Source organism: Bufo bufo, chromosome 2 (genome assembly GCF_905171765.1).
Source record: "Bufo bufo chromosome 2, aBufBuf1.1, whole genome shotgun sequence".
NCBI classification, from domain to species: Eukaryota; Metazoa; Chordata; class Amphibia; order Anura; family Bufonidae; genus Bufo; species Bufo bufo.
This window is the reverse complement of record NC_053390.1, coordinates 683,032,997-683,105,085: the sequence shown is the minus strand read 5'-3', so window position 1 is coordinate 683,105,085 and position 72,089 is coordinate 683,032,997.

Sequence of the window (72,089 nt, the reverse complement as noted above, 5' to 3'; positions counted from 1 at the left end):
TTGTGGGAATTGGTGATCCTCTACCCATCTTGGCTTCTGAGAGACACTGCCACTCTGAGAAGCTCTTTTTATACCCAATCATGTTGCCAATTGACCTAATTAGTGTTAATTGGTCTTCCAGCTTTTCGTTATGCTCAAATTTACTTTTTCCAGCCTCTTATTGGTACTTGTCCCAACTTTTTGGGGATTTGTTGACACTGTGAAATTTTTAATCAACGTATTTTTCCTTTAAAATGATACATTTACTCGGATTAAACGTTTGATCTGTCATCTACGTTCTATTACAAATAAATTATAGACATTTGCCATCTCCACATCATTGCATTCAGATTTTATTCACATTTTGTTTAGTGTCCCAACTTTTTTGGAATCCGGTTTGTATATTTATTTTTCCCTTTTCTGTTTCCTTTTTGTCTTGACGAAACTGGGCAGTCACTGTTGCCTTATTAAGGGACAGCAAGGGGAAGTTTAGTGAGGGAGTACCACTAGTGACAGTTTCCAGGGACACGTAGGGGCAGCGTCCCATTACCCCTGTCTCTCCACTTTATCCTCCCTCCTGTCCTTTGCCTATTGGATTGTGCACCGTTCTGGAGGCATTTAGAGGTTGCATTGATTGAATTTTTCGGTGTGTCCTTGTTTTATTTTATAATAATTTTTGGCCTTTTTAATATTATATATCAATAAATGTTATGTTTTAATTGCGGTGAATCATTCAAGTGATAGGAGTTGGTAATATTGTTATTCCTTACAAATTTGGCCTTGACTACTGGAACTTGGTCGTGTGTGATTTGTATATAACACCCCGCTTTAATCAGTTGTTTTGGGGGGCGACTGGTATATCACACCAGTTATAATTATTTTTTCCAATACCGTTTGTCACTCTGTGTAGCTGCAGTATCGCTGCAGAAAAGCTCACCAGTCACCACCAATGCTGCACAATACAAATCCACAATAATATGCTTTCTATGTTAGAAAGTATATTATAAGTGTATTACACCCCTCTGTACTGCACACCTATCAATAGTACACCTATACCAGTCCTTAAAAGGACTTTTGTGGACCTATTTGATAGCATTTTTATCCCTAACAGTCTGTCCGCTCCACACAGCAACCTTTCCCTACACTGACAAAAGACTGAGTGTAAAATTGACTGCCGGGCGAACTGCAAGGCCATCTCTATTTATGTATTAACCCCTTGTCTACTGTTTTGGCTTAAACTCCTAGCTTTGACTCTGGCTTGTTCTGCTCTCCTGTTTCTCCTTGGCATCCTGTATCCCTAGCAGTCAAATTCAACAGAATGAATAGTGCAGCAAGAGGTGCATGAGCTTAAAACATATTGAGCATATTGAGGGGGTTAATTTATCATAAGGATAATATTTGAATTCAGTTTTGTGTGAGTGTACCTGGGACTTCTATATTCCACATTTATCAAATGTCTCATGTTGCTTGATAAATTTGTCATATCCTTAAACCTAACACTTGTCTAGAAAAGCAACTCCAGTTTTCCTACTCCATCTTCCTACTGAAGTGAGATTGTGAACTTTTTTGCGACTTTTTAAAAAAGTCCCAATGATAAATTTGGAGTGAAACTCATTAATATAGCTAACCATGCCCACTTTCCTACTCATATTTCAAAACTGAAGTGAATTGTGTAAAGCTGCAAGAAGTCGCAACATTTTTGCGCAAGTGAGGGCAAAAAGTCGCAAAATTTTTGCGCAAGTGAGGGGAAAAATGTCTCAAAAAACCTTGTTTTGCGACTTTTTAAAGCAAAAATTCTTGAGTGAAAGTATGATAAATCTGTGAGTGAAGGTATGATAATCCCCACTCCCTGAGCTAAGGCATATCAATTAGCCTTTCAGTACCCTGTTCTGTACTGATGAGGAGCAAGAACCCTGAAACTGTGTTACAGATGGATTTATGGTATACTGATGTGAGCTCATTTGCATAGCTATAAAATAGAATACAGAAGACAATACAATTAAAATGTGTGATTTTATTTGCCTTGTTTCAAAAATGCAGCCTGCATGCTTGATTAATACTCAGTAATGAACATTTTCATGCCTGACAGTAAAAAAAAAAAATCCGAACTTATATTCGGAAGCAATATTTGTCATTTGCCTGAATCACATTAACATTTACTTTTTATCAAATCTTATTTTCTATCAATCTACGACAGTAAAGTTTGCATGAGTAAATTTACAATCCTTGCATCCAGATTTCTTATCTGTGATCTATTTAATTTTTCCTCACTGTCATTATCTGACAAGTCAACAAAGATTAAAATATCATGAACTCTTTCAGGAGAACATAGATAATCCTTTGTTTTTTAAGAAAAATATAGTAGAAAATGGTAAAATATGTGAATTTCAACACAGACAGAAGTCTCAAATTCTAATTATTGATGTGATGAAATAGTTATCATATTAAAACCTGTTTCTATAGTACAGTCTCAGGTGGTGTTATAAGCTTAAGTATCTTATCTTGTGGTAACTTCTTTGCCTGGTTATTCTTCTCCTTTCTCCAGCTTAAAGGATAATTCTATTTTAAATAATATCAGAAATAAAGCTTATATTACTAAAGAAGCATGTCTATTACATCCCCTGCACCCTATGTGAATTCTGGTATTTTTAGGCTGTAGTTGATATATATATATATTCAATGTAGAGATGAGCGAACCGGTTCATTACGATCTTTGTACAATTTTGTCCGGCATCCAAACCTGAAGCTTTCATCAAAAGTATCTACCTGCAAGGAGATATATATTTTTTCAATTTTAGAAAAATTACATTTTTTTTAATGTTTTTTTTGTGGGGTGCGGTGGGGGGTTTAAGCTCAAAACTGTACAACACATGTTTTACCATCCAGAGAATAGATGTAGTATTTGAAATCTCATTGAAAACATCTGAAATACGAGTTAGAACTCCGTGGGGTTTTTTTTAAGCTTAGGAAATTAGCATACGTTTGTCTTACAATACACAGAGTAGCAGGCAATAATATTTGTCAGCTATAATGTGACACAGTAGGCAAAAATCCATGTTGGTGCTTCTCCACACAGTTCTAATTTAATTTTTTGGGGTTGAAGTTTAGGGAACAGCATATATGTGTCTTACAATATGCAGAGTAGCAAATGCCAATATCTGTGAGTGATAATGTGAAATATTAGGCAGAAATCCATGTTGGTGCATCTTCAGGCAGTTCAAATCAATTTTTTTTTTACTTTGGAAAAATGACATGTGTTTCTTACAATGTGCAGGATAGCAGACAGTTAATATCAAATCATTGTTTGTGCATCTACTACAGACATTTAAAGTGTTTGTGTGGTGATAGTGAGGGGAAATACCTGCATAGTAGTTTGACAACTTGTGTTTTACACTAGCGAAAGCTTTATTCTGAATCTGCATATTATAACACACTAAAAACATTAGGCCCAACTCTGTTAGTGACGCCGCAACTGCTGTATTTCCAAATTCAACTGTCACTAGCAGTGTCTTTAGTGTGTTTGTGGAAAGGGAAGGATAGCATATTTCACCTCCCTGTCTTTAACTTCCAAAACAAGATTTGCAAACTGTTCCATACTTTGTGTACGTTTAGGCTCAAAACTGTCAGGGATAGGGAAGAGTTCCAAACAAAAGACCCAGAGCTAGAATGTGGGTAGTAGCAGCAGTAGTAGTAGACCACAGTTGTCCTTGCTGGCTTTAGGAAATGTGGAACATTATCACTGAGGCGAAAGAGGATGAGATTGTGGACTGGATGGCTCTCTCCTCCTCTCTCTTGCAGCAGGATAGTTTGGAGGTGTCTTCAGAGTCAGATACTGTGTTATAGAGCCAGAAATCACAGCGCTCCTCCTGTTCCTTCTTCTTGCACTTCTGGGGAAGGCTTTCAGTAGAGTTCTTTCTATCTTCACTGCCCTTTCCTAGTGGGGCACCTTCCTTTTTGCTATTAAGTGGCAAGAAAACCCCTCCATGCTTTATGGCAGAGTCTTCTTGTTGACGGCTTGTGTGAGAGCAGTCACTGTTTGGGCTGCCCTGAGGACAAGGTTCAAGAGTAGGCTGCAGACCCTATGCATAGCTGTGTTGATGGTGGTGGTAATAGTGGCACCCGTAGCCATTGCACTGGCATTGGGTGCAGAACCAGTGGCAGTCAGGGAAAATGCAGAGCAGGGGAGGGGGGCCAAGGAGCCCACCGTTATTTCTCACTGTCTGCAACTCCTGTACAAGCAACACCTGTATGGCAACCCACATCACCAAGCAAGATAGTGTCCTTGTCATCATCATCATCATCATCACCTTCTGCTTCTTCCACAGACACTCTCCTATCTCCAACAGCAGCATAAGACCATGAGAACTAACAACTGGAAAGCCAGCACCCCAGCAACATGGTCAGGTGCTTTTGACTCACCAATTCCCCTCACCCCCAATTTCATCAGGACAGCTCCAACAGCAGGCACTTATCTTCCTCCTCCATGGACACTGTCCCATCTCAACAGCAGCATAAGACCAGGAGAGCTAACAACTGGAAAGCCAGCACCCCAGCAACATGGTCAGGTGCTTTTGACTCACCAATTCCCCTCACCCACAATTTCATCAGGATGGCTCCCACAGTAGGCACTTATTTGCCTCCTCTAAATACACTCTGCCATCTCCAACAGCAGCATGGGACCAGGAGCGTTAACACCCAACGAGGCAGCACCCCAGCAACATGGTCACGTATTTTTGACCACCAAATCCCCCTGACCCACAATTTTATCGGGACAGCTCCCACAGCAGGCACTTATGTGCCTCCTCCATGAATATTTTCCCATCTCCAAAAGAAGCATGGGACCAGGAGCACTAACACCTAGTGAGACAGCAACTGTTATGGACTATTGATACAAAATGAATACTTACTTGTTGAGGACTATACTGTAGTTAAAATGGCGGTCAGGTACCCAGCCAATGCCTATAATAAGAAGCTTGCTTTCTGCTTTATTATGTGCCTTAAGACTGTTTCCGTTCAGCTCAAGCAAGCAGCTTCAAAAAAACAGATAGTAACAGCTTCACCCACCTGAAGGGGGAGAGGGGCAAACCTCCTCTTGCACACAGATGTGACAGAAAACACATAGCACATAGTAAAGACATACGCCACACTGCTGGGTACCTGCATTTTCCTGTTCTACATTTCCTGTTAACATATAGACTGTCTGCTGTTCTGCAATAAACCAGAGATATGCTTTGACTCCCACCTATGTGGTCAGTGTAATTTCTCTCCAGGCCTGTAAACCTAATTCTATAATTTGGACCAGCACATCAACTTTACTGACCATTGATCAGAACCAAAACAATTGGAGCCCAATGTGGTGCACGAGGATAGTATCCCCTGATCCAGCACCCCCAGAGATCAGATGAGGAGGACCTCACTAACGGACACCGGGGCTGGAGGCCTGTGATAAGTGGTGAGAAAATTGTATTTTCTTACCTCCATGTGTCCTTTGGTGTAGTCCATTCGTGCATGTCTGAGGGAAGGGTGCCGTGTCAGCTTGGGACGTCCTCGAGGGCATGAAAGTAAGAACCCCATGTGTTTGATAATAACTTGATGTGTTGTAAATCTCGTTATTTCGTTATGTGGAAATCGAGAGAACTTTGAGTATCTGTGTTAAACGTTAGCTATCCAAAGTCTACCTCAATTGCCTGTATCGCGGGACAGCCAGAGGCATCTGCCCGGATCACAGAAGCCAGTAAGTCGAAGGTCTGACTAGAGAGATATCTGAACACTTGATACAAGTGTAGGTTACGAAGGCCTCCACAGATAGAGGCAAGATGGGAAATGATGAAAGAGTCCCGAAGGGTTACTGTTCCCCTGAGCAGTATGTGGCGGACAAACAAGGAAAACGATTTGTGAAATATTTACCTAAGTTGCAAAAAGGTTATGATATTTGTAAAGGTGGTACATTGTGTAGTGACACATGGAGAATATTGTTGAAGGATAAGAAAGGAAAGTTAACAGATGACAAAGTAGTAGACGCAGTCGAAGTGTGGTTGGACTGTAGTAAGGAATTTGAAAAGACGGGGGGAGAACTAAATTATGATGAAAGCAGCCGGAGATACTACTGTAAACCCGGTATATTAACTGGGCGAGAGCAGCCACCACCCTATGATGGCGCCGTCAGACAGTAAAAAGGCTGGACTTGTAAATTGTGCGGTCAACAGAATTCCGCCTCCAGTAATACGTGCCTAGCCTGTGGTGCTTTACGCCCCCATAACCACACGTCTGTAGTTCCTCGGCATGTTGTCACGGCCACGGTTTTGGCCGTGACTCCTTGGGATCCGCATACAGTTGCCCGCGGTTTGGGTTGTTGTTTCAACCGCAGCTTGAGGCTTGATGTTGTATGCCTCAAGTGCGGTTGCCGCGGACAACAGGTATGTGTGCGGTCCCTTCGGAGTTTGTGTGCGTGTATGTATGCACTGTCGTTTGTCTGTGTGTAGTGTGTGGTGTGCACGGACACCTTTCCTGCACTGTGGTTGCCCGTGGCAACGTTTGTCATTGTGTACATGTGGTGGCAGTGTCCCGGCCTTGGGGCTGACTCCCAGGACACGGTTGCCACCCATGTCGTTGCCTGCGGCAACAACCATAGTGTGTTTGTTGTGTTGGACACTTTCCCTTTAAGTTGGTGTTTTCCCTTTCCTGTGGTGCTGGAAGGGTTAACTCCCTTCCCAGTGTGTGTGATGTCACTGGGTGTGTCTGACCGTTGGGTGTGGCCTCTTAGGCCTATAAAGCCTCTCACTTTAGCATGGCTCAGTAGGTTGCTTCAGTCATGCTTTGCTGTTGCAGCCTCCTGTGATTTCCATCTTCTTGTAAGGGCCACCCTTCCGGTCATATGTTCTAATACCGTGATGTGTTGTTGATGTCTTGTGTCTTTTGGTTTTTGTGCAGCTATGGATGTCCTGGTCCCTGTGTGTCTTCATGTGTGTGCTGTTTACCTTTGTCTGTGTGGACAGCCTTTCTTTAGCACGGGTTCCAGTCAGCAAGGCTGAGACAGGTTTGTGTGGAACTGTTTGGTTCACCTGTCTTATCCATAGTCCTGTTTATGTACCCCCTTCTTCATGCTGCTTGGCCAGTGAGACTCCTGCTCCTCCGTGCCTAGGAGGAGTGGGTTGTCTTACCCTGCTCCTTAGCCCAGGGACCGGTCGGAGGGTAAGTCAGGGATCCGAGGTTCCTGCGCATGGGTCCTCCTACCATCAAGGTCGGCCCATGCAGGTAGGAGACAGGGTCAGCGTTAGGGACGCAACAGGAGGTGACCTGCTCCCTAATTCTGTGTTCCCGGCGAGTAGCGACTGGACATCTTCCATCACCGCACGGCTGAGGATTTCCCCCATCCTCAGCCGTGACACATGTCTCATCAGTCCCTGCTACGGCGCCATCTTTTCCACAGCCAACGCCCATGGCTGGACCTTTTAATCTCCTTTGGCCCGGATCGCCCCGTCACCCCTAGTGTCCCGGTGGTCTCTACGCTGTACCCGATGATAAACCCAGATGGCACTTTTATAACTCCCCATCAGATCACGACCCCCACACCCATAATGGTGGGAGGTCAGACAGAAGAGCTCGATCAAGCGCAGTCTGAAGAGGATGTAGAATCTGTGTCGGGCACAAGGACTCCCACCCCTCCCCAATTGGCACCACGGAATTAGGGTAGTCCTGCTGCACAGAACCCAAACACCGCCCTCTAGTCTCAGATTACTGCATTGCAAAGAAACATGCAAGATCTAGAGAGTGGCAATTACGAAACCCTTAGGGAAGCCCTGGCACTAATACATCTCCAGGGCCCGCCCAAATATGTGTCTTTTACTCCACAACAGTTGTTCACTATAGTGAACTTACTGCCTGATCCTGATAGATACTCACTAATGCCATTTTACAGGAAATTGTCTCAAGTGCACCAAGCATATGGATGTACGTAGTCTGATTTGCAAAGTATAGTGGAGAATAAGACCGGTGAATACTCCTCACTGATAATGGACCACATTCCCATCCCTGAGCTGAGGGGTCAGAACTTTGACCCCTGGGATCATGAGTCTGGGGAATACTTTATAGAGCAACTACAGATATGGGCAAAAGCTAAATTAGTAGATCATTCCACCACATTGCAGGACAGCTGCGTAGAGTTGTTGACCCACACCTTTTCTTTTCTCAGAAATGCTAGTTTCTGCTGGGTTAGTTTAACATTCTCTTTCTGATAAGACACTGTCTCGCTTCTTTGTGGTTTTCGCTCAAGTTATGTGACGCTCACGACTGCCTAATGTCTGACAATAAAATTCTGCACTGATTCATATGAGCAAGGGGATTCGCTGCAAACCATTTTGCACCTCATCCCCGATACTCTCTGGGCCAAAGGACCCCAGGATATCGGATGCCTCAATTTCCCACCAGTCACTGTGACCCTGAAGGACCCCAAAGTCTTACCATACAAAGAGACTGGACCCAGTAGCCAGGGCAGCCCCTTCCTGTGTCAGATCTGTACATGCAGCCAGTGCCCTGCTGGACACCACTTCTGATATGGTACTTGGCCACCCCCTCACTATCCTAGCACCACATGACATTTCTGCCATTCTCCAACAAACACAACCTAGGCATCTGACTAATCAACGTCACCTACGGTTGCAAGGTAGCCTGCTCCTACCTGATAATGTCACTATTCAAAGATGTCACATCCTCAATCCTGCTGCTCTTCTCCCTCTTCCAAGGGGGGAGTATACTGGAGAATCTGAAGATTTAATTGATCTACAGGCTGAAGAGGATCATCAAGAATAAGAACTATGGGGTTCCTCTGACTCAATTTATGCTGAACCGGAACATGACTGCCTCACAATGATGGAGGCTGAAGTAGGAACGCCACCATCAATTCAGGACACTCCATTACTGAATCCACACTGGACTCTTTGTAGATGGCTCAAGGTACGCCGATGACAAGGGGATGTTCCATACAGGCATGACAGTCACTAGTGAGCATGAGGTGCTGTGTGCAAGACAATTGCACCCAGCCCAGTCAGCACATGAGGCTGAACTCATTGCTCTCAAGCCTGCCTCATGGCAAAAAACTCAACTGCCAACATTTACACTGACTCTGGATATGCCTTTGGAGTAGTTCATGACTTTGGAGTAATATGGAAGGCCCGGGATTACATCACGGCTGCAGGAACCCCAATCAAGAATACTTCAGCAGTAGCGGCTCTAATGGCATTACTCCTGCCCAACCAAGTGGCAGTGATTAAGGTAGAGGCTCAAACTCAAGCTGACACCCTTGAAGCTAGAGGAAATGCCCTAGCTGATTAAGCAGCAAAGCAAGTAGCAATGAAAGAGGAAGAAGAACAGCTCTCACAAGTCTTGATGTAAACAGAGTCCACAACAGACCTAACACAGGAACCAAAAGAGGTCTCCTGGGACCCGCTAGTCCAGTTACAGAAGCAGGCCACATCACAAGAAAAATTGGATTGGCTGAAAGAGTCAGCCCAAGAAGAGAGAGAATCTGGACTGTGGACCCAAGGAAAGAGAGTATGTCTGCCCAAATCTCTCTATCCTCTGATAGCTTCAATTACTCATGGGCCCACCCACCAATCTAAGACCATTATAAAAGAACTAATTGACAAAACATGGGTGGCCCCAGGGATAACCCCTGTCCTGGTGAGGCATACTCAGTCTTGCCTCATCTGTGTGCAGTGCAACCCAGGAAGAACTGAGCCTACACCAACCAAATGTCTCCCCAAAGCCCAGTACCCATTCCAACGGATTCAAATTGACCACATCCTGATGCCAATGTGCCAAGGGTTTCAATATGTTCTAGTAGTGGTAGACTTGTTCTCTGGGTGGCCAGAAGCCTACCCCATCCGAAATCAGACAGCCACAACAACTGCTAAGAAACTAATACAGGAAACTGTTTGTAGGTTCGGAGTACCTGAGGTCATTGAAAGTGATCAGGGCCAAGCATTCACTGCTAGCTTAACCCGAGAAGTCTGGAAGATGGTAGAATCACACTTAGCCTATCACACGCCCTACAGACCCCAAAGAAGTGATAAAGTCAAACGACTGAACGGGGTACTGAAGTCCAAGATGCTGAAAATGACTAGGGAGACAGGGCTCAGTTGGGTACAATGCCTGCCAATAGCACTATTTTCAGTTAGACACACCCCTAGGCTTCCACACAAACTGACTCCATATGAAATTTTGTTTAGGATGGGGCAGTACTTCCCACAGCAATTGCAAATGCATAAGGAATCTGTTGCAAAATATGTTATTGCCCTGAGTAAACAATTGGCTAACATACGTGCACAAATTTTCTCTTTCATTCCAGATCCTGACTCCCTAGAGGGAAGCCACACTCTCAAACCTGGAGAGTGGTTGGTGGTCAAGAAACACGTAAGAAACACCCTCGAACCACGATACGAGGGGCCGTACCAGGTGTTGCTGACTACCCCGACCTCTGTGAAACTCGAAGGGAGACCTACCTTGATCCACGCCTCACATTGTAAAAGAGAAAAGGCTGTCCTGACGACCCTGAAACAATAAGCCATGAGGGTCCACCTACTTATCATAACTTTGACTGTAGGCATATCAGCAGACTTATGAATACCTCGAACATTGTGCAAAACCAGTTGATCATTGCCACCAACCAACACACATTAGTTCTAGACTATGTTACAGCCAAAGATGGATTTATGTGCCAGGTTGTGGGACCCGCTTGTTGCCATTACATAGACCCGCAGGGTAATTTGCAAGTTAAGGTGGGTCTAGAGAAAATGGTGGATCTAAGGGATAAATGGTTGGACGCACATAAAGCTGATAAAGATACATGGTGGTCTGATACCTTCTCCTTCCTTAACCCCGCCAACTGGTTTAAAGGTATTGGGGGTTGGCTCATCGGAATTGTAATATTACAGGTAGCCCTAATACTATTGGTGATATATATATATATATATATATATATATATATATATATATATAGTAATTAAGCTTGTTCTTACTTGGCATACTTTACAACCAGGCATAGTTGTGTCTGACAATGGCCGTAACCTGGTGGTGGCTTTGGAGCTCGGCAACCTGACACAAATGTCATGCCTAGCCCACGTCTTAAACTTAGTGGTTCAGCGGTTTATCAAAACCTACCCTAATTTGCCAGAGCTACTAGTGAAGGCGTGCCGCGTGTGTGCCCATTTCCACAAGTCGTCCAAAGCTTCAGCCGGTCTGTCAACGCTGCAGCAGCGCTTGCGGCTTCCAGCTCACCGACTGTTGTGCGACGTGAGCGCGTGCTGGAACTCTACATTTCACATGTTGGCCAGGCTATTGTGGAATACCAGCTGCAACATGATCGTTGCCTTTCGAGTCAACTGCCACTATTCACAAGCAAGGAGTGGGCATTGATGTCAGACGTCTGTGAGGTTTTAAAAAACTTTGATGAATCCACACAGATGGTTAGTGGCGATAACGCTATTATCAGTGTAACCATCCCACTGCTGTGTCTACTCAAACGATCGCTGCTCACAATTAAGGACAACGCTCTGAATGTGGCAGGCGAGGAAATGGGGGAGGACATTACACAGGGTGATAGCCAGCCCACCCTCAGTTTGTATTCTCAGCGCGAATTGGACCATGAAGAGGAGGAGGAGGAGCTGGAGACATTTGCCTCTGCTACAGAGGGTAGTACTCATGGAACTTCAATTCCATCTGTTCAGCGTGGATGGGCAGAAGAGGAGGATATGGAGAGTCAGCCTGATGTCGACATCGACATCTTGCCTGTTGGTACTCTGGCACACATGGCTGACTTCGTGTTAGGCTGCCTTTCCAGCGACCCTCGCATTATACGCATTTTAGATAACACAGCTTACTGGGTGTTCACCCTTCTCGACCCCCGCTACAAAGAGAACTTCTCATCTCTCATTCCTGTGGTGGAGAGGACGAGTAAAACGGTGCAATACCAGAAAATACTTGTTGAGAGATTGCTCCAAAATTTTCCATCTGACAACGCGGCCGGCAGAGTCCGTACATCCTGAGGCAACCGAGGAAGGGAGAAAAGGGGAACACACAGCAGTTCCAACAAAGGCAGGGCAACACTCTCCAAGGCATGGGACACTTTCATGACACCCCGCCAGCAACCTCACCCTGAAGCACGGCCAATGAGGGAAAAGTTTTGTAAGATGGTGAAGGAATACATAGCAGACCGTGTCAGCGTTCTAAATGATCCCTCAGTGCCTTACAACTACTGGGTGTCCAAGCTGGACACATGGCACGAACTTGCGCTCTACGCCTTGGAGGTGCTGGCCTGCTCTGCCGCCAGCGTTTTGTCTGAGCGTGTATTTAGTGCTGCTGGTGGCAATGCTGACAGGTTGACTCAGATAAAAATGAACAAGGCCTGGATTTCCCCTGACTTCTTAACTCCACCAGAGGAGAGCTGAGCTGATGATGAACATAAAGGCAATTTCAATCTATCATTTATAATGTGCTAAATCTACTGTAGTGTATTCCCATGAACCTTTTCCACCACAAAAAAAGAGTATATGGTTGAATCTTGTTATCTCCTTCTCCTCCTCCTCCTCCTCCTCCTCCTCCTCCTCATCGAGATTGTATATATTCCCTCCACTCCAATTTTTTTTTTAATAGGGTCAGCTCACCAGCAGCCCCTCGCCCCTAATGTTTTAGAGAGTCAGCTCAGCAGCAGGCCCTCGCCCATAATGTTTAAGAGGGTCAGCTCAGCAACAGGCCCTCGCATATAATGTTTTAGAGCGTTCGCCCACTAGCAGGCCCTCGCCCCTAATGTTTTATATGGTCAGTTGAGCAGCAGGCCCTCGCCCCTAATGTTTTAGACGGTCACCTCAGCAGCAGGCCCTCACCCCTAATGTTTTAGAGGGTCAGCTCAGCAGCAGGCTCTCGCCCCTAATGTTTTAGAGGGTCAGCTCAGCAGCAGGCTCTCGCCCCTAATGTTTTAGAGGGTCAGCTCAGCAGCAGGCCCTCGCCCCTAATGATTTAGAGGGTCAGCTCAGCAGCAGGCCCTCGCCCCTAATGTTTTAGAGGGTCAGCTCAGCAGCAGGCTGTCATGCCCTGCTCAGGCTATGTGTGGAGGTCTGCCAGGTTAGCAGCACGTGTGTAGTTTTTTTGTTTTTGTTTTGGAGTTGAGCTGTATCCGCCTCCCATTGGGTGCACTGGGTGGGGTCGTTTGTATGAGTTTAAATTACACCCCTTCGCAGTGTCCTGTGCGGGTTATAGCTTCTATCTTGCTCAGTGGAAGGAAGGAAGGAAGGAAGGAAAGAAGGAAGGATTTGCTGTATCTGCTCTGTGACAAGATAAGTTGGTTTTGTTTTATTGTGTGTGTGTTCTGTCTAGGCTGTTAGAGAGATGCTTGCCTCCTCCAGGTCTGAGGAAGCAAGCTGTCTCTTTCCCCCTGTCAACATCTTAGGAATTTTAGGGAATCATCAGCCTTAGGCATGGGGGCACATTTGTTCCCACCATGGGCACGTCTATTCCCACCGTGGGCACAGAAGTCTAGGGAGAGCTGGTAGGGGTTTGTAAGGAGGTAACCTTTATCCCCAGCTTCTGGCCTAGACACTTGTTTGAGGATTTCTGTTGTATCTTGAAACCTGTCCAGCGTGACATTATGTGATGAGAGTCAGAGAGTAGGGATAATCATTTCCCTGCTTAAAGGGGACGCGCAGTCCTGGGCCTTTTCTCTGCCGACCGGTTCTCTGGCCCTCCGGTCGGTGGATGAATTTTTTAAAGCCTTGGGATTAATTTGTGATGACCCAGATCGGGTCTCGATGGCAGAATCTAAGTTGCGTACTTAATTACAAGGAGAACATTTTGCAGAGGTGTATTGTGTTGAGTTTTGGAGATGGGCTACGGAGTCTGGGTGGAATGACCCCGCACTTCGTAGTCAGTTTTGTCAGGGGTTGTCTGAGAGATTAAAAGATGCCCTCGCTTTTCATGAGTATCCGGATACATTGGAGAATGCTATGTCTTTGGCAGTACGGTTAGATTAGAGAGAGGTGCAGGGCCGGACTGGCCTGCCGGGATACGGGGAAATTTCCCGCTAGGCCGGCAGGCCTGAGTGCCGCAAGGGCGTGGCTCTGGTGACAAATGGGGGCGGCCGGCGGCAGGGCACAGCAGCAGGAGATGAGCGCTTCCATTGTGGAAGCGCTCATCTCCATAGTCATCTGTATCGCCGTCCTCAGGACAGCGATACAGATGTCTATGCTGCGGCAGGGGAGGGAGAGGTGTGTCCCCTCCTGTTCCTCTGATAGGCTGCCGGTCTAGTGCTGGCAGCCTATCAGAGGCCGGTGCAGGCGGCGCGATGACGTCATCGCGCCGCCTGAGCCGTATAGCGAGAGACACAGGCCGGAAGAGGCCTGCATCGCATCGCTGGAGGTAAGTATAAGTGTTTGTTTCTTTTTTTAGATATAGGTACAATACTGGCACATGATAAGGGGGGACTACTGGGCTGGCACATGATAAGGGGGGACTACTGGGCTGGCACATGATAAGGGGGACTACTGGCACATGATGGGGGGCTACTGGCACATGATAAGGGGGGCTACTGGCACATAAGGGGGGCTATTGTCACATAAGGGGGGCTACTGGCACATAAGGGGGACTACTGGCACATGATAAGGGGGACTACTGGCACATGATAAGGGTGGCTACTGGCACATAATAAAGGGGGCTACTGGCACATGATATGGGGGCTACTGGCACATGATATGGAGGCTACTGGCACATGATAAGGGGGGACTACTGGGCTGGCACATGATAAGGGGGGACTACTGGGCTGGCACATGATAAGGGGGACTACTGGCACATGATGGGGGGGCTACTGGCACATGATAAGGGGGCTACTGGCACATAAGGGGGCTATTGTCACATAAGGGGGGCTACTGGCACATAAGGGGGACTACTGGCACATGATAAGGGGGACTATTGGCACATGATAAGGGGGACTACTGGCACATGATAAGGGTGGCTACTGGCACATAATAAAGGGGGCTACTGGCACATGATATGGGGGCTACTGGCACATGATATGGAGGCTACTGGCACATGATAAGGGGCGGCTACTGGCACATAAGGGGCGGCTTCTGGCACATAAGGGGGACTACTGGCACATAAGGGGGGCTACTGGCACATAAGGGGTGGCTACTGGCACATAAGGGGGACTACTGGCACATAAGGGGGGGGCTCCTGGCACATAAGGACGACTACTGGCACATGATAAGGGGGGCTACTGGCACATAAGGACGACTACTGGCACATGATGGGGGACTACTGGCACATGATGGGGGACTACTGGCACATGATGGGGGGACTACTGGCACATGATAAGGGGGGGGCTACTGGCACATAAGGGGGGCTACTGGCACATAAGGGGAGCTACTGGCACATAAGGGGCGGCTACAGGCACATGATAAGGGGCGGCTACTGGCACATGATAAGGGGCGGCTACTGGCACATAAGGGGGGGCTACTGGCACATAAGGGGGGGTACTGCCACATAATAAGGGGGGGCTACTGGCACATGATAGGGGGGGCACTGTGGCTACTGGCACATGATATGGGGGGGCTCTGGCTACTGGCACATGATGGTGGGGGGGGCTCTTATTACTGGCACATGATTGGGGGCATCTATGGGGCACTTATTACTGGTAGATTATTGGGTGGCACTATAGGGGCATCTACTGAGGCTAAAAAGAAGGGGTATTTTATATGGGGGGCTTTGTATAGGGGCATTTTATACTGGAAAACATTATGGTAGGTACTATGGGGAAGGGGGGGAGGAGCACTATGGGGGTCATCTACGGGGGCACTGAGAAGGGGTATTTTATATTGGCACATTATGGGAACATTAGCTCAACTGGGGGCATTACAAAGGGGTATGTTTTGCACATTATAAGGAGAATTATTACTACTGGGGGGGGCATTATGGTGGGCTTTATTACTCCCCCATGGTATGAGCCCCTAGTAGCAGCACCAGCCTCTCCCTGCTCTGCTATCCCTCTGCCCCTTCTCCAAATCCTTATTATGAAATCTTTCTCATTCGGATAAAGCACAACATCAGCTCCGCCGAGCCCCCGGCCAAGTGTTGAAGTGGTGTCTGAGATCCCCAAGGGCCAAGCCAAGTAACTGTAAGTTTTTATGTGAAATATGTTTATGTTTGTAGTTGATCTTTATTATCGATTTTACACTGAAGATTTATTTTTTTTGCATCATATGGGTGAGATTTTATAAATATTTTTATTATTTGGTCGAAAGGCTCATTGGGGGGATTGTAACAGGACTGCTGTAGAATATCTAAAATAGCTGGTCAAGTAAAATGTTGCATGCAACAATCATTAAATAGGTGGCCAACAAAAAAGGGGCGGGTGAAAGGGCGTAGTAAAACACTGTCTGAGCATGCTGAGAGTTGTAGTTTTGCAACAGTTGGAGGCATCCTGGTTGGGAAACACTGTGATAATATGAACAATGGGGTTCTACAAAAGAGCTATTGTGGGGCAAAGTTCATATTCGTGTTTACACACGTGTTTTAAAATGAATGCTTTCCCCTTTTATAAACAAGTTAATAATGACGCAATGCTGTGTGGCTGGTGTGCAAATTTTTCCAGGGCTGGTTTTTATCCCCAGTCCGGCCCTGGAGAGGTGTAAGGTCCCCTCCACGCGAGGGATCCCTTCTGTGAGTGGTTTCGTCTCACCAGTTCCCCAGAGTATTATGACATGTTATTCTGGGGTAGGGGAGGAACCCATGCAGCTGGGTCAGGTGTTTTTCCGTTTTGGTAATAGGAACTTTAGGAGGTTGCATAAGCTATGTTATTACTGTGGAGAAAGTGGTCATTTTGTTTATGCTTGTACTTTTGTTAAATTGCGTGTTGATGATAAAGAGCCACAAAGAGGTTTACATAAAGAGAAAAAAAAAACATCCTTGACTCTTGGTAGTGTGAATGGGCTGCCGGAGCAAGCAAGTATGCAATCTCCCTGTAATACTCGTTTTCTCCTTCCAGCTATGGTGGCGCTAGACTCAAGAAAATTTGAAGTATTCCTTGATTGTGGTGCTGGGGTAAACCTTATTGATTATCTTTTTCTTCAAAATCTGGGCCTAAGTACTTGCACCTTAGAAAGAGAGATTCCGGTGTTCGCGATCAATTCTTTCCCTCTTTCTCAAAGGAGTCTCACTCATATTGCTCATGGTATTCAGTTAAGGGTGGGTGATTCACATGTTGAAATCATCTCTTGTTTTGTCATGAAGGACTTGCCCGCTCCTATGGTCTTAGGGTTACAGTAGTTGATAAAACATAACCCTACTATAGATTGGCAGGCAAGGCAGATCATTGGTTGGAGTGAATTTTGTTCGGACAATTGTCTTAGTGCCTCTATCTCTGGGATGTCTACTACGGTTTTACCCCAGTATCTCTCAGATTTTGAGGATGTATTTTCGGAAGGTGGGGCTCAGGAATTGCCTCCTCATCATGAATATGATTGCCCGGTTAATCTCATCCCAGGGGCTAAGTTGCCAAAGTCTCGGCTATACAATCTTTCTCAACCCGAAAGAGAGGTCATGCGGAAGTATATTGCCGAGAGTTTGGCAAAGGGTCATATTAGGCCATCTAAATCTCCGGTCGCAGTTGGGTTATTCTTTGTTAAGAAAAAGGATGAATCGCTTAGACCCTGTTTGGATTTCCGGGAATTGAACCGCATTACGGTCCGTGATCCGTATCCCCTTCCCTTGATCTCTGACCTTTTTGATCAAATTGTTGGAGCCAAGGTGTTCTCCAAGTTAGATTTAAGAGGGGCCTACAATCTGATCAGAATCAAGAAGGGGGATGAGTGGAAAACGGCCTTCAACACACACGAGGGTCATTTCGAGAATCTGGTTATGCCTTTTGGGTTAACTAACGCGCCAGCAGTGTTTCAGCGATTTGTCAATGACTTTTTCCATCATTTTGTGGGAAGGTTCGTTGTAATTTACTTGGATGACATTCTAATTTACTCTCCTGATCTGAAGACTCATCAGGATCACGTGAGACAGGTTTTGTCGATCCTTCGGGAGAATAAATTGTATGCTAAATTGGAGAAATGTGTGTTTACTGTTCAGGAGCTCCCATTTCTGGGTTACCTGTTTTCTGACTCTGGTTTTCGTATGGACCCCGAAAAGGTACGGGCGGTTCTGGAATGGGATCGACTGGAGAATCAGAAAGCTTTGATGCAGTTTTTGGGGTTTACCAATTATTATAGAAGATTTATATTGAAATACTCTACCATTGTAAAACCCCTGACCGATATGACTAAGAAAGGCGTCGACTTCTCTGTCTGGTCGGATGAGGCATTGCAGGCCTTTTCGGCTATTAAGGAATGTTTTGCGTCTGCTCCCATTCTGATGCAGCCCGATGTGTCTCAGCCATTCGTGGTGGAGGTGGATGCATCAGAGGTGGGGGTTGGAGCAGTGTTGTCGCAGGGTTCATCTCCTGGCAAGTGGCTTCCGTGTGCTTTTTTTTCCAAGAAGCTCTCGGTCGCCGAGAGGAATTATGATATAGGAGATAGGGAATTGCTGGCCATCAATTTGGCCTTTGAGGAATGGCGTCACTGGTTGGAGGGGGCGTCTCATCCCGTTACGGTATATACTGATCATAAGAACTTGGCTTACCTGCAAACTGCCAAGCATCTGAATCCTAGACAGGCTAGATGGTCACTGTTCTTTACTAGGTTCAACTTTGTGGTTACTTTTCGCTCGGGGGTTAAAAACGTCAAGGCGGATGCATTGTCTCGTAGTTTTCTGGGGGAGGTGATTCAGAGGATCCTGCTCCGATTTTGGCTGATGGGGTGGTTGTTTCTGCTCTGTACCCCGAGTTGGAGATGGAGGTATTGGGAGCCCAGGAGGAGGCTCCGGATTCTTGTCCCCCAGGTAGGTTGTTTGTTCCTGCTGGATTGCAATACAAGGTATTCAAGGAACATCACGATACTGTCCTTGCGGGACATCCTGGTGGCAAGTCCACCTTTGATCTGATTTCCCGGAGGGTCTGGTGGCCCGGGTTATGTAAGAATGTTGAGGATTACGTAGCAGCTTGTGAGACCTGTGCACGGGCAAAGGTTGCTCACACTCGACCTTCTGGTTCACTTCTTCCTTTGTTTATTCCATCTCGTCCTTGGACGCACTTGTCTATGGACTTTATTACTGATGTGCCGAGTTCCTCTGGGAAAACTGTGATTTTGGTGGTTGTTGACCGTTTCAGTAAAATGGCTCACTTTGTATCGTTAGCTAGTCTGCCCAATGCTAAGACTTTTGCTCAGGTTTTTGTGGATAATATCGTGAAATTGCATGGCATTCCCTCGGATGTGGTTTCTGATAGGGGCACGCAGTTTGTTTCCAGATTTTGGAGGCCGTTCTGCTCTCGTCTTGGTATCCAACTTTCGTTCTCTTCGGCTTTTCATCCGCAGTCGAATGGACAGACAGAGCGTACTAATCAAAACCTGGAGACCTACTTGAGGTGCTTTGTGGCTGAAAACCAGGAGGACTGGTCCTCATTCTTATCACTAGCAGAGTTTGCTTTGAATAATCGTAAGCAGGAGTCCACGGGTAAGTCGCCATTTTATGGCGCATATGGTTTTCATCCTCAGTTTGGTACTTTTTCTGAAACTAGTTCCTCTGGGATGCCAGAGGAGGAGAGATTTTCTTCTGCCTTGTCCTCTATCTGGCGGAAGATTCAAGTGAATTTGGAGAGGATAGGTGAGAGATACAAGCGAATGGCTGACAAGAGACGTATGACTGGTCCGGACCTGTGTTTGGGTGATCTGGTGTGGTTATCTACTAAAAATATTAAACTGAAAGTACCATCTTGGAAACTGGATCCAAGATTTATTGGACCTTACAAAATATCTGCGGTGATCAATCCAGTAGCGTTTCGTCTGGATCTTCCGCAGATCTGGAGGATCCACGATGTGTTCCACAGGTCAATACTTAAGAAATATGTGAAACCGGTGGAACCATCGCCATTGTCTCCTCCCCCTGTTCTGGTTGATGGAAATTTAGAGTTCGAGATCTCTAGGGTTCTCAACTCACGTGTTCTTCGGGGTTCCCTTCAGTACCTGGTACACTGGAGGGGATACGGCCCTGAGGAGAGGATGTGGGTTCCAGCTGTGGATGTTAGTGCCATCCGACTGGTGAGGCCTTTTCACAAATACCACCCGGATAAAATTGGGCCGGGGTGTCCGGAGGTCACCCGTAGAAGGGGGTACTGTCATGCCCTGCTCCGGTTATGTGCGGAGGTCTGCCATGTTAGCAGCACGTGTGTAGTTTTTTGTTTTTGTTTTGGAGTTGAGCTGTATCCGCCTCCCTTCAGGTGCACTGGGTGGGGTCGTTTGTATGAGTTTCAATTACGCCCCTTCCCAGTGTCCTGTGCGGGATATAGCTTCTATCTTGCTCAGTGGAAGGAAGGAAGGATTTGCTATATCTGCTCTGTGACAAAATAAGTTGGTTTTGTTTTATTGTGTGTGTTCTGTCTAGGCTGTTAGAGAGACGCCTGCCTCCTCCAGGTCTGAGGAAGCAAGCTGTCTCTTTCCCCCTGTCACCATCTTAGGGATTTTAGGGAATCATCAGCCTTAGGCACGGGGGCACATTTATTCCCACCTCTAGGGTCGAACGTGGGCACAGAAGTCTAGGGAGAGCTGGTAGGGATTTGTAAGGAGGTGACCTTTATCCCCAGATTCTGGCCTAGACACTTGTTTGAGGATTTCTGTTGTATCTTGTATCCTGTCCAGCGTGACACAGGCCCTCACATATAATATTTTAGAGCATCAGCTCACTAGCAGGCACACGCATATAATGTTTTAGAGGGTCAGTTCAGCAGCAGGCCCTCACCCCTAATGTTTTAGAGGGTCAGCTCAGCAGAAGGCCCTCACATATAATGTTTTAGAGCATCAGCTCAACAGCATGCCCTCGCCCCTAATGTTTTAGAGGGTCAGTTCAGCAGCAGGCCCTCGCCCCTAATGTTTTAGAGGGTCATCTCAGCAGCAGGCCCTCGCCCGTAATATTTTAGAGGGTCAGCTCAGCAGCAGGCCCTCTCCCCTAATGTTTTAGAGGGTTAGCTCAGCAGCAGGCCCTCGCATATAATGTTTTACAGCGTCAGCTCACTAGCAGGCCTCGCCCCTAATGTTTTAGAGGGTCAGTTCAGCAGCATGCCCTCGCCCCTAATGATTTAGAGGGTCAGCTCAGCAGCAGACCTTCGCCCCTAATGTTTTAGAGGGTCAGCTCAGCAGCAGGCCCTCGCATATAATGTTTTAGAGCGTCAGCTCACCAGCAGGCACACGCATATAATGTTTTAGAGCTTGAGCTCACCAGCAGGCACTCACATATAATGTTTTAGAGGGTCAGTTCAGCAGCAGGCTCTCACATATAATGTTTTAGAGCATCAGCTCACCAGCATGCCCTCGCCCCTAATGTTTTAGAGGGTCAGTTCAGCAGCAGGCACTCGCCCCTAATGTTTTAGAGGGTCACCTCAGCAGCAGGCCCTCGCCCCTAATGTTTTAGAGGGTCAGCTCAGCAGCAGGCCCTCGCCCCTAATTTTTTAGAGGGTCACCTCAGCAGCAGGCCCTCGCATATAATGTTTTAGAGCGTCAGCTCACCAGCAGGCCCTCGCCCCTAATGTTTTAGAGGGTCAGCTCAGCAGCAGGCCCTCGCCCCTAATTTTTTAGAGGGTCACCTCAGCAGCAGGCCCTCGCATATAATGTTTTAGACCGTCAGCTCACCAGCAGGCCCTCGCCCCTAATGTTTTAGATGGTCAGCTCAGCAGCAGGCCCTCGCCCCTAATTTTTTAGAGGGTCACCTCAGCAGCAGGCCCTCGCATATAATGTTTTACAGCGTCAGCTCACCAGCAGGCCCTCGCCCCTAATGTTTTAGAGGGTCAGCTCAGCAGCAGGCCCTCGCCCCTAATGATTTAGAGGGTCAGCTCAGCAGCAGGCCTTCGCCCCTAATGTTTTAGAGGGTCAGATCAGCAGCAGGCCCTCGCATATAATGTTTTAGAGCGTTCGCTCACCAGCAGGCACTCGCATATAATGTTTTAGAGCATGAGCTCACCAGCAGGCACTCACATATAATGTTTTAGAGGGTCAGTTCAGCAGCAGGCCCTCACATATAATGTTTTAGAGGGTCAGCTCAGCAGCAGGCCTTCGCCCCTAATGTTTTAGAGGGTCATCTCAGCAGCAGGCCCTCGCATATAATGTTTTAGAGCGTCAGCTCACCAGCAGGCACTCACATAAAATGTTTTAGAGCGTGAGCTCACCAGCAGGCACTCGCATATAATGTTTTACAACGTCAGCTCAGCAGCAGGCCCTCGCCCATAATGTTTTAGAGGGTCAGTTCAGCTGCAGGCCCTCGCCCATAATTTTTTAGAGGGTCAGCTCAGCAGCCAGCCCTCGCATATAATGTTTTACAGGGTCAGCTCACCAGCAGGCCCGCACCTAAAATCTTTTACTTGGTCAGCTCACCTGCAGGCCCGCAACTCAAATCTTTTGCAGGGTCAGCTCACCTGCAGGCCCGCAACTCAAATCTTTTACAGGGTCAGCTCACCTGCAGGCCCGAAGCTTAATGTGAATGAGGCCCTCCTTTATATGATATACAAGTTGTATTAGAATGCCTCTTTCTTGTAATTTTTGGCTGCACCTGCAGTAAATATACAGGAAAGAATGTTTTAAATCAATTTGTGGTCAGGACTAGTGTTGAGCGAACAGTTCGAGCATAGTTCGGGTCCGTACCGAATTTTGGGGTGTTCGTGACACGGACCCGAACCCGAACTTTTTCGTAAAAGTTCGGGTTCGGGTTCGTCGTTCGGCATGTATTTTGGCGCATTTTGAAAGGCTGCAAAGCAGCCAATCAACATGCATCATACTACTTGCCCTAAGATGCCATCGCAGCCATGCCTACTATTGGCAAGGCTGTGATTGGCCAAGTGCAGCATGTGACTCAGCCTCTTTATAAGCTTGTGCGCACGTCGGGACGTGCTCACTCCCGATGTGAATAGAACAGGGATAGACGCAGCTGATGCTAGGGCGAGAATAGGCAGGGATAATTGAATAACTGGAAGCAAATTTCTCTCCTCCACCTGTGATTCATCTGAACAACTGCAGCTGAGCTGCTTTTTTGATAGGGATTGGCTATTTTTAGAGTGGCCAGAGTGATTTTTCCATCCACATGTACCTGGGCTGACCGCCGGCCGCCATTTTGCGACTTGTAGTGCTGCAGCAGAAGCTGCCACAGTGTGCATTCCAAAGCTCCAAACAAGTCAGACATCTACACCTGGGATTCAGACCAATAGCGATTTAGCAGCACAGTCCAAGGCTATTTTTTTTAAAGGTTGTGCAGACCATTTTGTGGCACATGTTACTGGGCTGATAGGCGGCGGCCATCTTGGGACTAGTGCTGCAGCACAATCTCTCCCAACGTCCATTAATCACTTGTAATAGTGGTCTGTGCCATAGAAATCCTACATCAGGGACTTGGGTGTGCTTGTGTCACCCCTACTAATACCAGTCCACCTGTAATCCATACAGTGAAAAGCCATAAAGTATTCCAGTGAGGGAATTTTTTATTTATTTAAAAAAGGCCAAGTTAGTTTATCTGGCGTTCAATATACTAGATACAGTTAGGCCTGCGTTTCATACATCTGGAATTAGCAAACTAATGTGCTGGGGTTGGGAAAACATATATGTACCCATACTAGAATCTGTCAAAGAAAGCGGTACTCACATATAACAGTCATTCCATCTGTAATCCATACAGTCAAAAGACTGAAAGTATTCCAGTGAGGGAATTTTTTTTATTTAAAAAAGGCCAAGTTAGTTTATCTGGTGTTCAATATACTAGATACAGTTAGGCCTGCGTTTCATACATCTGGAATTAGCAAACTAATGTGCTGGGGTTGGGAAAACATATATGTACCCATACTAGAATCTGTCAAAGAGAGCGGTACTCACATATAACAGTCATTCCATCTGTAATCCATACAGTCAAAAGACTGAAAGTATTCCAGTGAGGGAATTTTTTTTATTTAAAAAAGGCCAAGTTAGTTTATCTGGCGTTCAATATACTAGATACAGTTAGGCCTGCGTTTCATACATCTGGAATTAGCAAACTAATGTGCTGGGGTTGGGAAAACATATATGTACCCATACTAGAATCTGTCAAAGAAAGCGGTACTCACATATAACAGTCATTCCATCTGTAATCCATACAGTCAAAAGACTGAAAGTATTCCAGTGAGGGAATTTTTTTTATTTAAAAAAGGCCAAGTTAGTTTATCTGGCGTTCAATATACTAGATACAGTTAGGCCTGCGTTTCATACATCTGGAATTAGCAAACTAATGTGCTGGGGTTGGGAAAACATATATGTACCCATACTAGAATCTGTCAAAGAAAGCGGTACTCACATATAACAGTCATTCCATCTGTAATCCATACAGTCAAAAGACTGAAAGTATTCCAGTGAGGGAATTTTTTTTTTATTTAAAAAAGGCCAAGTTAGTTTATCTGGCGTTCAATATACTAGATACAGTTAGGCCTGCGTTTCATACATCTGGAATTAGCAAACTAATGTGCTGGGGTTGGGAAAACATATATGTACCCATACTAGAATCTGTCAAAGAAAGCGGTACTCACATATAACAGTCATTCCATCTGTAATCCATACAGTCAAAAGACTGAAAGTATTCCAGTGAGGGGATTTTTTTTATTTAAAAAAGGCCAAGTTAGTTTATCTGGCGTTCAATATACTAGATACAGTTAGGCCTGCGTTTCATACATCTGGAATTAGCAAACTAATGTGCTGGGGTTGGGAAAACATATATGTACCCATACTAGAATCTGTCAAAGAAAGCGGTACTCACATATAACAGTCATTCCATCTGTAATCCATACAGTCAAAAGACTGAAAGTATTCCAGTGAGGGGATTTTTTTTATTTAAAAAAGGCCAAGTTAGTTTATCTGGCGTTCAATATACTAGATACAGTTAGGCCTGCGTTTCATACATCTGGAATTAGCAAACTAATGTGCTGGGGTTGGGAAAACATATATGTACCCATACTAGAATCTGTCAAAGAAAGCGGTACTCACATATAACAGTCATTCCATCTGTAATCCATACAGTCAAAAGACTGAAAGTATTCCAGTGAGGGGATTTTTTTTATTTAAAAAAGGCCAAGTTAGTTTATCTGGCGTTCAATATACTAGATACAGTTAGGCCTGCGTTTCATACATCTGGAATTAGCAAACTAATGTGCTGGGGTTGGGAAAACATATATGTACCCATACTAGAATCTGTCAAAGAAAGCGGTACTCACATATAACAGTTATTCCATCTGTAATCCATACAGTCAAAAGACTGAAAGTATTCCAGTGAGGGAATTTTTTTTATTTAAAAAAGGCCAAGTTAGTTTATCTGGCGTTCAATATACTAGATACAGTTAGGCCTGCGTTTCATACATCTGGAATTAGCAAACTAATGTGCTGGGGTTGGGAAAACATATATGTACCCATACTAGAATCTGTCAAAGAAAGCGGTACTCACATATAACAGTCATTCCATCTGTAATCCATACAGTCAAAAGACTGAAAGTATTCCAGTGAGGGAATTTTTTTTATTTAAAAAAGGCCAAGTTAGTTTATCTGGCGTTCAATATACTAGATACAGTTAGGCCTGCGTTTCATACATCTGGAATTAGCAAACTAATGTGCTGGGGTTGGGAAAACATATATGTACCCATACTAGAATCTGTCAAAGAAAGCGGTACTCACATATAACAGTCATTCCATCTGTAATCCATACAGTCAAAAGACTGAAAGTATTCCAGTGAGGGAATTTTTTTTATTTAAAAAAGGCCAAGTTAGTTTATCTGGCGTTCAATATACTAGATACAGTTAGGCCTGCGTTTCATACATCTGGAATTAGCAAACTAATGTGCTGGGGTTGGGAAAACATATATGTACCCATACTAGAATCTGTCAAAGAAAGCGGTACTCACATATAACAGTTATTCCATCTGTAATCCATACAGTCAAAAGACTGAAAGTATTCCAGTGAGGGAATTTTTTTTATTTAAAAAAGGCCAAGTTAGTTTATCTGGCGTTCAATATACTAGATACAGTTAGGCCTGCGTTTCATACATCTGGAATTAGCAAACTAATGTGCTGGGGTTGGGAAAACATATATGTACCCATACTAGAATCTGTCAAAGAAAGCGGTACTCACATATAACAGTCATTCCATCTGTAATCCATACAGTCAAAAGACTGAAAGTATTCCAGTGAGGGAATTTTTTTTATTTAAAAAAGGCCAAGTTAGTTTATCTGGCGTTCAATATACTAGATACAGTTAGGCCTGCGTTTCATACATCTGGAATTAGCAAACTAATGTGCTGGGGTTGGGAAAACATATATGTACCCATACTAGAATCTGTCAAAGAAAGCGGTACTCACATATAACAGTCATTCCATCTGTAATCCATACAGTCAAAAGACTGAAAGTATTCCAGTGAGGGAATTTTTTTTATTTAAAAAAGGCCAAGTTAGTTTATCTGGCGTTCAATATACTAGATACAGTTAGGCCTGCGTTTCATACATCTGGAATTAGCAAACTAATGTGCTGGGGTTGGGAAAACATATATGTACCCATACTAGAATCTGTCAAAGAAAGCGGTACTCACATATAACAGTCATTCCATCTGTAATCCATACAGTCAAAAGACTGAAAGTATTCCAGTGAGGGAATTTTTTTTATTTAAAAAAGGCCAAGTTAGTTTATCTGGCGTTCAATATACTAGATACAGTTAGGCCTGCGTTTCATACATCTGGAATTAGCAAACTAATGTGCTGGGGTTGGGAAAACATATATGTACCCATACTAGAATCTGTCAAAGAAAGCGGTACTCACATATAACAGTCATTCCATCTGTAATCCATACAGTCAAAAGACTGAAAGTATTCCAGTGAGGGGATTTTGCTTATAAAAAATAATATATTTCATTGTGGTGCGAGTTGAATCGCAACAATGAAGAAAAATACTATTAAGGGACGAGGACGCGGTCGTGGTGGTGTCCGTGGAGCCTCTGTTGCTGGTAGAGGACGTGGCCGTTCGGCCCCAGGCGCACACAGTAGGGAACGAACTCCCTCAACTAGCCGGCAGAATGTACCGCAATATCTCGTGGGGCCCAATGCCGCTCTTAGGATGGTAATGCCTGAGCAGGTACAGGCATTAATCGATTGGGTGGCCGACAGTGCTTCCAGCACGTTCACCACATGGTCTTCCACCCAGTCTTCTGCGGAAAGCGCACAGGTGGCACCTGAAAACCAAGCCCATCAGTCTGTCACATCACCCCCAAGCATATCAGGGAAACGGTCTGAGCCACAAGTTATGCAGCAGTCTCTTCTTCTGTTTGAAGACTCTGCTTCCAGGGTTTCCCAGGGGCGTCCACCTAGCCCTTCCCCAGTGGAGGAAGACATACCATGCACTGACGCACAACCACTTATGTCTCCAGATGAAGAGGACATGGGAATACCACCACAGCAGAGTCACCGACTCTCTGATGATGACGAAACACAGGTGCCCACTGCCGCGTCTTTTTGCAGTGTGCAGACTGAACAGGAGGAGGTCAGGGAGGGAGACTGGGTGGAAGACGATGCAGAGGACGATGAGGTCTTAGACCCCACATGGACTGAAGGTCGTGGCGATGACTTTCACAGTTCAGAGGAAGAGGTAGTGGTGAGACCGAGACAACAGCGAAGCCAAAGAGGGAGCAGGGGGCCAAAGCAGACGAGCCGCCGCCCCCAGAGTTCGCCTGCTACTGGACATCGCCAACAGGGACCCAGCCCCACAAAGGCAGCTTCAAAGAGTTCCCTGGCATGGCACTTCTTTAAACAATGTCCTACCGACAAGACCCGAGTGACTTGCACGCTCTGCCATCAGAGCCTGAGGCGAGGCATTAACGTTCTGAACCTCAGCACAACCTGCATGACCAGGCATCTACATGCAAAGCATGAACTGCAGTGGGGTACACACCTTAAAAACCAGGCACTCGCTGAGGCTCCCCCTGCTCCCTCTACCGCTGCTGCCTCGGCTTCCGCCTCGAGAGGAATGTTGCCACCTGCCGAGCAGCAAACAGAGGATGTGCCACCGACACCACCACCACCGCCACCGTCAACTAGCGTCTCCACTATATCACACAGCAGCGTTCAGCTCTCAATATCTCAAACCTTAGAGAGGAAGCGCAAATTCCCCCCGAGTCACCCTCGAGCCCTTGGCCTGAACGCCAGCATTTCTAAACTGCTGGCCTTTGAAATGCTGTCATTCCGGCTGGTGGACACAGACAGCTTCAAACAGCTGATGGCCATGGCTGTCCCGCAGTATGTGGTTCCCAGCCGCCACTACTTCTCCAAGACAGCCGTGCCTTCCCTGCACATGCAAGTGTCCGATAAAATCAAGTGTGCACTGCGCAACGCCATTTGTGGCAAGGTCCACCTAACCACAGATACGTGGACCAGTAAGCACGGCCAGGGACGCTATATCTCACTAACTGCACACTGGATGAATGTAGTGGCGGCTGGGCCCCCGGCGGACAGTTCCTTGGCGCACGTCCTTCCGCCCCCTAGGATCGCAGGGCATCATTCTCTGCCTCCTGTAGCCTCCTCCTCCTACTCGGCTTCCTCCTCCACTGCTTCCACCAGCTCATCCGGTCAGCCACACACCTTCACCACCAACTTCAGCACAGCCCGGGGTAAACGTCAGCAGGCCATTCTGAAACTCATATGTTTGGGGGACAGGCCCCACAGCGCAAAGGAGTTGTGGCGGGGTATTGAACAACAGACCGACGAGTGGTTTCTGCCGGTGGGCCTCAAGCCAGGCCTGGTGGTATGCGATAATGGGCGAAATCTCGTGGCAGCTCTGGGACTAGCCGGTTTGACGCACATCCCTTGCCTGGCGCATGTGCTGAACTTGGTGGTGCAGAGGTTCATTCACCACTACCCCAACATGTCAGAGCTGCTGCATAAAGTGCGGGCCGTCTGTGCGCGCTTCCGCCGTTCACATCCTGCCGCTGCTCGCCTGTCTGCGCTACAGCGGAACTTCGGCCTTCCCGCTCACCGCCTCATATGCGACGTGCCCACCCGGTGGAACTCCACCTTGCACATGCTGGAGAGACTGTGCGAGCAGCAGCAGGCCATAGTGGAGTTTCAGCTGCAGCACGCTCGCGTCAGTCGTACTGCCGAACAGCACCACTTCACCACCAATGATTGGGCCTCCATGCGAGACCTGTGTGCCCTGCTGCGCTGTTTCGAGTACTCCACCAACATGGCCAGTGGCGATGACACTGTTATCAGCGTTACAATACCACTTCTATGTCTCCTTGAGAAAACACTTAGGGCAATGATGTTAGAGGAGGTGGCCCAGGTGGAGGAGGAGGAGGAGGATGAGGGCTCGTTTCTAACACTTTCGGGCCAGTCTGTTCGAAGTGGCTCAGAGGGAGGTTTGTTTAAGCAGCAGAGGACAGGTTCACAAGTCGCCAGCCAAGGCACTGTACTGGAGGACGAGGAGGAGGAGGAGGTGGAGGGGGACGAGGATGACGCAAGTTCACAGCGGGGTGGCAGCCCAGGCCCATCACTGGTGCGTGGCTGGGGGGATACGGTGGACGATGACGATACGCCTCCCACAGAGGACAGCTTGTCCTTACCCATGGGTAGTCTGGCCCACATGAGCGAATATATGCTCCAATGCCTGCGCAACGACAGCAGAGTTGCCCACGTTTTAACGTGTGCAGACTACTGGGTGGCCACCCTGCTGGATCCCCGGTATAAAGACAATGTGCCCACTTTAATTCCTGAACTGGAGCGCGACCGTAAGATGCGCGAGTACAAGCGCACGCTGATAGAGGCGCTCTTGAGAGCATTCCCACATGTCACAGGGGAACAGGTGGAAGGTGAAGGCAGAGGAGTGGCAAGAGGTCGCCAACGCAGCTGTGTCACGGCCAGCTCATCTGAGGGCAGGGTTAGCATGGCAGAAATGTGGAAAAGTTTTGTCTCCACCCCACAGCTATCTGCACCGACACCTGATACGGAACGTGTTAGCAGGAGGCAGCATTTCACTAACATGGTTGAACAGTATGTCTGCACACCCCTCCACATCCTGACGGATGGTTCGGCCCCATTCAACTACTGGGTTTCGAAATTGTCCACGTGGCCAGAGTTAGCATGTTATGCCTTGGAGGTGCTTTCCTGCCCGGCGGCCAGCGTTTTATCTGAACGCGTATTCAGCACGGCAGGGGGCGTCATTACTGACAAGCGCAGCCGCCTGTCCACAGCCAACGTGGACAAGCTGACCTTCATAAAGATGAACCAGGCATGGATCCCACAGGACCTGTCCCTCCCTTGTGCAGAGTAGTCCTTATTAACTGCCTAAAACATGTCTTGTTGTGCTACGGGCCACTGCTTTATTTGATACAAATTTTATGAAACCCACAGTTGAATGAAACTCTTCTCTGTCTGGGCGCCGGGGCCTAACCAGATGAAAGTGGCCGGTTAAACTAACGGGTGACATGAAGCCATAACCTCTGCCATGCTACCTCTGTCTTCTGTCTGGGTGCTGAGGCCTAAGTCAAATAAAGCGGTCTTCTGCTGTGCTGGGGGATATGAAGCTAATCTCTGACCTCTCTCCTCTGTCTGGGTCCAAAGGCCTAAATCACTGAAAGAGGCCTTCTCCTGTGGTGTGTGATATGATGCCAGAATATGTGCTGTGGGGCCTCTCTCCTCTTCCTGGGTGCAGGGGTCAAATAAACTAAATTGTGGCCTACTCCTGTGGTGGTTGATATGATGCCTGATTCTCTGATGTGGAACCTCTCTCCTCTGTTTGGGTGAAGGGGTCAAAGTAACTAAATGGTGGCTTCTCCTGTGGTGGCTGATATGATGCCAGAATATGTGCTGTGGTGCCTCTCTCCTCTTCCTGGGTGCAGGGGTCAAAGTAACTAAATGGTGGCTTCTCCTGTGGTGGCTGATATGATGCCAGAATATGTGCTGTGGGGCCTCTCTCCTCTTCCTGGGTGCAGGGGTCAAAGTAACTCAATGGTGGCTTCTCCTGTGGTGGCTGATATGATGCCAGAATATGTGCTGTGGTGCCTCTCTCCTCTGTCTGGGTCCAAAGGCCTAAATCACTGAAAGAGGCCTTCTCCTGTGGTGTGTGATATGATGCCTGAATATGTGCTGTGGTGCCTCTCTCCTCTTCCTGGGTGCGGGGGTCAAAGTAACTCAATGGTGGCTTCTCCTGTGGTGGCTGATATGATGCCAGAATATGTGCTGTGGTGCCTCTCTCCTCTTCCTGGGTGCGGGGGTCAAAGTAACTCAATGGTGGCTTCTCCTGTGGTGGCTGATATGATGCCAGAATATGTGCTGTGGGGCCTCTCTCCTCTTCCTGGGTGCAGGGGTCAAAGTAACTCAATGGTGGCTTCTCCTGTGGTGGCTGATATGATGCCAGAATATGTGCTGTGGGGCCTCTCTCCTCTTCCTGGGTGCAGGGGTCAAAGTAACTCAATGGTGGCTTCTCCTGTGGTGGCTGATATGATGCCAGAATATGTGCTGTGGTGCCTCTCTCCTCTGTCTGGGTCCAAAGGCCTAAATCACTGAAAGAGGCCTTCTCCTGTGGTGTGTGATATGATGCCTGAATATGTGCTGTGGTGCCTCTCTCCTCTTCCTGGGTGCGGGGGTCAAAGTAACTCAATGGTGGCTTCTCCTGTGGTGGCTGATATGATGCCAGAATATGTGCTGTGGTGCCTCTCTCCTCTTCCTGGGTGCGGGGGTCAAAGTAACTCAATGGTGGCTTCTCCTGTGGTGGCTGATATGATGCCAGAATATGTGCTGTGGGGCCTCTCTCCTCTTCCTGGGTGCAGGGGTCAAAGTAACTCAATGGTGGCTTCTCCTGTGGTGGCTGATATGATGCCAGAATATGTGCTGTGGTGCCTCTCTCCTCTTCCTGGGTGCGGGGGTCAAAGTAACTCAATGGTGGCTTCTCCTGTGGTGGCTGATATGATGCCAGAATATGTGCTGTGGGGCCTCTCTCCTCTTCCTGGGTGCAGGGGTCAAAGTAACTCAATGGTGGCTTCTCCTGTGGTGGTTAGTATGATGCCAGAATATGTGCTGTGGGGCCTCTCTCCTCTTCCTGGGTGCAGGGGTCAAAGTAACTCAATGGTGGCTTCTCCTGTGGTGGCTGATATGATGCCAGAATATGTGCTGTGGGGCCTCTCTCCTCTTCCTGGGTGCAGGGGTCAAAGTAACTCAATGGTGGCTTCTCCTGTGGTGGTTAGTATGATGCCAGAATATGTGCTGTGGGGCCTCTCTCCTCTTCCTGGGTGCAGGGGTCAAAGTAACTCAATGGTGGCTTCTCCTGTGGTGGCTGATATGATGCCAGAATATGTGCTGTGGGGCCTCTCTCCTCTTCCTGGGTGCAGGGGTCAAAGTAACTCAATGGTGGCTTCTCCTGTGGTGGCTGATATGATGCCAGAATATGTGCTGTGGTGCCTCTCTCCTCTGTCTGGGTCCAAAGGCCTAAATCACTGAAAGAGGCCTTCTCCTGTGGTGTGTGATATGATGCCTGAATATGTGCTGTGGTGCCTCTCTCCTCTTCCTGGGTGCGGGGGTCAAAGTAACTCAATGGTGGCTTCTCCTGTGGTGGCTGATATGATGCCAGAATATGTGCTGTGGTGCCTCTCTCCTCTTCCTGGGTGCGGGGGTCAAAGTAACTCAATGGTGGCTTCTCCTGTGGTGGCTGATATGATGCCAGAATATGTGCTGTGGGGCCTCTCTCCTCTTCCTGGGTGCAGGGGTCAAAGTAACTCAATGGTGGCTTCTCCTGTGGTGGCTGATATGATGCCAGAATATGTGCTGTGGGGCCTCTCTCCTCTTCCTGGGTGCAGGGGTCAAAGTAACTCAATGGTGGCTTCTCCTGTGGTGGCTGATATGATGCCAGAATATGTGCTGTGGTGCCTCTCTCCTCTGTCTGGGTCCAAAGGCCTAAATCACTGAAAGAGGCCTTCTCCTGTGGTGTGTGATATGATGCCTGAATATGTGCTGTGGTGCCTCTCTCCTCTTCCTGGGTGCGGGGGTCAAAGTAACTCAATGGTGGCTTCTCCTGTGGTGGCTGATATGATGCCAGAATATGTGCTGTGGTGCCTCTCTCCTCTTCCTGGGTGCGGGGGTCAAAGTAACTCAATGGTGGCTTCTCCTGTGGTGGCTGATATGATGCCAGAATATGTGCTGTGGGGCCTCTCTCCTCTTCCTGGGTGCAGGGGTCAAAGTAACTCAATGGTGGCTTCTCCTGTGGTGGCTGATATGATGCCAGAATATGTGCTGTGGGGCCTCTCTCCTCTTCCTGGGTGCAGGGGTCAAAGTAACTCAATGGTGGCTTCTCCTGTGGTGGCTGATATGATGCCAGAATATGTGCTGTGGTGCCTCTCTCCTCTGTCTGGGTCCAAAGGCCTAAATCACTGAAAGAGGCCTTCTCCTGTCGTGTGTGATATGATGCCTGAATATGTGCTGTGGTGCCTCTCTCCTCTTCCTGGGTGCGGGGGTCAAAGTAACTCAATGGTGGCTTCTCCTGTGGTGGCTGATATGATGCCAGAATATGTGCTGTGGTGCCTCTCTCCTCTTCCTGGGTGCGGGGGTCAAAGTAACTCAATGGTGGCTTCTCCTGTGGTGGCTGATATGATGCCAGAATATGTGCTGTGGGGCCTCTCTCCTCTTCCTGGGTGCAGGGGTCAAAGTAACTCAATGGTGGCTTCTCCTGTGGTGGCTGATATGATGCCAGAATATGTGCTGTGGTGCCTCTCTCCTCTTCCTGGGTGCGGGGGTCAAAGTAACTCAATGGTGGCTTCTCCTGTGGTGGCTGATATGATGCCAGAATATGTGCTGTGGGGCCTCTCTCCTCTTCCTGGGTGCAGGGGTCAAAGTAACTCAATGGTGGCTTCTCCTGTGGTGGTTAGTATGATGCCAGAATATGTGCTGTGGGGCCTCTCTCCTCTTCCTGGGTGCAGGGGTCAAAGTAACTCAATGGTGGCTTCTCCTGTGGTGGCTGATATGATGCCAGAATATGTGCTGTGGGGCCTCTCTCCTCTTCCTGGGTGCAGGGGTCAAAGTAACTCAATGGTGGCTTCTCCTGTGGTGGTTAGTATGATGCCAGAATATGTGCTGTGGGGCCTCTCTCCTCTTCCTGGGTGCAGGGGTCAAAGTAACTCAATGGTGGCTTCTCCTGTGGTGGCTGATATGATGCCAGAATATGTGCTGTGGGGCCTCTCTCCTCTTCCTGGGTGCAGGGGTCAAAGTAACTCAATGGTGGCTTCTCCTGTGGTGGCTGATATGATGCCAGAATATGTGCTGTGGTGCCTCTCTCCTCTGTCTGGGTCCAAAGGCCTAAATCACTGAAAGAGGCCTTCTCCTGTGGTGTGTGATATGATGCCTGAATATGTGCTGTGGTGCCTCTCTCCTCTTCCTGGGTGCGGGGGTCAAAGTAACTCAATGGTGGCTTCTCCTGTGGTGGCTGATATGATGCCAGAATATGTGCTGTGGTGCCTCTCTCCTCTTCCTGGGTGCGGGGGTCAAAGTAACTCAATGGTGGCTTCTCCTGTGGTGGCTGATATGATGCCAGAATATGTGCTGTGGGGCCTCTCTCCTCTTCCTGGGTGCAGGGGTCAAAGTAACTCAATGGTGGCTTCTCCTGTGGTGGTTAGTATGATGCCAGAATATGTGCTGTGGGGCCTCTCTCCTCTGCCTGGGTGCAGGGGTCAAAGTAACTCAATGGTGGCTTCTCCTGTGGTGGCTGATATGATGCCAGAATATGTGCTGTGGTGCCTCTCTCCTCTTCCTGGGTGCGGGGGTCAAAGTAACTCAATGGTGGCTTCTCCTGTGGTGGCTGATATGATGCCAGAATATGTGCTGTGGGGCCTCTCTCCTCTTCCTGGGTGCAGGGGTCAAAGTAACTCAATGGTGGCTTCTCCTGTGGTGGTTAGTATGATGCCAGAATATGTGCTGTGGGGCCTCTCTCCTCTTCCTGGGTGCAGGGGTCAAAGTAACTCAATGGTGGCTTCTCCTGTGGTGGCTGATATGATGCCAGAATATGTGCTGTGGTGCCTCTCTCCTCTTCCTGGGTGCAGGGCTCAAAGTAACTAAATGGTGGCTTCTCCTGTGGTGGTTGATATGATGCCTGATTCTCTGCTGTGAAACCTCTCTCCTCCATCTGGGTGTAGGGGTCAAAGTCTTTCAAAGTCGCCTTCTCCTGTGCTGATTGATATAAAGCTGATGGTTGTGCCATCTGACATGGTTGCCAGGGTCTGATTCAATGGGGGCCTACTCCTGTGGTGGGTGATCTAAATGCCTGATTCTCTGCTGTGAAACCTCTCTCCTCCGTCTGGGTGTAGGGGTCAAAGTCTTTCAAAGTCGCCTTCTCCTGTGCTGATTGATATGAAGCTGATGGTTGTGCCATCTGACATGGTTGCCGGGGTCCCATTAAATTGGGGCCTACTCCTGTGGTGGGTGATCTAAATGCCTGATTCTCTGCTTTGAAACCTCTCTCCTCCGTCCGGGTGTAGGGGTCAAAGTCTGTCAAAGTCGCCTTCTCCTGTGCTGATTGATATAAAGCTTATGCTTGTGCCATCTGACATGGTTGCCGGGGTCTGATTCAATGGTGGCCTACTCCTGTGGTGGGTGATCTAAATGCCTGATTCTCTGCTGTGTAACCTCTCTCCTCCGTCTGGGTGTAGGGGTCAAAGTAACTAAATGGTGGCCTACTCCTGTGGTGGGTGATATGATGCCTGGTTCTCTGCTGTGGGACCTCTCTCCTTTGTCTGGGTGCTGTGGTCAAAATAATAGTAAGTGACCTTCTCCATTGGTGGGTGACTTGAAGCCTGATTCTGTGCTATGGGACCTTACTCCAATTAATATTGTTTAATTTTTATTTATTTTATGTTAACTCATCATTTCCCTATCTACATTTGTTTGCAGGGGATTTAACTACATTTTGCTGCCTTTTGCAGCCCTCTAGCCCTTTCCGGGTGTGTTTTACAGCCTTTTTAGTGCCCAAAAGTTCGGGTCCCCATTGACTTCTATGGGGTTCGGGTTCGGGATGAAGTTCGGGTCGAGTTCGGATCCCGAACCCGAACATTTTTCGAAAGTTCGGCCGAACTCGTCGAACCCGAACATCCAGGTGTTCGCTCAACTCTAGTCAGGACCTAAACGAGTGGAAGATGCCCAACCACCACCCCCCTACCTAATTGGCCTGAGGTGTGCCTTGGCCTCACTAGGTCGGTATGCCTGAAAAAGGGGGCATACCCTGAATGTGATGGTTGAATGACTGAATGAAGAATGGGAATGGGTGGGCAGGAGACGTCCGAATGCCGACGTTCTGCCTGGGAGAGCCGGACCGCTTAAGACAGGTACCGGCCCCTCCCACAAATCCAGGCTAGCCTGCGGCCAGCCTTAACACTTGTGGTCAGGACCTAAACGAGTGGAAGATGCCCAACCACCACCCCCCTACCTAATTGGCCTGAAAAAGGGGGCAAAACCCACCAGTGAGGGAAGGATTGGCCTGAGGTGCTACTCTGCCAATGTACTGAATGCTTGGACCAGCTCCGCTTGTGGCTCCGGGATATACCGTACAAAGCACCCCGAGCGCCAGCGCCCCAAGTGTTTGATGATATGCACAGGGACTCCATGCTTGGACGCTGCGGATGCCGCACCGATGTGGAAAGAATGCCCCGAGAATTGAGCCGGATTCAATCCTACACTGGTCAACAGGATGCGAATATGTTTGATGAACTGGCTGGACGTCAGTGGACCAACAGCGAATGGAAGTAACGGGTCGGTGGGGCTGTGAAGACTAAGGGCCAGCAAGAGGTTGTCCAAGACTGTCACTGGACACCATGCGTTTGTGGTCTGGAAGAACTTAACTACATGGCCGGGACCTACCTGTCTTGTTTTGTTGTGAGGCAACTGCAAATGAAAGTTACTGCCCATCCTGACTAAATCTCCCTTGCGGAGAGCCACCACCCCTTGTATGCCCTGTGTCGCTTCACCTGGTCTTAAAAACCCGTAAAACGCCAAGTACATCGCCGCCTTGACCACCAGGCTAGGAAGGACTCCGAATGGTGACAATGTGAGAACTTCCGACAGGCTACGAAACGTGTCCCCCATAATAGGTCGACGGACCGACTTGACCGTGACCTGGCTTTTTTGAATGCTTCTGAGGATGGCCTTGATCGGGTGAGCTGAAAATATAGAGGGTCTGTCTGGCTCTTGAAGTGCCAAAAAATGCTGCACCCCAGCCAAATATAGCTTAATGGTGTTGTAGGATAAAGCCAATACCGAATGACAATAAGACACGAAAGCCACCATATACTTGACCTGACCTGTGTCACCTCTAGGATATGCCAACTGAAAGTTCGAAAAAACCACCCACGCTCGGCGGTACGACCGCAATGTACTGGCTGACAAAGACTTGGTAATGAGTGAACTGGCGACCACCATCAGAGAGTCTAATCCAAGACCAGCAGCCGCCAGTCCGGTACCGGGGTGCCCACTGAGTCTGCTTCTGGGTTCTGTAAGAAAAAGCAAGAAAAATCAAAACGAGATAAAGCATCAGCTGCAACGTTGCTGACCCCATCCAAAAACAGGGCATGAAAATGAAACCCCTGTTCCAGAGCTATCCAGGTCAATCTACGCATGAAAGACATGATGAGTAACGATTTAGATCTGCCCTTGTTAATGATCTCTGCGGTCGCCATGTTATCAGTGTGGAAAACCACCGTGTGACCCGACCACCTATGCCCCCAGACTATAGCAGCTGCTACGATAGTATAGATCTCGAACAATGCCGACGTCTGAAAAAACCCCGGCAACTGTAGCACGTGTGTGGGCCATGAGCCGGCGAACCAATGTGAGCCAAATATGGCCGCGAAACCTACCGAGGCAGCCGCGTCTGAAAATACATGTGGAGAATCAGAAGTGGCCCTCGGAATAAACATGGAAATGCCGTTCCACCCGCTGAGAAATCTGTCCCACATGAACAGATCTGCTCGGGCGTTCGCATTAAGATGCACTGATGCGTCCAACTCACTGGTCTGTTGTAATAAGACTAGTAATCTTGAAATGAATGATCTACCCTGAGGTATGATCCTCATGGCAAAGTTTAACATGCCCAACAGAGACTGCAATTCTCTCTTGGTGCAAACCTGAGACATGAGCAAGGAACGGACACCTGATTTGATTCTGTCGAGTTTGTCTTGTGGCAGACTGGCTGACATGGCGCGTGAATCCAGAGAGATCCCCAAGAACGTGACAACCTGCGCAGGCCCTTCTGTTTTGTGTTCGGCCACTGGAATGTTTAACTCCTTGAAGACCTGCAAGAGAACCTGCAAGTCAACAGGCGCCTGTGAGGGTTCTTCGATCAACAGAAAATCATCCAGGTAGTGAATGACATTCTGGCAACCCTGTTCCAGAAAAATCCATTCCAGTGCCTGCGCTAACTTGTCAAACAGACTGGGGCTGCTCTTGGAACCAAACGTCAACTTGGTGGCGAAATAGTATGCATCTCTCCATTTGATGCCATGCCACTGCCAGAGAGATGGGCTAATGGGCAGCAGTTTGAACGCATCAGAGACATCTGCTTTGGACAGCCAAGCCCCGATGCCTGTCTGAAGAATGACCTGGATAGCCTGGTCTACGGAAGTATACTTCAAGGAAAATTCCTCGGACGGAATCAACGAGTTGAGACTTGGAACGTGGGAAGAATGTGGAGCAGACAAATCATAAATCAAACGAAATTTATTGGAATATTTTCCCTGCACCACCCCCACCGGGCTCACCCTCCAAATGCAGAAAGGAGGGGACTGGAAAGGACCAATGATGAAACCCTTGTCCAGCTCAACTGCCAAGAGTGAATCCACCAGACCAGCATGTTTAGAAGCCGACTGCAAGTTGGGGCATTCGTGAGTCTGCTGGGGCAAGGTGATGAGCCCAGTGTGAAACCCCCGTGAAAACCCTTCCACCAGGAATGTACGGAACGGCTGAACCGGATGAAGCCGCAGCAGCTGGTCTAGTGCCTCCACATTCACCCGGCTCAGTCACGCCGGCTTCAATGTGCAGACCGTGACCGGATGTGCCCTAAAACATGTGGCACAGACATGCAGGAGCCTGCACTGGCTGAAATTGCAGATGGCGTAATTAAAGTTATTGCAGAGCTGGGCTTTGCCTAAATAATGAATGGGTCTCCCTAGCTTGTCAAACTGGGTTGACTGCTGGCTAGGACCCGGATTGATCCCACCTCTGGAGGTACTGAGGGCGGCTGTTAGGTCAGTCAATGGGCACCAAGCGGTAGTATGAGCAGGAGACTGACATGTAGCGCACACCGGGGACTTCAAACTGGCGAAGTGCCTGCAAAATAGTTCCATGTCGATATTGCTCCAGTCTGTGACTACCTGGAACTGGGCCCAAATGGCTGCCGCTTTGGCCGAGAAGGACCTATGATAATCATAGAACGCCGAACCCCCGTACTTGTGCGCCAAATCTACCACCCTGTAGAGATAAATGTCCAACTCTTCTCTCCTGTTAGGGCTGGCAGAACACAAAACGTCTCTGAACAGGCTGAAGGCCAGTACGAACTCGGCCAGAGACAGTTTGCGACTGAGCCTGGGGTCCTTGGACTTAAGTACCACCGACAACTCGCTACAGCCAAAGGACTTATGCTCTGTAACGTCGTGGGACGTAATTAACAAGGATGCCAAGTTGACATCCTTGCCCTCCAGGATGTCCTTCTTTATGCTAGGCCTCACAAAATACACTGGTGCCACTGAAGGTACTCCCACGCCCTGTGACAGGTTAGCTGTAGACAGTAGAGTAGGCCCAGTACCTGCTACAACAGCCGGAGGTGCCGCGCCACTGGCTGGCCCAACTACTAGGGGGGGGGTCGCAACGCTGTTCCATCACCTCCATCCGGGCTTGTAAATCCTGGATGGAACTCGTGAGTGTGTTCAGCACCGTGTGAATCTGCACCAGCGAATTAGTGATGGTGGTATTGTCGCTGGTAGCAGCAGGCCTGGCCTGTGGAGTAGCGGGGAACAGAAGCCTGAAGAGTTCCGCCTTTCTGGCTGTAGCCGCGAACGGAATTCCTCTCCTGAGCAGTTCGGCCGTCAGTTTAGGCACTGTCCAAGACCTAAGGGATGGAGTACTGCCGTGTTCGGACCCTCTTGGAGACGGAGGCAAGGACACAAACTCCTCAATGTCTGAAGGCTGAGACATGACCACTGCAAACAACACAACGAACACCACAAAACAAAAAAAATATATAAAAAAAAACGAAGAAAGAAAAAGAGAAGAGAAAAAAATAATAGTATGATAGTCGTTTCCACTGATGTATGAAGCGAGCCCGAGTTTGTGTGAATCTGTGACGTGGCAGATTAATTAAAAACGAATACTGCGGGCTAACGAACCTACAGACGTGGTAGGTGATGTATGTAAGTATAGGATTTGTGGAAAACAGACCGTATGACGTATGACACTAGTCTACGAGATGAAACGGGGTGTGTATGTCGTGCGAGCGTGTAGCTGTATTGGCGGATGTACCTATGCTAGAGGTGTATGGATGAAGCTTGGTGGATAAAGGTTGCCCAAAATTATTATTTTTTTTTTTATATCCCAAAAATTATCTTTTTTTTTTTATTTACTTTATTTAACAATCCACTTGTACCCTTTTTTTTTTTTTTTTTTTCGTCAAACTGCCTGATGTGCGAACAATGTGTCTAAGGTATGTATGTAGTGTATGTTAAGAGTGTCAAACACGTGCACAAGCAGCAACCTTGTAAGTGGCCTGCGGCCAGCCTTAACACTTGTCCTATAAAATCGATTTTTTTTACTTTGGTTTTGTGTGTAAAACCTTAATTAGATTGTGGGCCTGGTGATTACTTTAAGCCCTTTTAAGCTGCATCACCAGCAGCATGGTGATAAAAATTAGTGGCAAGGTGACATGGTGTGGAGATGGCAGCATGAGGAGGCCACATAGTGGCACAATGACTGAATCTGGATAAAAGACTAAGGCCACAGAATGTTTAGAAAGATGCAAATAGAAACCATCTGTGGAGCTTTATCACGGTCGCCTGCAGATTAATGCAGACCAGGGCCGTAGCTATAGGGGAAGCAGGGGAAGCTGCAGCTTTGGGCCCTGACCCAGAAGGGGCCCATCCAGGAGGAGGAGGACTAAAGGATTTGGTAAAAGCCCCCTCAACAGTATTACACAATGAAATGAGATACAGTGACAGTATGGACAGTGTATAAAACTAATGGAACAGCTGCCTGTCTTTACTAGCCACAGGAATGGGGGCGGCATGAAAGGAAGGGGTCACTAAAAAATTACTGTGGGATGGAGCCCTATTTAAAAATTTGATGTGGGGCCCAGTCAATTCTAGCTACGCCACTGATGCAGACCACAAAGGCAAGTTGGGTTTATCGATTACAAAACCTTAATTAAATTGTGGGCCTGGTGATCAGTTTAAGGCCTTTTAAGCACCATCAGCAGTAGCAGCATGGTGATAAAAATGAGTTGCAAGGTGACATGGTGTGGAGATGGCAGCATGAGGAGGCCACATAGTGGCACAATTACTGAGTCTGGATAAAAGACTAAGGCCACAGATTGTTTCCATCTGCATCTTTCTAAGCAATCTATGGAGCTGTATCACGGTCACCTGCAGATTAATGCAGTCATCAAATTCAAGTTGTGTTTGTCGGTTTCACCTCATGTCACCAGCAGACCTGCACCTAAAATCCTTTACTGGCTCAGCTCACCTGCAGGCCCGCAACTCGAATCTTTTACTAGGTCAGCTCACATGCAGGCCCGCAACTTAAATCTTTTACAGGGTCAGCTCACATGCAGGCCCGCAACTCATGCTGCCTTTCTTTAAAGTAGTAGCCGTAGCCGTTTATCAGGCTCCCTCTCCGAAATCGAACAATGATTCCCCGTTACGGTGGTCACCATGTTAGGCGCATAAAAGAACATCGAAAGTTGATAGGGAAGATATCCAAATGGATCGTGGACGTCACGGGGACGTGTGATCAGAAAGAAGTTATCTAGAGTCACCAAAGCGGCAGCAGGGCCTCTCAGGTCTAACGTTTCCTCATCCATAATACCGCAGTGACATTCCCTGTAATTTTTTATTACTCATTCCAATACCAGGGCATCTTAAGAGTCCTGTATTGTTATTTATCGTCACTACCTCCCCGAGTCGCGATTGGGTAATTGCCGCGCGCCTGCTGCCTTCCTTCAATTCTTGAACTTTAATAACTTGACCCACCCTCTCCACCCAATCAGATTTCAGCCATTGACCTCCTTTTGATGTGGTATCCTTTTCTCAAGCTCCCTATCTGGCATCAAACTCTGATTCGCCGTTACCCGTGATCACCATGGTAGGCGCAGAGAAGAACATCAAAAGTTGATAGCGCAGACATCCAAATGGATCGTCGCCGTCACGGGGACGTGCAATCCCCCAGAGGTTATCTAGAGTCATCAATGCGGCAGCAGGCCCTCGCCCCTAAGGATTTAGATGGTCAGATCAGCAGGCCTTTGCTCCAAATGTTTTTGAGGGTCACCAGCAGGCCATCAATCATAATTTTTCTAGGGTCTGTATGATGTCCTCCTTTATGTGTAACAAAGGGTGTTTTGGAGTGACGGTTCCTTGTAATTTTTGGCATCCCTTTCACTTAGTGCATAGACTTTATGAGTGTAGGAGTCCCACTACCTGAACAATTGTACCACAATGTGAATGAGGCCCTCCTTTATGTGATATACAGGCTGTTTCGGAGTGCCTCTTGCTTGTCATTTTTTGCAGCACTTGCACTTTATATACAATTGAATATACAGGAAAGAATGTTTCCTAACAATTTTTCCTGTAAAATTGTTTTTTTTTGGGGGGGTTTTGTGTGTATTTTTGTCAGTCTGTAAAAGTGGCGTACAACTCGGACAGCATGGTTACCAGCAGCGACCTGGGAGTCCAAGAAGCATCCAGACATCATCCCCATGGTGTTCCAGTTCCATTTTGGCAGTGTTTCTGTCACTTTCTGACCTTTTCCAATGGACCAGGCACCCTCCCCTTTTCAGAGCAGGGGGTGCCTGGTTGTCTCCCATATACTTCCATTATACTCGGGTGCTTGGCCGAGCACACAAATATCAATGTGTTCGGGCCGAACACCCGAACACTTTGGTGCTCGATCATCACTATGAATAACCCTAATTTTGATAATCTTTCAGGGTACTGTAGTCCCCCCATTCCAGTTATTACTTTAGTTGCCCTCCTCTGAACCCTCTCCAGCTCTGCTATGTCTGCCTTGTTCACAGGAGCCAAGAACTGTACACAGTACTCCATGTGTGGTCTGACTAGTGATTTGTAAAGTGGCAGGACTATGTTCTTATCATGGGCATCTATGCCCCTTTTGATGCAACCCATTATCTTATTGGCCTTGGCAGCAGCTGCCTGACACTGGTTTCTACGGCTTAGTTTGCTGCTAAAATTCATAGGTCCTTTTCCATATCAGTGTTACCCAGTGTTTTACCATTTAGTATGTACGGGTGACTTGCATTATTCCTTCGCATGTGCAAAACCTTACATTTGTCAGTGTTAAACCTCATCTGCGCAAGCCTCCAATCTATCCAGATCCCTCTGTAGTAGTATACCGTCCTCTTCCGTTTTAATTACTTTACACAGTTTAGTGCCATCTCCAAAAATTGATATTTTACTGTGCAAGCCTTCTACAAGATCATTAATGTAACAATGGCAGTTGGCAGCCGCCAGCGTGCAGCGCATCCTGCTATGTTCCTCGGTTGAACTGCACACAAGGCTCCTCCTTTCCGCTGCAAGCTCCGGACCTGCTTTCCTGCACTGTCGCAGGCGGCGACAGCTTCAGTTGTACCTTGTAGGAGCCGCACGCGTCCTGTTTCTTTAAGGTTTCGTGCACGCCCTGATTCCGCCTTCTCTCCAATCCCGGCCAGGCACCACCTTTATAAGGGTGCGTCCCCCTTCCTGTAATGCTTGAGCAATATTGTAGTTTTCTACAGCGAAGGTTCCAGCTTGTTGTTCCTATGTTGTTATCCTGCTTCCGACCTTAGCCTGAATCCCGATCCTCCTGTATCTCACTGCTCTAAAAAGTATGATTCAGATTGTCGACCACGCCTCTGTCTGCTGTTCAGCTAGTTACATCTGCTGCACCTGAGCTATTCAGCTTTGCTGTTCTAACAGCTCCAGCTCTGCTTAATCACCAACTCAGCCCTGCTTCATCTGATTCTGCTGCTGCGCTTCTTCCATCCAGCGACAGCTCGCTCCACCTGCCTGTATCCCCAGTGCTTGCAACGGGGCATTCTGGCCTCCTCGGCAAGCTGCCACTTAGCCAGGACCATTCTTGCGGTAGCGACCTGGTGACTGCCCTGCAGCTAAGACCAGCTTTCGCATCTTGTAGCGGGATAAAGGGTGAAGACCAGGGGAACAATTAGATTCCGCTCCCAAGTTTGGCCCAAAGCCAAAACGGTAAGTGGCAAAGCGGGTCCACACCTGTTGGAGCGTTACAATTACAAGGCTTAGAACTTTAGAAGCAAATCTTAAAATTTTTCAGAAATTTTCAAAAACCCAATTTTTAGGGACCAGTTCAGGTCTGAAGTCACTTTGCGAGGCTTACATAATAGAAAGCACCCAAAAATGACCCCATTCTAGAAACTACACCCCTCAAGGTATTAAAAACTGATTTTACAAACTTTTTTAACCCTTTAGGTGTTCCACAAGAATTTATGGAAAATAGAGATACAATTTCAAAATTTCACTATTTTGGCAGATTTTCCATTTTAATTTTTTTTTACTTTTACAAAGCAAGGGTTAACAGCCAAATAAAACTCAAGATTTATGGCTCTGATTCTGTAGTTTACATATGTGGTCGCAAACTACTGTACGGGCACACGGCAGGGCGCAGAAGGAAAGGAATGCCATACGGTTTTTGGAAGGCAGATTTTGCTGGACTGGTATTTTTGAAACCATGTCCAATTTGAAGCCCCCCTGATGCAACCCTAGAGTAGAAACTCCATAAAAGTGACCCCATCTAAGAAACTACACCCCTCAAGGTATTCAAAACTGATTTTACAAACATAGTCAACCCTTTAGGTGTTCCACAAGAATTAATGGCAAATAGAGATACAATTTCAAAATTTCACTTTTTTGGCAGATTTTCCATTTTAATATTTTTTTTACAGTTACAAAGCAAGGGTTAACAGCCAAACCAAACTCAATATTTATTGCCGGATTCTGTTGTTTACAGAAACACCTCATATGTGGTCGTAAACTACTGTACGGGCACACGGCAGGGCGCAGAAGGAAAAGAATGCCATATGGTTTTTGGAAGGCAGATTTTGCTGGACTGTTTTTTTTGACACATGTCCCATTTGAAGCCCCCCTGATGCACCCCTAGAGTAGAAACTCCATAAAAGTGACCCCATCTAAGAAACTACACCCCTCAAGGTATTCAAAACTGATTTTACAAACGTTGTTAACCCTTTAGGTGTTCCACAGAGTTATTGGCAAATGGAGATGAAATTTCAGAATTAAAAGTTTTTGGCAAATTTTCCATTTTAATCAATTTTTTTCCAGTAACAAATCAAGGATTAACAGCCAAAAAAAACTCAGTATTTATGGCCTTGATTCTGTAGTTTACAGAAACACCCCATATGTGGTCGTAAACTGCTGTACGGGCACACGGCAGGGCGCAGAAGGAAAGGAATGCCATACGGTTTTTGGAAGGCAGATTTTGCTGGACTGTTTTTTTTTGACACCATGTCCCATTTGAAGCCCCCCTCATGCACCCCTAAAGTAGAAACTCCAAAAAAGTGACCCCATTTTAGAAACTACGGGATATGGTGGAAGTTTTGTTGGTACTAGTTTAGGGTACATATGATTTTTGGTTGCTCTATAGTACACTTTTTGTGAGGCAAGATAACAAGAAATAGTTTTTATTTTTTCTTATTTACAACATTCACCTGACAGGTTAGATCATTTGGTAGTTTTAATAGGCCAGGTTGTCACGGACACGGCGATACCTAATATGTATACTTTTTTTTATTTATGTAAGTTTTACACAATGATTTAATTTTTGAAGCAAAAAAAAATCATGTTTTAGTGTTTCCATAGTCTGAGAGCCTTAATTTTTCCCTATTTTTCGCGATTACCTTTTTTTATTTATGTAAGTTTTACACAATAATATAATTTTTGAAAAATCATGTTTTAGTGTCTCCATATTCTGAGACCCATAGTTTTTTCAGTTTTTCGGCGATTATCTTAGGTAGGGTCTCATTTTTTGCGGGGTGAGATGACGGTTTGATTGGCACTATTTTGGGGTGCATATGACTTTTTGATAGCTTGCTATTACACTTTTTGTGATGTAAGGTGACAAAAAATTGTTTATTTAGCACAGTTTTTATTTTACATTTTTTGCGGTGTTCATCTGAAAGGTTAGGTCATGTGATATTTTTATAGTCCCGGTCGATACAAACGCGGCGATACCAAATATGTATACTTTTTTTTTTATTTATGTAAGTTTTACACAATAACAGCTTTTTTTTTTTTTAAAAAATGATGTTTTAGTGTCTCCATATTCTGAGCCATAGTTTTTTTATTTTTTGGGAGATTGTCTCAGGTAGGGGCTCATTTTTTGCGGGATGAGGTGACGGTTAGAGTGGTACTATTTTGGTGTGCAAACGCCTTTTTTATCGCTTGCTGTTGTACTTTTTGTGATGTAAGGTGACAAAAAAATTGTTTATTTAGCACAGTTTTTATTTTTTATTTTTTTTGGTGTTCATCTCAGAAGTTAGGTCATGTGATATGTTTATAGAGCCGGTCGAGATGGATGCGGCGATACCTAATATGTATACTTTTTTTTTTCCCCTTTTTTTTCCAATTTTTTTTAACTTTATTTGGGAAAAATGACGTTTTTGTTTATTTTTACTTGAAACTTTATTTTTTCGGGGGGGAAACTTTCTTTTTTCAACTTTCTTTTTTCACTATTTTTTGTCCCACTTTGGGACTTGAACTTTGGGGGGTATATTCCTTTACAATGCATTCCAATACTTCTGTATTGGAATGCATTTGCTGTATGAGTAATACTGTGTGTATTACTCATACAGCTTCCGGGGCCTGTGAGATCCAGGGGGCTGGATCTCACAGGGTCTTCACCGGAAGGCAGCGCAATGCCTTCCTTAGACATCGCGCTGCCTTCCATGCCATCGGGTCCCCCCCACAGCCGCATGGGGACTCGATGGCACCGCCCGCGGCAATAGGTAAAAGCCGCCCGGGCATTTAGCCGAGGTGCCTGCTCAATGATTTGAGCAGGCACCGGCTTCCGTGCCTGCGGCGGTGATCAGAAATACACAGGACGTACAGGTACGCCCTGTGTCCTTAAGTACCAGGACATAAGGGCGTACCTGTACGCCCTGTGTCCTGAAGAGATAAAAAAAATTGGGATCGAGAAGAAATGTGGGAAAAGCTATTGAGGCGCAAATGTGGGACAAATTACAGAAGCCCAAATGTGGGTCAAAAGAGTAAAGTGGAATTGTGGGAAAAGCTAATGAGGCGCATATGTTAGCCAAAAGAGTATAGCGGAAATGTGGGACAAAGTATTGAAGCTTAAATGTGGTACAACTTGTTTAAGTTTAAGCATTGAATCTAAGGAGGTGGAGCACATCAATTAAAGAAGAATTTCAGAAATTTTATTTCCTGTCACCTATGCAGAGCAGGGGTTTATTCACGTCTAAAATTGTATAATGTCAACCCAAGAATGTAACAGAAAAATTACAGAAATGTATTAACCTGTCTACTTGGTAGAGCAGGGGTCTATGACAGAAAACAATTGTTTATTATCACCCAAAAATGTAAAATAAAAATTATTGAAATTTATTAAGCTGTCAACTAGGTAGAGGAAGGGTATATTACACCCAAAAATTTGTGAATTTGACCATAAAATGCAACTGACAAATGTTTTTGTTTTTTTACCGGTCTAATAGGTATAGCAGTGGTACTATACACCCAAAAATTGGTTAATTTCACCAGAAAATGTAACTGACAATTATATATATTTTTAAATGGCCTACTAGGTATAGCAGTGGTACATCACACCCAAAAATTGGTTAATTTAACCAGAAAATGTTAATGACAATTTATTTTTATTTTTTTAACCGGCCTACTAGGTATAGCAGTGGTACTATACACCCAAAAATTGGTTAATTTCACCAGAAAATGTTAATGACAATTTATTTTATTTTTTTAACCGGCCTACTAGGTATAGCAATGGTACTATTCACCCAAAAATTGGTTAATTTCACCTGAAAATATTAATGACAATTTTTTTATTTTTTTTAACCGGCCTACTAGGTATAGCAGTGGCACTATACACCCTAAAATTGGTGAATTTCACCCGAAAATGCAAATGACAAAGTAGTGAAATGATATAAAATAAAACACGTACAAAAAAAAAATGTATTTATGAGGTGGAGTTCCATATGGAGTAGGAGTTTGAGGAGGCGGTGGACGTAGCAGAGTAGGTGGAAGCAGCGGTAAAGGAGGACGAGATAGCCAACACAGGTTTTTGTTTTTAATTTTATTTTTTTAAATTAAGGTACACTCCAAAAGAGTGTGAAATATCCAAAATACAAACATGAGCAATTGCACTGCAGTATAACAATGGCTGGTTAGTGCCGGTATACATGTCGATTCTGGACAAGGTACGGACAAGTCCTGAGGGATCCATGCCTGGTTCATTTTAATGAACGTGAGCTTGTCCACATTGGCTGTGGACAGGCGGCTGCGCTTGACTGTGATGACGCCCCCTGCCGTGCTAAACACACGTTCAGATAATACACTGGCTGCAGGGCAGGCCAGCACCTCCAAGGCGTAAAGGGCAAGCTCAGGCCACGTGCCCAATTTGGAGACCCAGAAGTTGAAGGGGGCAGACCCGTCATTTAGTACGTGTAGGCGTGTGCACACATACTGCTCCACCATGTTGGTGAAATGCTGCCTCCTGCTAAGACGTTCCATATCAGCTGGTGGTGCTGGTTGTTGTGGCGTGCTGACAAAGCTTTTCCACATTTCGGCCATGATAACCCTGCCTTCTGAGGTGCTGGCGGTGCCCCAGCTGCATTGGCGACCTCTTCTTGTCCTCTGCCTTCGCCTTGTGCTTCCACTGTGCCCCCGCTGTCAGGTGGGAATGCCACCAGCAGCGCGTCTACCAGCGTGCGCTTGTACTCGCGGATCTTACGATTACGCTCCAGTGACGGAATTAAGGACGGTACATTGTCCTTGTAACGGGGATCCAGCAGCGTGGCCACCCAGTAATCAGCACAAGTTAGAATGTGGGCAACTCGGCGTATGTTGCGGAGAAACTGCTGCATGTAATCGCTCATGTGTGCCAGGCTGCTCAGAGGCAACGAAAAGCTGTCCTCTGTGAGAGGTGTATCGTCTGTGTCCTCTGTAGACCCCCATCCACGCACCAGTTATGGCCATAAGCTGGTCTGAGTGCCACCCTGCTGTGAACATGGTTCCTCCTCCTCCATCTCCTCCACCTCATCATATTCCAGAATTGTGCCCTGGCTGGACAATTGTGTACTTTGGGTTTGTGGGTGCAGAAACTCACCCTCGGAGCCACTTGGGAATGACTGTCCGGAAACCCTACGAAATGATCCCTCTTCTTCCTCCTCCTCCTCCTGTGCCACATCCTCTTCCATCATCGCCAGGAGCGTTTTTTTTTTAGAACGGCGTTATCAGCACTGGCCATGTTGGTGGAGTACTTGAAACAGCGCAACAAGGAACACAGGTCTCTCATGGAGGCCCAGTCATTGGTGGTGAAGTGGTGCTGTTCCGCCAAGCGACTCACCCGTGCGTGCTGCAGCTGAAAGTCCACTATCGCCTGCTGCTGCTCGCACAGTCTGGCCAGCATGTGCAAGGTGGAATTCCACCTTGTGGGCACGTCGCATATGAGGCGGTGAGCGGGAAGGCCGAAGTTACGCTGCAGCGCTGACAGGCGAGCTGCAGCAGGATGAGAACGCCAAAAGCGCACACAGACGGCCCGCACTTTATGCAGCAGCTCTGACATATCGGGGTAATTTTTAAGGAATCTCTGCACCACCAAGTTCAGCACATGCGCCAGGCAAGGGATGTGCATCAAACCGGCTAGTCCCAGAGCTGCTACGAGATTTCGCCCATTATCGCTCACCACCAGGCCAGGCTTGAGGCTGACTGGCACAAACCACTCATCGGTCTGTTGTTCAAGGCCCGTCCAGAGCTCCTGCGCGGTGTGGGGTTTATCCCCCAAACAGATAAGTTTTAAAACTGCCTGCTGTCGTTTACCACTGGCTGTGCTGAAGTTGGTGTTGAAGGTGTTACGCTGACCGGATGAGGAGGCAGTAGAGGATGAGGAAGCGGAGTAGGAGGAGGAAGCAACAGGAGGCAAACTGAAGCGCCCTGCAATCCTCAGTGGTGGAAGGACATGCGCCAAACTGCTATCCGCCTCAGGCCCAGCCGCCACTGCATTTACCCAGTGTGCTGTTATGGAGATATAACTTCCCTGACCGTGCTTACTGGTCCACGTATCCGTAGTCAGGTGTACCTTGCCACAGATGGTGTTGCGCAGTGCACACCTGATTTTGTCCCCTACTTGGTTGTGCAGGGAAGGGATGGCTCGCCTTGAAAAGTAGTGGCGGCTGGGCACGACGTACTGTGGGACAGCCACCGCCATAAGGCCTTTAAAACTATCCATCTCCACCAGACGGAATGACAGCATTTCAAAGGCCAGTAATTTAGAAATGCTGGCATTCAGGGCTAGGGATCGCGGGTGGGTAGGGGGGTACTTCCTCTTCCTCTCCAGCGTTTGGGAGATGGAGAGCTGAACGCTTCCGTGGGACATTGTGGAGATGCTTGGTGACCCAGGTGTTGGTGTTGCTGGCAGATCCTCTGTTTGCGGGGTGGCAGGTGGCACTGTCACTCCAGAGGTGGATGAAGAGGCCGCGACTGCAGCAGAAGAGGAAGCAGGAGGAGTCAGAGACCTTTCTTGGTTTTTGAGGTGTCTACTCCACTGCAGCTCGTGCTTTGCACTTAAATGCCTGGTCATGCAGGTTGTGCTCAGGTTGAGAACGTTTATGCCTCGCTTCAGCCTGTGATTTCACAGCGTACAAACCACTCGTGTCTTGTCGTCAGCACATTGTCTGAAGAACTGCCACGCCAGGGAACTCCTTGGAGCTTGCTTTGGTGTGCTCGGTCCCTTGCTGCGGTGGGCAGTAGGTGGCGTACTGTCTAGAGGACGGCCGCTCCGCTTTTGCACCCTGCTCCCTCTTCTGCTGTGCTGGTGGCTCTGTGCGACCACCGTCTCTTCCTCCGAACTACATAGGTCACTCGCATGACCTTGATTCCATGCTGGGTCGAGGACCTCATCGTCCTTTACATCATCTTCCACCCAGTCTTTATCCCTGCCTTCCTTGTCGGTCTGCACACTTTCGAAAGCCCCAGCAGTTGGCACCTGTGTTTCATCATCATCCGAGAAGTGCTGTGATGGTCCTCCCATGTACTCATCTTGAAAGATAAGTGGTTGGGCATCGGTACACTCAATCTCTTCCACTTCTGGGGCAGGGATAGATGGATGGCCCTGGGAAACCCTGCTAACAGAGTCTTCAAAAAGCAGAAGAGACTGCTGCATGACTTGGGGCTCAGACTGCTTGGCTGATTTGCAAGGGGGTGAGGTGAAAGACTGATGGACATCGGCTGCAGGTGCCAACTGTGGTCTTTCAGCAGGAGACTGGGTGGGAGACAATGTGAAGGAACTGGATCCACTGTCAGCAACTCAATCTACTATCGCCTGTACTTGTTCAGGCCTCACCATTCGTAGAGCAGCATTAGGCCCGACCAAATACCGCTGCAGGTTTTGTCGCCTACTTGCACCTGAGGAAGGGGTTTCACTTGTGCGTGTAGCTGGCACAGATCGACCACGTCCTCTCCCTGCAACAGAAGCTCCACCAGCAGCACCACGACCTGGGCCCCGTCCCATATTTGACACTCTCCTCATATTTTTCGAATTTAGAATCTTGCCCTAAATGGGTGTTTAATTTATAGTAGAATAGAACGACAGTATGTAAAGGGTGTATCTCACACGGCCTGAACCAGACTAGGCCTCAATTAAAAATTTCTTTCCCCAAAATGGCTGTATTTCAAATGGCTGTATTTCAAATGCCTAAATCAAACCCCTGTATGTAGAGGGTGTATCTCACACGTGAACCAGTGTAGGCCTGAATTCAATATTGGTGCACCAAATGGCGGTATTTCAAATGCCTGAATCAAACCCCTGTATGTAGAGGGTGTATCTCACACGGTCTGAACCAGTGTAGGCCTGAATAATATAATTATTTGCACAAAATGGCTGTATTTCAAATGGCTGTATTTCAAATGCCTGAATCAAACCCTTGTATGTAGAGGGGGTATCTCACACGGTCTGAACCAGTGTAGGCCTGAATAAAATATTTCTTTGCCCAAAATGGCTGTATTTCAAATGGCTGTATTTCAAATGCTTGATTCAAACCCCTGTATGTAGAGGGTGTATCTCACACGGTCTGAACCAGTGTAGGCCTGAATTAAATATTTATTTACACAAAATGGATGTATTTCAAATGGCTGTATTTCAAATACCTGAATCAAACCCTTGTATGTAGACAGAGTATCTCACAGGGCATGAACCAGTGTAGGCCTAAATAAAATATTTATTTGCCAAAAATGGTTGTATTTCAAATGGCTGTATTTCAAATGCCTGAATCAAACTCCTATATGTAGAGGGTGTATCTCACACGGTCTGAACCAGTGTAGGCCTGAATGAAATATTTATTTTCCCCAAATTTTTGTATTTTAAATAGCTGTATTTCAAATGCCTAAATCAAACCCTTGTATGTAAAGGGTGTATCTCACACGGTCTGAACCAGTGTAGGCCTGAATGAAATATTTCTTTGCCCAAAATGGATGTATTTCAAATGGCTGTATTTCAAATGCCTCAATCAAATTCCTGTATGTAGAGGGTGTATCTCACAGGGTCTGAACCAGTGTAGGCCTGAATTAAATATTTCTTTGCACAAAATGGATGTATTTCAAATGCCTGAATCAAACCCCTGTATGTAGAGGGTGTATCTCACACGTTCTGAACCAGTGTAGGCCTGAATGAAATATTTCTTTGCCCAAAATGGCTGTATTTCAAATGCCTGAATCAAACCCCTGTATGTAGAGGGAGTATCTCACAGGGTCTGAACCAGTGTAGGCCTGAATTAAATATTTCTTTGCACAAAATGGATGTATTTCAAATGCCTGAATCAAACCCCTGTATGTAGAGGGGGTATCGCACAGGGCATGAACCAGTGTAGGCCTAAATTAAATATTTCTTTGCACAAAATGGATGTATTTCAAATGGCTGTATTTCAAATGCCTGAATCAAACCCCTGTATGTAGAAGGGGTATCTCACAGGGCCTGAACCAGTGTAGGCCTAAATTAAATATTTCTTTGCCCAAAATGGCTGTATTTCAATTGGCTGTATTTCAAATGCCTGAATCAAACCCCTGTATGTAACGGGGGTATCTCACGGGGCCTGATCCAGTGTAGGCCTAAATTAAATATTTCTTTGCACAAAATGGATGTATTTCAAATGGCTGTATTTCAAATGCCTGAATCAAGCCGTTGTATGTAGAGGGCCTGAACCAGTGTAGGCTTGATTTCAATATTGGTCCACCAAATGGCTGTATTTAAAATCTCTGAATGTAACCCAAATGTATTAAGGGTGTATCTCACAATTACATCTGCATCAAAGGCTGCCAACTAAATATTTTGTGCCCAAACGAGTGTTTGTTTAACAACTGAATTTGACAGCAGTATATAACCCTGTAATTTCACACACGCTCATGCTGTAAGGCCTGAAAATAGTTTTTAAAACCCCAGAAAATGATGGGTGTATTTCTAGCTTAAATTGCACACTGACTAATCAAGATGTTGTAGATTGCCAAAAAAGTGTTTTTTTGGTAACAGAATATGAAAGCTGTATATATTAAACTTGAATTTAACATTTGCAGATCAGGAAAATATATTTTTTTGACAAAAAAAAGTGTGTTTTTCAAACCCCAGAAATCGATGGGTGTACCGCCTAATGCAGGATCGCGTTCCGGAGGCGTCAGCTGCAGGCAGAGTCACGCATATACGCGTCATCTCGCGAGACGCAAGATTTCCTGTGAACGCGCGCACACAGGCGCGCGCATTCACAGGATCGAAAGGTAAGCGAGTGGATCTACAGCCTGACAGCGGCGATCGTTCGCTAGCAGGCTGTAGATGCGATTTTTTTTAACCCCTAACAGGTATATTAGACGTTGTTTTGATAACAGCGTCTAATATACCTGCTACCTGGTCCTCTGGTGGTCCCTTTTGCTTGGATCGACCACCAGAGGACACAGGCAGCTCAATAATAAGTAGCACCAAACACCACTACACTACACCCCCCCCTGTCACTTATTAAACCCTTATTAACCCCATATCACCCCATATAGACTCCCTGATCACCCCCCTGTCATTGATCATCCCCCTGTCATTGATCACCCCCCTGTAAGGCTCCATTCAGACGTCCGTATGTTTTTTACGGATCCACGGATCCATGGATCGGATCCGTAAAACACATACGGACGTCTGAATGGAGCCTCACAGGGGGGTGATCAATGACAAGGGGGTGATCACTCCATATAGACTCCCTGATCACCCCCCTGTCATTGATCACCACCCTGTAAGGCTCCATTCAGACGGCCATATGTTTTTTACGTATACACGGATACATGGATCGGATCCGCAAAACACATACGGACGTCTGAATGGAGCCTTACAGGGGGGTGATCACGCCATATAGACTTCCTGATCACCCACCTGTGATTGATCACCCCCTTGTAAGGCTGGCTCCATTCAGAGATCCGTATGTGTTTTGCGGATCCACGGATCCATGGATCGGATCCGCAAAACACATACGGACGTCTGAATGGAGCCTTACAGGGGGGTGATCAATGACAGGGGGCTGATCACCCCATATAGACTCCCTGATCACCCCCCTGTCATTGATTACCCCCCTGTCATTGATCACCCCCCTGTAAGGCTCCATTCAGACGTCCATATGTTTTTTACGGATCCATGTACGGAACCAGTGTAGGCCTAAATTAAATATTTCTTTGCCCAAAATGGCTGTATTTCAATTGGCTGTATTTCAAATGCCTGAATCAAACCCCTGTATGTAACGGGGGTATCTCACGGGGCCTGATCCAGTGTAGGCCTAAATTAAATATTTCTTTGCACAAAATGGATGTATTTCAAATGGCTGTATTTCAAATGCCTGAATCAAGCCGTTGTATGTAGAGGGCCTGAACCAGTGTAGGCTTGATTTCAATATTGGTCCACCAAATGGCTGTATTTAAAATCTCTGAATGTAACCCAAATGTATTAAGGGTGTATCTCACAATTACATCTGCATCAAAGGCTGCCAACTAAATATTTTGTGCCCAAACGAGTGTTTGTTTAACAACTGAATTTGACAGCAGTATATAACCCTGTAATTTCACACACGCTCATGCTGTAAGGCCTGAAAATAGTTTTTAAAACCCCAGAAAATGATGGGTGTATTTCTAGCTTAAATTGCACACTGACTAATCAAGATGTTGTAGATTGCCAAAAAAGTGTTTTTTTGGTAACAGAATATGAAAGCTGTATATATTAAACTTGAATTTAACATTTGCAGATCAGGAAAATATAGTTTTTTGACAAAAAAAAGTGTGTTTTTCAAACCCCAGAAATCGATGGGTGTACCGCCTAATGCAGGATCGCGTTCCGGAGGCGTCAGCTGCAGGCAGAGTCACGCATATACGCGTCATCTCGCGAGACGCAAGATTTCCTGTGAACGCGCGCACACAGGCGCGCGCATTCACAGGATCGAAAGGTAAGCGAGTGGATCTACAGCCTGACAGCGGCGATCGTTCGCTAGCAGGCTGTAGATGCGATTTTTTTTAACCCCTAACAGGTATATTAGACGTTGTTTTGATAACAGCGTCTAATATACCTGCTACCTGGTCCTCTGGTGGTCCCTTTTGCTTGGATCGACCACCAGAGGACACAGGCAGCTCAATAATAAGTAGCACCAAACACCACTACACTACACCCCCCCCTGTCACTTATTAAACCCTTATTAACCCCATATCACCCCATATAGACTCCCTGATCACCCCCCTGTCATTGATCATCCCCCTGTCATTGATCACCCCCCTGTAAGGCTCCATTCAGACGTCCGTATGTTTTTTACGGATCCACGGATCCATGGATCGGATCCATAAAACACATACGGACGTCTGAATGGAGCCTCACAGGGGGGTGATCAATGACAAGGGGGTGATCACTCCATATAGACTCCCTGATCACCCCCCTGTCATTGATCACCACCCTGTAAGGCTCCATTCAGACAGCCATATGTTCTTTACGTATACACGGATACATGGATCGGATCCGCAAAACACATACGGACGTCTGAATGGAGCCTTACAGGGGGGTGATCACCCCATATAGACTTCCTGATCACCCCCCTGTCATTGATCACCCCCTTGTAAGGCTGGCTCCATTCAGAGATCCGTATGTGTTTTGCGGATCCACGGATCCATGGATCGGATCCGCAAAACACATACGGACGTCTGAATGGAGCCTTACAGGGGGGTGATCAATGACAGGGGGCTGATCACCCCATATAGACTCCCTGATCACCCCCCTGTCATTGATTACCCCCCTGTCATTGATCACCCCCCTGTAAGGCTCCATTCAGACGTCCATATGTTTTTTACGGATCCATGTACGGAACCAGTGTAGGCCTAAATTAAATATTTCTTTGCCCAAAATGGCTGTATTTCAATTGGCTGTATTTCAAATGCCTGAATCAAACCCCTGTATGTAACGGGGGTATCTCACGGGGCCTGATCCAGTGTAGGCCTAAATTAAATATTTCTTTGCACAAAATGGATGTATTTCAAATGGCTGTATTTCAAATGCCTGAATCAAGCCGTTGTATGTAGAGGGCCTGAACCAGTGTAGGCTTGATTTCAATATTGGTCCACCAAATGGCTGTATTTAAAATCTCTGAATGTAACCCAAATGTATTAAGGGTGTATCTCACAATTACATCTGCATCAAAGGCTGCCAACTAAATATTTTGTGCCCAAATGAGTGTTTGTTTAACAACTGAATTTGACAGCAGTATATAACCCTGTAATTTCACACACGCTCATGCTGTAAGGCCTGAAAATAGTTTTTAAAACCCCAGAAAATGATGGGTGTATTTCTAGCTTAAATTGCACACTGACTAATCAAGATGTTGTAGATTGCCAAAAAAGTGTTTTTTTGGTAACAGAATATGAAAGCTGTATATATTAAACTTGAATTTAACATTTGCAGATCAGGAAAATATATTTTTTTGACAAAAAAAAGTGTGTTTTTCAAACCCCAGAAATCGATGGGTGTACCGCCTAATGCAGGATCGCGTTCCGGAGGCGTCAGCTGCAGGCAGAGTCACGCATATACGCGTCATCTCGCGAGACGCAAGATTTCCTGTGAACGCGCGCACACAGGCGCGCGCATTCACAGGATCGAAAGGTAAGCGAGTGGATCTACAGCCTGACAGCGGCGATCGTTCGCTAGCAGGCTGTAGATGCGATTTTTTTTAACCCCTAACAGGTATATTAGACGTTGTTTTGATAACAGCGTCTAATATACCTGCTACCTGGTCCTCTGGTGGTCCCTTTTGCTTGGATCGACCACCAGAGGACACAGGCAGCTCAATAATAAGTAGCACCAAACACCACTACACTACACCCCCCCCCTGTCACTTATTAAACCCTTATTAACCCCATATCACCCCATATAGACTCCCTGATCACCCCCCTGTCATTGATCATCCCCCTGTCATTGATCACCCCCCTGTAAGGCTCCATTCAGACGTCCGTATGTTTTTTACGGATCCACGGATCCATGGATCGGATCCATAAAACACATACGGACGTCTGAATGGAGCCTCACAGGGGGGTGATCAATGACAAGGGGGTGATCACTCCATATAGACTCCCTGATCACCCCCTGTCATTGATCACCACCCTGTAAGGCTCCATTCAGACGGCCATATGTTTTTTACGTATACACGGATACATGGATCGGATCCGCAAAACACATACGGACGTCTGAATGGAGCCTTACAGGGGGGTGATCAATGACAGGGGGGTGATCACCCCATATAGACTCCCTGTTCACCCCCCTGTCATTGATCACCCCCCTGTAAGGCTCCATTCAGACGTCCATATGTTTTTTACGGATCCACGGATACATGGATCGGATCCGCAAAACACATACGGATGTCTGAATGGAGCCTTACAGGGGGGTGATCAATGACAGGGGGGTGATCACCCCATATAGACTCCCTGTTCACCCCCCTGTCATTGATCACCCCCCTGTAAGGCTCCATTCAGACGTCCATATGTTTTTTACGTATCCACGGATACATGGATCGGATCCGCAAATCACATACGGATGTCTGAATGGAGCCTTACAGGGGGTTGATCACCCCATATAGACTCCCTGATCACCCCCCTGTCATTGATCACCCCCTTGTAAGGCTGGCTCCATTCAGAGGTCCGTATGTGTTTTGCGGATTCACAAAACATATACGGACGTCTGAATGGAGCCTTACAGGGGGGTGATCAATGACAGGGGGGTGATCAGGGAGTCTATATGGGGTGATCACCCCCCTGTCATTGATCACCCCCCTGTAAGGCTCCATTCAGACGTCCGTATGTGTTTTGCAGATCCGATCCTTGTATCCGTGGATCCGTAAAAAACATATGGACGTCTGAATGGAGTCTTTCAGGGGGGTGATCAATGACAGGGGGGTGATCAATGACAGGGGGGAGATCACCCCATATACACTCCCTGATCACCCCCCTGTCATTGATCACCCCCCTGTAAGGCTCCATTCAGACATTTTTTTGGCCCAAGTTAGCGGAAATTTTTTTTTTTCTTTTCTTACAAAGTCTCATATTCCACTAACTTGTGTCAAAAAATAAAATCTCACATGAACTCACCATACCCCTTACGGAATCCAAATGCGTAAAAAAAAATTGACATTTATATTCCAGACTTCTTCTCACGCTTTAGGGCTCCTAAAATGCCAGCGCAGTATAAATACCCCACATGTGACCCCATTTCGGAAAGAAGACACCCCAAGGTATTCCGTGAGGGGCATATTGAGTCCATGAAAGATTAAAATTTTTGTCCCAAGTTAGCGGAAAGGGAGACTTTGTGAGAAAAAAATAAATAAATCAATTTCCGCTAACTTGTGCCAAAAAAAAAAATTGCTATGAACTCACCATGCCCCTCATTAAATACCTTGGGGTGTCTTCTTACCAAAATGGGGTCACATGTGGGGTATTTATACTGCCCTGGCATTTTAGGGGCCCTAAAGCGTGAGAAAAAGTCTGGGATCCAAATGTCTAAAAATGCCCTCCTAAAAGGAATTTGGGCCCCTTTGCGCATCTAGGCTGCAAAAAAGTGTCACACATCTGGTATCACGTACTCAGGAGAAGTTGGGCAATGTTTTGGGGTGTCATTTTACATATATCCATGCTGGGTGAGATAACTATCTTGGTCAAATGCCAACTTTGTATAAAAAAATGGGAAAAGTTGTCTTTTGCCGAGATATTTCTCTCACCCAGCATGGGTATATGTAAAATGACACCCCAAAACACATTGCCCTACTTCTTCTGAGTACGGCGATACCAGATGTGTGACACTTTTTTGCAGCCTAGGTGGGCAAAGGGGCCCACATTCCAAAGAGCACCTTTAGGATTTCACAGGGCATTTTTTACAGATTTTGATTTCAAACTACTTCTCACGCATTAGGGCCCCTAAAATGCCAGGGCAGTATAACTGCCCCACAAGTGACCCCATTTTGGAAAGAAGACACCCCACAGTATTTTGTGAGGGGCATGGCGAGTTCCTAGAATTTTTTTATTTTTGTCACAAATTAGCGGAAAATGATGATTTTTTTTTTTTTTTTCTTACAAAGTCTCATATTCCACTAACTTGTGACCAAAAATAAAAACTTCCATGAACTCACTATGCCCATCACGAAATACCTTGGGGTGTCTTCTTTCCAAAATGGGGTCACTTGTGGGGTAGTTATGCTGCCCTGGCATTTTAGGGGCCCAAATGCGTGCGAAGTAGTTTGAAATCAAAATCTGTAAAAAATGGCCGGTGAAATCCGAAAGGTGCTCTTTGGAATGTGGGCCCATTTGCCCACCTAGGCTGAAAAAAAGTGTCACACATCTGGTATCGCCGTACTCAGAAGAAGTAGGGCAATGTATTTTGGGGTGTCATTTTACATATACCAATGCTGGGTGAGAGAAATATCTTGGCAAAAGACAACTTTTCCCATTTTTTTATACAAAGTTGGCATTTGACCAAGATATTTATCTCACCCAGCATGGGTATATGTAAAATGACACCCCAAAACACATTCCCCAACTTTTACTGAGTACGGCGATACCACATGTGTGACACTTTTTTGCAGCCTAGGTGGGCAAAGGGGCCCACATTCCAAAGAGCACCTTTCGGATTTCACAGGTCATTTTTTACACATTTTGATTTCAAACTACTTCGCACGCATTTGGGCCCCTAAAATTCCAGGGCAGTATAACTACCCCACAAGTGACCCTATTTTGGAAATAAGACACCCCAAGGTATTTCCTGATGGGCATAGTGAGTTCATGGAAGTTTTTATTTTTTGTCAGTGGAATATGAGACTTTGTAAGAAAAAATAAAAATAAAAATTCATAATTTTCCGCTAACTTGCGACAAAAAATAAAAAGTTCTATGAACTCACTATGCCCATCAGCGAATACCTTAGGGTGTCTACTTTCCGAAATGGGGTCATTTGTGGGGTTTTCTACTGTCTGGGCTTTGTAGAACCTCAGGAAACATGACAGGTGCTCAGAAAGTCAGAGCTGCTTCAAAAAGCAGAAATTCACATTTTTGTACCATAGTTTGTAAACGCTATAACTTTTACCCAAACCATTTTTTTTTTTACCCAAACATTTTTTTTTGTCAAAGACATGTAGAACAATAAATTTACAGAAAAATTTATGTATGGATGTCGTTTTTTAAGAAAAAATTACAACTGAAAGTGAAAAATTTCATTTTTTTGCAAAAAAATCGATAAATTTCAATTAATAACAAAAAAAGTAAAAATGTCAGCAGCAATTGAAATACCACCAAATGAAAGCTCTATTAGTGAGAAGAAAAGGAGGTAAAATTCATTTGGGTGGTAAGTTGCATGACCGAGCAATAAACGGTGAAAGTAGTGTAGTGCAGAAGTGTAAAAAGTGGCCTGGTCATTAAGGGTGTTTAAGCTAGGGGGGCTGAAGTGGTTAAATTGCACACTGACTAATCCAGATGTTGTAGTTTGCCAACAAATTTTGATTTGCAATGTCCCAATAGCTCAGATGCAGTGCTTGTGCACTGAGCTTGCATAAAATGTTCGCCGCCGCTGCCCACCTAACTAACAGAATTATAAAAGTTGTTTTTTTTGGTCAATGGGCTCAGAGCAGGGTAAAACAATTGTGCCCTGCACCCACACAACTATTTCTCTGTAGATCGCTGAGTTAGATTCTCTTCTATTCTCTCCCTGAAATCACATCAAGTCCAGCAGCATCCTCTCCCTTCACTTGTAACAGCAGAGTGACGTGCAGCGATACGTGACTCAAGCTTATATAGAGCCTGGGTCACATGTTGCTCTGGCCACTCACAGCCATGCCATTAGTAGGCATGTCTGTGATGGCTTCTAAGGTCAGACAGTTAACTGCTTGCTGATTGGCTGTTCTGCAGCCTTTCAAAAAGTGCCAAGAAAGCACCGAACCCAAACCCGAACTTTTACGGAAATGTACGGGTTCGGGGTCCAAAAATCCTAAAGTTCGGTACGAACCCGAACTTTACAGTTCGGGTTCGCTCAACCCTAATCCTAACCTTTCATGCGGTACAGTGTCAAATGCTTTGAAGAAGTCCAGATATACGACATCCATTGATTCGCCGCTGTCAAGTCTAGAACTTACATCCTCATAGAAACTGATTAAATTAGTTTGACATGACCGATCCCTCATGAAGCAATGTTGATATGGCGTTATTTGCTTTTTTTCATTGAGGTACTCCAAGCTAGCATCTCTTAGAAAACCTTCAAACAGTTTACCCACAACAGATATTAAACTTACTGGCCTATGGCTTCCGGGGTCTGTTTTTGGACCCATTTTGAATATTGGCACCACATTTGCTATGTGCCAATCCTGTGGAACACTCCCTTTTCAGTATAGAGTCCTTAAATATCATAAATATGGGTCTGGCTATGACATTACTTAATTCTCTTAGGATACAGCGGTGTATGCCACCTGTTCCTGGCGATTTGTCTATTTTAATCTTTTTAAGACATCTCTGTACTTCTTCCTGGGTCAGACAGGGCACTTTTAATGGGGAATTTACATGTACATTCTGCTTTTCATCTGACAATTTATTTTCCTCGGTGAATACAGTGGAGAAAAAAATATTTCATAGCTTTGCTTTCTCCCCATCACTCTCTGCAACTCCACCCTCATTACTCTGTAGAGGGCCGACACCTTCAGATTTATACTTTTTACCATTTATATAATTGAAGAACATTTTAAGGTTAGTTTTGCTCTCTTTGGCAATTAATCTCTCTGTCTCTAGTTTGGCTGCTTTATTTGTTTTTTACATATTCTATTTTTTTCCTTTTTCAGTGCTTCCTCTTTACCCTCCTGTTTTAGTGATTTAAATGCTTTCTTTTTGTCATTTATTGCTTTCTTTACAGTTCTATTTATCCACATAATTTTTTTTCTTGTTCCTTAACCTTTTATTCCCATAAAGTATGTACCTCTCACAATTAGATTTTAGGATGCTTTTAAAAATATCCCATTTTGTGGCTGTATTTTTATTTTTGAAGACTTTGTCCCAGTTAGTCCTACGGCCTCTCTTAGTTGGCTAAATTTAGCTTTTTTTTTGCTTTTTGGTATTTTTGTTCCTCGCCGAAGAAACACTTTTTTGAATGACAATTGGAAGGTTATTACTTTATGGTCGTTATTTCCCAGGTGTCCCCCAACCTGCACATCTGTTGTTCTGTCAGGTCTATTGGTTAATACTAAGTCCAGTATGGCTGTCCCTCTAATCGGGTCCTGAACCAGTTGGGAAAGGTAATTGTCTTTGGTTATTGCCAAGAACCTGTTTCCTTTATGAAATATACAGGTTTCAGTTTCCCAGTCTATATCTGGGTAGTTGAAGTCCCCCATAATAACAACCTCATTATGATCTGTCGCCTCGTCTATCTCGTTTAGTAGCAGATTTTCTGTGGACTCTGGTATATTAGGTGGTTTATAATAAACTCCTCCTATTAGTATTTTGTTATTGTTTTTGCCTCTATGTAATTCTACCCACAGTGACTCCACATGTTCATGTCCCTCACTTATATTTTCTCTGACTGTGGGATTTAGAAAGGATTTTACATAAAGGCAGACCCCTCCCCCTCTCCGATTTTTGTGATCCTTTCTAAACAGACTGCAACCCTGTACATTAACTGCCCAGTCATAGCTATCATCCAGCCATGTCTCAGTTATTCCCACTATGTCATAGTCCCCCTCACACATCACTAATTCCAGTTCACCAGTTTTATTAGTCAGGCTTCTGGCATTAGTATACATACAATTAAAAGGTTTATGTATATTTTTTACCCTACACCTTTCCTTCTGAATTGTTCTAGTCCCTTCTTCCATTCCTCCCCCAGTCCCATTACCTTGCCCTCGGTCTCTATCTGCACTATCTTCCCATCCTATAATGTAATCATCACCCCGCCCCCCCAGTCCCTAGTTTAAACACTTCTCCAACTTTCTAACCATCTTCTGCCTCAACACAGCTGCTGCTTCCGCATTGAGGTGCAGCCCATCCCTACGATAGAGCCTGTAGCTGACAGAAAAGTCAGCCCAGTTCTCCAGGAACCCAAACCCCTCCTTCCTACACCAGTTCTTGAGCTACTTGTTAACCTCCCTAATCTCCCGTTGCTTTTCTTGTCTGGCTCGTGGTACAGGTAGTATTTCGGAAAACACTACCTTTGAGGTCCTTGTCCTAAGCTTGTGACTTAAATCCCTAAAATCCTTTTTAAGGACGCTCCACCTACCTCTAACTTTGTCACTGGTTCTGATGTGGACCATGACTGCTGGATCTTCTCCAGTCCCTCCCATTAATCTGTCAACCCGATCCGCAATGTGTCGAACTCGAGCGCCAGGAAGACAACACACCATATGATGATCCCGGTATTTGTGACAGATCGCCCTATCTGTACCCCTAATAATTGTGTCTCCCACTGTCACACCTATGATAAGTGTTAAAAGGTCTAAAAGACTGGCTGCACATGAGTGATCTGACAGCTCCTGTCCAGGTGTGGATCATGTGACCTTTACCTCTCCCTATTTAGTCTGACTTTACCCATCACTCCTTGCTCTGGATAGCGTCATTTGGATTTGGAAGCGCTGGAGTGTGGTTCTTGTTGAAGTCTTGTTCATCCATCCTCCTCAGAAGTTAAGTGTTCTGCTTGTTGTGTTTTGTATTACCCCCCACCCCCCCGGTTGTTTACTAGGCCTCAGCGAGACGCTGGTTCCTTCACCAGGGAAGGAACGGGTTGTCTCTGCCCTCTCATTACCTTTAGGGCATCTGAGGGTCACCAGGATTTTCTAGGTTCCTGTGTATGGGCATCTCTACCATCGAGAGGTGCCCATATGGATAGGAGTTAGGGCCAGGAGAAGGGTTTTATAGGTGGTGACCCTTTTCCTTTCCTAGCTGTGAGGTCTAGTGTCTTTCCCCTTCCTCCTTGTTGTCTTTTGGTGTTCTCCCCTACTACATCCGTGACACCCACTACCAGCACCTATCTGCCCTGCCCTGCTCTCCTGGTCCCCTGCTTACTGGAGCTGACATTCCCCTCACTGGCAGAGGATGGGTTGGGCTACAGCAGTGCTCTCCCTGAACTGACATTCCCCTCTTCTGCCAACCTTGAAAACTTGTTGGGGTGTGTCAGATCAGGGCTAGCCTCCGTGGCACTCTTCCCTCTACCCCACTTTCTAACTGTTATCCAGCTAGCTATCTCACTTTCCTGAGCCTCCTTGCTACCACCCTCCTCCACATCTACCTCATAGAGTGCCTGCTCAGTGAGCAGCAAACTCTTATTTCAAATTGTCAATGCTTCTCAGTGTTGCAACTCGCCCAGTTAGATACACGATGTGCGATTCCAAACTGGCAATTTGCTCACATTTTGGGCAAAGATTTGCACCCTCAAACGGCTGTTTCAGGACTGCATACATTAGACAAGATGTGCACTGGACTGCGCTGTCAATAATGGAACACATACTAAATGGGGATTACGCAAGAAAAGAAAAAAAATACAATATGGTGCAGTAATAAGAATCTAACTAACTGTAGTCCCCTCCAAAAGTTCCTGAATCTGAAGTCACGTAATCTAAAGTCACATACTTAATACAAGCACACACTTGAAATCAAACACGCGAAAACTCACAAACTCGTGTTATTTGTCTGCTTGTATAAGTGCAGCTCTCAAACCAGACTGCTTTTTTTCCTCTGGATTTATTTCATCAGGACGGCTCTCACAACAGGCACTATTCCACCTCCTCCAAATACATTCTCCTTCTTCTTTCTTGTCCAGCCTATAGTGCCATCTCAAAGAGGGTTTTCAGCTGGGGGTGTGGCAGTGGCGTAGCGTGGGTTTCCAGCACTCGGGGCAAGCCATGTATTGTGACCCCCCAACCTGTGCACACGCCCCTTTTTGCAGATACTGTAGCAGTACTATGTAACACCACAGATAATACAGTGATAATTCTCGGAGTACAGATAATGTAGTAGATGGGTATGAGAACCCAAAATTCTGAACACGCACAATGTGTCCTGAAGTCTGGGGCCAGGATGTGGCAGGGTGGGCCATATTCTCAATCCACCCCTAACCCTTCCGTGAAACAAATATGTGTTTGGACATTACATACATCACTACAAAATATACAGTATAATACAGCACCACATACCTCATCCATCCAGTGACATCTCCTGTTATGTAGAGTTTCCTCAACGTCTTCATTGGGAGATAAGACCGCCATGACGCCTTCTTTCAGCTGTGTCTCATCTCTGCAGAGTTTTATTATTATTAGTTATTATTATTATATATAATGGCCCCCTCTGTATAATGTATAATGGCCCCTCTGTAATATTAGGATATATAATGGGCCAATATATATTCTAATAATATGGAGGGGGCCATTATATATTATAATAATACTGGGAAGGTCATTATATATAATTATACAGAGGGCCATTATATATATGTAATAATAATACGCAGGGGGCCATTATATATCCTAATATTATAGTGGGGTCATTATTTATAATAATTATACAGAGGGGCCATTATACATTAATTATAATTATACAGGGGGCCCATTATATATAGTAATTATATAGGGGGGGCATTACATATTATACAGAGGGGCCATTATATATAATAATTATACAGGGGGGCCATTATATATTATACAGAGGGGCCATTATATATTATATCGAGGGGCCATTATATATAATAATTATTCAGGGGGCCCATTATATATTATACAGAAGGGCCATTATGTGTCATTATGGACCATTTCCGGTGTCATCTGGCAAAACGGATCCGGTATTTATTTGTTTCACATTTTTAAAGGTCTGCGCATGCCGGATCCGTCAATGCGCCAATTTTGAATGCCGGATCTGACACTAATACATTCCTATGGAAAAAAATCTGGCAAGTGTTACATTTTTTTGGCCGGTATTATCTCCGTCCTGAAAAGTCAAAAGGACATCCTCTGATGCATCCTGAACAGATTGCTCTCCATTCAGAATGCATTAGGATAAATCTGATCAGTTCTTTTCCGGTATAGAGCCCCTAGAATGGAACTCTATGCCGGAAAAGAAAAATGCTGGTGTGAAAGTACCTTTAAGGGCGTTATATACCAATTTCCAGGGCAATTGGAGCCAATTTGTTTCAGCCTGAACCAATTCATGTCTGAACCAAAACTTTTTGAAAAATTTTGCAAACCTGAACTGAACCAAACCTTGACAGGCTACAGGCACAAGGGATAAAGTATATCTGCGGCAGGCAGGGGCTGCTTGACGACATCATTATCGCACCACCTGAGCTGGGCTGCAAGCAGCTTAGGCTACAGGCTGAAAGAGGCCTGTGTCCTGTTCTGCATTGCAGACAGCTGCAAGGAGGTAGGAGTATTTGCTATTTTCATTTGCCACCTTGGGGCAGCAATATAGGGCCACTATAGTGGGAGTCATTATTATAACTTGGCAGCACTATTGGGGCACTATGAGGGGAGGAGCATTATTATAACTTGGTCAGCAATATTGGGACACTGCAGTGGCAATATTCTAACTGATCTAAGGCAGCACTATTAGGGCTTTATGGGGGTTTTATTAATACTGGGGGCACTATAGGGGCATTATTACTACTGTCGGAACTATAGGTGGGCATTATTACTTCTAGGGCATGCTATGGGAGCATTATTACTACTAGGGGCACTATAATGGGGCATTAGTATTATGGTGGCCTTTTGTAATGCCTGTAGGTAGGGACAGACATGGACAGTGAGCCCTGAGCCCGCTTTTACTACCTACTTGTAGTACAAGCCCTTGGTAGCAAGACTGCAACTCTGTACTGCAAGTACAGAGACATACAAACACCAAGAGACAAAACAACATAAAAACAAGGCCGTACATAAATGGGTCAGGATAAGGGATGAGCGAATCGACTTTGGATGAAACATCCAAAGTCGATTCGCATAGAACTTTGTTCCAATACTGTACGGAGCAGGAGCTCCGTACAGTATTAGAATGTATTGGCTCAGATGAGCTGAAGTTATTGCTTCGCGAATTCTTGCGAGACTTCGGGTAATAACTTTATAAATTAATTTGTACTGAAAAAAGGCATTTCCCGAACTCGGGTTCGGTTCCAAGGTACCACATGGAACCGAACCAGAGTTCGGGAAATGGTTTTTTACATCACAAATTAATTTATGAAGTTATTACCCGAAGTCTTGTGAGACTTCGGGAAGCAATAACTTCGGCTCATCGGAGCAAATACATTCTAATACTGTATGGAGCTCCTGCTCCGTACAGTATTGGAACAAAGTTTTATGTGAATCGACTTCGGATGTTTCATCTGAAGTCGATTCGCTCATCCCTAGTCAGAACCAGACAGGCTATGCAGTACTAAACAAGAGGCAGAAGACAAGCTGGAGTCAGAGCAGCAAGTAATCTAAAAGGCACAGGAACCAGGTTAGTCAGAGACTGTCACTGGCACTGGTGTATGGCCAGGAAGGGGTTTAAATAGAGCACAAGGTTCCAAGATCAGAACCTGATAGGTCATGACTTGGAGCTCCATTAGTCAGAAACACTAGCACATAGGAATATAGCAGCCCACTGCTAATCATCTCCAGCACACGCCCACTGTGGGGAGAAACAGGGCAATGTATCCTGTTGTTAAGGATTATGTCGCAACACCAGGGGACATGGCTTAACAGCGCATCTCTCCCGGTGCAACAGTGCCAAAGCCAGAGATTGTTCGACTGGAGCCCAGACAGCTAAGTTTTTGACACCTTTGGAATGAATGAGGTACTATAAGAGGGGATATCTACTACTGGGGCACACTGTGGGGACTTTAATACTACTTTGAGCACTGTGGTGAGCTTTATTCCTACTGGGGGCACTATAGACAGGCATTATTACTTATGGGGTATTATAACTACTGGGGGCATTGTGGTGGGCTTTATTACTACTGGGAGACTATGGGAACGTTACTAGTATGGTCACTATGGGGACATTATTACTTTTGGTGGCACTCTAGGGACACTGTTACTACTAAGGGCACTCTGGGACGTTGCTGGGATGTTTGGGAGAAATATTGCTGTGGACACCCTGGGACAGAATTAGCTGGCACAGTTATTTTTGAGGGGACTCTATGTTTACAGCACTGTTACGGGCACTATTTGCTGGGTGCAGTTATTTTTGAGGGCACTGTGTGGCAATAATTATTGAAAAGGGCACTATTTGTGTGGTACTAATATTTTCAGGTTTAGTTTTGGAAAGCATAGTAGGAAAGGTATTGGGAGTGTGGAGTGTTCAGAAGTAAGGGAGGATGATGGAAAAATAGTAAACTAAGATGTCTGTGTGCTAAACTTTGCAGAGATGAAAGAAGCCATTGTGGTGGTCTCATCCAAATGAAGAAGATTAGGAAAGAGACCATATACACTGCCTGTCCAAAAAAATAAGCTGCCACCCAAAAAAAAGCCTTTATCTATGATTACGGCATGCATTCGCTGTGGCATTGCTTAGATAAGCTTCTGCAATGTCACAAGATTTTTTTCTATCCAGTGTTGCATTAATTTTTCACCAAGATCTTGCATTGATGATGGTAGAGTCTGGCTGCTGCGCAAAGCCTTCTCCAGCACATCCCAAAGATTCTCAATCGGGTTAAGGTCTAGACTCTGTGGTGGCCAATTCATGTGTGAAAATGATGTCTCATGCTCCCTGAACCACTCTTTTAGAATTTGAGCCTGATGGAAAAGGACTTAGGAAAACTAGAGGAATGGTCAAAAATCTGGCAACTAAAATTTAATGTTGATAAGTGCAAGATAATGCACCTGGGACGTAAAAACCCAAGAGCAGAATATACAATCAGTGATACAGTCCTAACCTCAGTATCTGAGGAAAGGGATTTAGGGATCATTATTTCAGAAGACTTAAAGGTAGGCAGACAATGTCACAGAGCAGCAGGAAATGCTAGCAGAATGCTTGGGTGTATAGCAAGAGGAATTACCAGTAGAAAGAGGGAGGTGCTCATGCCGCTCTACAGAGCACTAGTGAGACCTCATTTGGAGTATTGTGCTCAGTACTGGAGACCATATCTCCAGAAGGATATTGATACTTTGGAGAGAGTTCAGAGAAGAGCTACTAAACTGGTACATGGATTGCAGGGTAAAACTTACCAGGAAAGATTAAAGGACCTTAACATGTATAGCTTGGAAGAAAGACGAGACAGAGGGGATATGATAGAAACTTTTAAATACATAAAGGGAATCAACAAGGTAAAAGAGGAAAGAATATTTAAAAGAAGAAAAACTGCTACAAGAGGACATAGTTTTAAATTAGAGGGGCAATTGTTTAAAAGTAATATCAGGAAGTATTACTTTACTGAGAGAGTAGTGGATGTATGGAATAGCCTTCCTGCAGAAGTGGCAGCTGCAAATACAGTGGAGGAGTTTAAGCATGCATGGGATAGGCATAAGGCCATCCTTCATATAAGATAAAGCCAGGGGCTATCCATAGTATTTAGTATATTGGGCAGACTAGATGGGCCAAATGGTTCTTATCTGCCGACACATTCTATGTTTCTATGTTTCTATGAATCCTGGCATTGTCATCTTGGAATATGCCCGTGCCATCAGGGAAGAAAAAATCCATTGATGGAATATCCTGGTCATGCAGTATGTTCAGGTAGTCAGCTGACCTCATTCTTGGCGCACATACTGTTGTTGAACCTACACCTGACCAACTGCAGCAACCCAAGATCATAGCACTGCCCCACAGGCTTGTACAATAGGCACTAGGCATGATGGGTGCATCACTCCATCTGCCTCTCTTCTTACCCTGATGCGCCCATCACTCTGGAACAGGGTAAATCTGGACTCATCAGACCACATGACCTTCTTCCATTGCTCCAGAGTCTAATCTTTATGCTCTCCATTGCTCCAGAGTCTAATCTTTATGCTCCCTAGCAAATTGAAGACTTTTTTTCTGGTTTGCCTCACTGATTATTGGTTTTCTTAAGGCTACACAGCTGTTCAGTCCCAATCCCTTTGCATTGTGTGTGGAAATGCTCTACTGTTGTTTATCTTTGATTTGATTTCACCAAACGTTTAAGTGATCGCCGATCACGATCATTCAGGATTTTTTCCCCGCCATATTTATTCCTTGAATACGATGGGTCCCCACTATCCTTCCAGTTTTCAATAATGCGTTGGACAGTTCTTAACCTAATTTTAGTAGTTTTTGCAATCTCCTTAGAGGTTTTCTCTGTGTCTTTTGACATGGTTGTTTAAGAAATGAGAAACAACTCATTGCACCAGTTGGGGTTAAATAACTTGTTGCCAGTTGAAAAATAATTGCCCATGCAGTAATTATTCAATAGGAGGCTCATAACTATTTGCTTAGTTAAATCCAGGTGGCAAACTTTTTTTTGGACAGGCAGTGTATAATATACTTTTTTTATAATGCATTTGTATCGTGCAGTATTTGTGTGCGGTTCTGCTGAGATACCGCAGCTATACAGAGGGACAAACGCTATTGGAACAACTAATTGCAACTGGTGTGATATACCAGTTGCCCCCCAAAAAAACTGATTGAGGCAGGGGTGTGATATACCTATAATATGATTTATATATAGTGCATTTGAATTGTGCAGCATTTGTGTGTGGTTCTGCTGAGATACCGCAGCTATACAGAGGGACAAACGCTATTTGAACAACTAATTGCAACTGGTGTGATATACCAGTTGCCCCCCAAAAAACTAATTGAGGAAGGGAGGATGATGGAAAAGTAGTAAACTAAGATGTCTGTGTGGTAAACTTTGCAGAGATGAAAGAAGCCATTGTGGTGGTCTCGTCCAAATGAAGAAGATTAGGAAAGAGACCATATACACTGCCTGTCCAAAAAAATAAGTTGCCACCCAAAAAAAAGCCTTTTGGACAGGCAGTGTATTATATACTTTCTTTATAATGCATTTGTATTGTG